The sequence below is a fragment of the Macaca fascicularis genome, chromosome 20 (genome assembly GCF_037993035.2).
Source record: "Macaca fascicularis isolate 582-1 chromosome 20, T2T-MFA8v1.1".
NCBI lineage: Eukaryota > Metazoa > Chordata > Mammalia > Primates > Cercopithecidae > Macaca > Macaca fascicularis.
Window position 1 is genome coordinate 22,224,711 of NC_088394.1, and position 71,460 is coordinate 22,296,170.

Below are 71,460 nucleotides of genomic sequence, written 5' to 3' on the forward strand. Positions count from 1 at the left end.
TGCACTCCAGACTGGGCGACAGAGCGAGACTCCGTCTCAAAAAAAAAAAAAAGAAGAAGGAAAGAGAAAAAGAAAGAAAAAGGAAGGAGGAAAGAACGAAAGAAAGAGAAAGAAGCAGCTGAAAAGGGCAAAGGATGAGTGGCCTGGCTGAACAGCCCCTGCTGCCTACAGCCGGACGCAGGTGGGCCCTGAAGCGGCCTCACGCTGCGGGTCTGAAGGGAGTCGGAGGAGCGCGGCTGCGTGGGATTCCTGCTGGTGCTAGGGCAGGCGCCTGCCATCCGCGAGAGTGGAAGGAAGGCGCGGGGCAGTAATAGGGGGCGGGAGGCGCTGCGAGGCGCCTTGGGGTAAGTGCCGCAGAGACCCAGCGGGCATGCAGGGTGGCAGGGCGCCCTCGGGGCGGCAGCAGGCACTGCGCGGTGGCCCAGGAAGGCGCAGCGCAGGCCGGGCTGGGGCGCAGGGCGGCCTCGTGGCGCTAGGGGGCGCTGCGAAGTCGTGGCCCGCTTCGGGCGGCCGCAGGTGCCTGGCGGACTGGGGAAAGCACCTGGGCAGGTAGGGGCGGGGCCTGGGGAGGCGGGGCCCCAGGGGGCGGGGCCCGGCCGGCCCACAAGAGCCCGTGGTGGCGCTGCCAGGGGATGCTAGCCCGAGAGCGAGCAGATGAGCAGCGCACCCGGATCGCTCATTCACGAGCCTTGGACCCTTTGGAACCGAGAGGTGAGTTCAGCCGGGTTGGGTCGGACCAGCTCCGGGGTTCTGGACACTAGAGCGACTGCAGGGCGCCAGGGCGTCGCACGCCGTCAGCGCGGTAGGTGGCCGAGCCAGCATCAGCCGGTGGCGGCTTCCCGGTGCCCGGGATGCTGGGACACCTTGCCCGGGCGGTAGCGGCCAGCTCTCCGCGGTCTACCCACGCCGTGACCTGGAGCACGGAGCCAGTCGAGAGCCACTCAGGAACCGTGTCCGGAGTCCGGGGGTCTGGGGGTCCTGGGCCGCACCTAGCCTCTTTTCTCTGCCCAGCGCCTGCTCAGCCCCCTTCCCTCCCGGGATGAGTCGCGTGGACCTGTCCGCTACTGTTCCTTCTACCCTCTGGAATGCTTTCTCCGGGGTAACTTGGTGCAGAAAGAAGCAAACATTTGAAGTGGGCTGGTTGGATTCGCTCCAGCGTCTTCAGCCGGGGCTCCCCGTGGCAGGCGTGGCTTCCTCACAGGACAGCTCCCGCTTGCTCCGCGCCGGGAGGGCAGGGGCTGCGGGGTCGCTCGGTAGGAGCTCAGGTCCCGGCCCTGAGGCTGAGGGCTGAGTTCAAGTGATTTCTGCACAGGAGTCGCCCCCCGGGACGGGCACTGGTCGGGAACTCTTCGGTCCAGCGAACCCAACGCTAGACTTGGGGCAAATCTCTCATCCTTCCCCAAGCTTTGGGGTCCTGCACTGTGGGATGGGGGACAGGCAAAGTCGGTGGTAGGCGAGGAGGGGGTGCACGGAGTCGCTGCGGTGAGCCAGGACCGTGGAATTCTAAAGAATCCTTCAAATCCTTTCTACCCGTGTGGTCTTGGGCAAATTACCTAACCTCTGTGCCTCAGTTTCCTTCTCTGTGAAATGGGCCAAGTAATAGCATCTCATATAACTGTAGTGAGGATTAAATCAGGTAGTGTGTGAAAAGGACTGAGTGGGATGCCTGGAAGTAGAGAAAGGGATCAATAAGTGATAGCTGCTATTATTGCTGCTTTCCCCGCTGCTGTTATTATTATTAATGATTGAGGAGCAGCCTAGCTAGTCGTTAAAGGGACTCCTAGGTGCAAATCTCCGCTCAGCCACTTTCTAGTGTGACCTTGGGCAAGCTATTTAACCTGTCAGCATCTGTTTCATTTGTATAATGGGGGTGGTTGTGACACCTACCTCAGAAGATTCTTGTGAAAATTAAATGAGGTGACACCTACAAAGTACTTAGAAGAGTAAGTGCTGGATATCAGCCAGTAATTCTTCCACCAAGGTATCACATTGGATCAGGCTGCATAATCTAATGGTAGCTACAGTCTTGTTTTGCTTTGAAGTTGAAATATTATTTATATGAATATTTTATCTGTTTTGCAAAGTGCAAGATCGGTTCCCTTCCTTCACTTGGGGCTCCTCTGACATTGTCGACTGATCCATTGGGGCCAAGGTCATTTCTGCGGAAGGAGCTGATGGGGCAGAGAGACCCCTGAGAGTTGGGGATAGGAGCTTCCAGAATCACAGCTTCTGTTGAACATTCACAGAGAAGGGCTGCAGTTTTATTTGATAAGCAATTGAACCTGGACCTAGATTTTAAAAACAAACTCTTGCTAATTTTTTTTCTTTCTTTCTTCTTTCTTTCTTTTCTTTTTTTTTTTTTTTTTGGATTGTAGTGAGGGAGGAGGTAAGGATAGACAATATTTTAAGTGATAAAAGCAAAACAAATTATATTCCTGTTGCCCAGAAGCTACTAGCATCATTTTGATGGTGTTCTTTATCCTGGTAAAATCGTATCAATTTATGGAGGGTTTAGAGCAGTTTGGCTGCTCTGGGCATCTCACCTCCATGCCCAGCACTCCATTTCCTTTGCATCAGAGACCTCAAACCCACTAGTATCATAAGCTTGGAAGCCTCCTAGCTTTGCCCCAGCTTCCAATTTTAGCCCGTATTTCATGGGTTCAGGGTGGGAAAAAAACATAACTCTGCAGGATCCGAATCCTGCCTAAAAATCTTGATGGGGCACATCGAAGTCACAGACACAGGCCCTTTCTGGTCCTGGGGACCACCCTGTATACCCTAGGACATGTCCTAATTTGAAACACAAAATGAAATATATATAGGCTATGTGTGTATTTATAGAGAGAGACTAATTTACTTATGAGACTAATGAGACTATATATTATAAACATGAAATGAGTTTTTATGTAGTATATTAGTTCACTTCTAAAATTGTTTCTCATTGTAAAGTTTGTATAGTTGAGATGCATCGTGTACATTGATGAATGTGATAATTTGCTTTCCAATACTGGTACTCTCCTCCAAAGCTGTTATTAAATCGAGGGCATTCTCTAAATTAATGGTATATTAGAATCAAGGAAATATGGCACAGTGCCTGGCAAACACTAGGTGGCCAACAGTTGTAGGTTATTGTTACATCTAATGATCTGGAAACATTAAGAGCTTGACTATAAAGAGAAGAAAGGAAAGATAAATCGTTTCACTTATAATAAAGCCTCAGATAAAAAGCTGGGGAAAATACAGCCAGGAACATGATCTAAGGTGGCTGCCGGGAAATTTTCTTGGCAGATTTCATCTGTCAGTTACCATCTGAGGAGCCCTGCTCTGTGCCAGACACTGTGCTAGGCACCAGGGGGCATAATGAGATAGGAATGCTGCCCTCGAGGAAGGCGGGCCACTGGAGGTGATAAGGCACGGGTACTCCTGCCTGATAAGAAAGTTGATGGGGCTGCTTCCAGAGCTCCTGCCCCAGGAACCCGGGGAAAGGTCCTGCAGCCTGTCCAGCCAGTGCTTCGCAGGTTGCACCTCACCCAGCCCCCGCGCGGCTAGGCCTGGGGGCCGTAAGAGAAGTAGGCAGCTTCTCTGGCAGCTGTGGTGGCCAAAACCAAACGTCGTGGAGAAGGGGCCAAGGCTTCGGAATGTAAAGTGTCTAAGTCACAGAGGAACAGAGGAAGGAGGCCTCTAAGGGCGCGTGGACTGGTGTTTCTCAGGCTGTGGCCTCCAGTAACACACTGGGGCCTGACAGCTCACCTGCTTCTCTTCTCTGCCCCTCCAGCACGCCCATCCTCAGAGTCCCGTCCTCACAGTCCCATCCTCGCCATGGCTCCCGGAGAGAAGATCAAAGCCAAGATCAAGAAGAATCTGCCCGTGACGGGCCCTCAGGCGCCGACCATTAAAGAGCTGATGCGGTGGTACTGCCTCAACACCAACACCCACGGCTGCCGCCGCATCGTGGTGTCCCGCGGCCGCCTGCGCCGCCTCCTGTGGATCGGGTTCACACTGACTGCCGTCGCCCTCATCCTCTGGCAGTGCGCCCTCCTCGTCTTCTCCTTCTATACTGTCTCGGTTTCCATCAAAGTTCACTTCCGGAAGCTGGATTTTCCTGCGGTCACCATCTGCAATATCAACCCCTACAAGTAAGAGGCATGAGCAGGGAAATGCGAGTAGGGAGCCAGGCCCCCTGCGGAGGCCAAAGCCCCTCCCGAAAGTGACACACTGGCAGCCTGGAGGTCGATTCCAGCCTACAAACGTGCTTTCTAGAAATTTGAATTTGTTGCTAACACTGGTAAACAGCCCTCTCCCCGGTTCTAAATCTGTATGTGCCAAGTTTTCAAACCATCAGTGACTTTTTTTCTTTTTCTTTTTTCTTTCTTTCTTTCTTTCTTTCTTTCTTTCTTTTTTCTTTTCTTTTCTTTTTTTTTTTTTTTTTTTTTTTTTGAGATGGAGTTTCACTCTTGTTGCCCAGGATGGGATGCAATGGCACGATCTTGACTCACTGCAACCTCCACCTCCCAGGTTCAAACAATCCTTCCAAGTAACTGGGACTACAGGGGGGCACCACCATGCCAGGCTAATTTTTTGTATTTTTAGTAGAGACGGGATTTCACCATGTTTGGCCAGACTGGTCTTGAACTCCTGACCTCAGGTGATCCACCCGCCTTGGCCTCCCAAAGTGTTGGAGTTACAGGCGTGAGCTACTGCACCTGGCCTTTTTTTTTTTTTTTTGGAGACAGGGTCTCATGTCACCCAAGCTGGAGTGCAGTGGTGCAATCATAGCTCACTGCAGCCCCGACTTCCTGGGCTCAGGCAATTCTCTCACTGCAGTCTCCTGAGTAGCTGGGACTATAGGCACGTGCCACCACATCCAGCAATTTTTTTTTTTTTTTTTTAAGGGATGGGGTCTCGCTGTGTTACTCAGGCTGGTCTCAAACTCCTGAGTTCAAGTGGTGCTGCCACTTTGGTCTCTCAAAGTGCTAAGACTACAGGAGTGAGCCACCACACCCACCCCATCAATGACTTCCGAGGCTGGGCTAGCCCGGGGAGAGCAGAAAGAGGAAGCTGCAGGCTTTTTTCACTTAGAAGAGGCCTGGAACGAACTAACCCCCTCTGCACACTCCCCATATTAAGCCCCAATTAGCCAACCCCCGTCCGCATCTGCGCCCCTGGTTCTCCAAGCTCACATGCTCACTCCCCCAGCAGCACGAGTGAGCTCAAGGCTGACTCAGAAGTGACACCCAGGTGACTTCTGTGAGCACCTCAGCTGCCCCAAACCCTCATCTGAATAAACCCAGCCCCATTAATTGAGATCATCAGGCTCTGGGTCTGATCAGCCCTTGGGACTGCCCTATCATCCTCGGCAGGACCTGTTCTAAATAGGTCATCAGAGTCCTTCTCAGGATTATGGAAAACTGGTCCGTGAGGCAGGTCAGAATCAGGCAGACTTTGTCAGAGCAGGGGTGGGGAGAAGGGAAGAAGAGCAGGGGAGGAAGATTATCAAAGGAAACTAACTTGTCCAGAGTCATCACCGAGGTGGTGCAAAGCTCCAAATCAAGATCAAGTCTAAGACTCTTTCTCCGCCCTCCATGTCTTCCTCTTCTTTCTTTCTCCCTCCCTCCTTCTCTCTCTCTCTGGTCCTCCTTCCTTCTTTCCATTCATTATTTGTTCCATAATAATTTACTCAGCATCTATAAACTGTCATGCACTGTACTAGGTTCTGGGATAGAGAACTGAACAACCCAAACACAGTATTTGCTTTAGTGGAGCTTATATTGTAGTGGAGGAATAAAGTCTTAATCAATATAATAACACTAATATAGTTAACAATAGAAGCACAGTGGCTTATGCCTGAAATCTCAGCATTTTCAGAAGCCAAGGCATGAGGATTGCTTGAGGCCAGGAATTCGAGACCAGCCTGGGTAACAGAGCAAGACCCCATCTCTAAAAACATTTTATTTTAAATTAGCCAGGTGTGGTGGCACACATTCATAGTCCTAGCAACTTGGGAGGCCAAGGTGGGAGGATTGCTTGAGCCCAGGAGTTCTAGGCTGCAGTGAGTCATGATTGCACCACTGCACTCCAGCCTGGGCAGCAGAGTGACCCTGTCTCTAAAATAATAACAACAATAGAGGCCATTTAATTATCTATATGTATATCTGTGTGTGTTTATTATATATAATAAACTCATTGAACCTTCCCAACAACCCCACTTTACAAAGGAGAAGGCTAAAACACAGAAAGGCTAAGACATTTGTCCAAGGTAAGGTAGCCAGTACCAAGATGGGGAACCTAAACCCAGGTAGGTTGGCTCTAGGGTTTCTACTCTCAATTGCTATGCTCTGCTGCCTATGCCTAGAGCAAGGGAGAGAAAGGAGAGAGGAGAGAGTTAAGAGGAGCCTGGAACCATTTGATTTGTGAAAATTAAAAGATGGTATATTGTGCTTCATGAAGGTAACTCCTTTATAACTATTTTGTGTTCTTGGGGTCGTCGAGGTAACAGTTATACCCTCCTTCCCCCCAGCACAGATTTGAGGACAATCAGAGGGCAGAGGCAGAGTGAGCTGGGTGGAGAAGGAGCCTGCCCACTAGGCAGACTGTTGGTTGGCAGTTATTTACTTGTCCTCAGTGTGGCTGGTTTATGGGAGGCACCTTACAGTCACCACTCCAGAAATGCTGGTTGGGACAAATTCATCAACACACCCCGAGAGCAACCAGATAGTGGCGGCAGAGGTGAGGCCACAGGAAGTCACACACAGGTCACACATGAGCCTTTCCTCATTCGCGGGAGCCAGGGTCACTCTGGATGCGTCAAGTCATGAAAGGCGTGGTCTCCTCTGCCAAGGTGCTGGGAAAGGTGGGCACGAGGCTGACACGTGTTGATGGAAAACAACCCGGAGGAGCACCAGGGTTCTGCCAGTGCCGCCTCCCCTCTCCCTGACTTTTCCTCCCCACCTTGGCAGGTACAGCGCTGTGCGCAACCTTCTAGCTGACTTGGAACAGGAGACCAGAGAGGCCCTGAAGTCCCTGTACGGCTTTCCAGAGTCCCGGAAGCGCCGAGAGGCGGAGTCCTGGAGCTCCGTCTTGGAGGGAATGCAGCCCAGATTCTCCCACCGGATCCCGCTGCTGATCTTTGATCAGTATGAGAAGGGCAAGGCCAGGGACTTCTTCACAGGGAGGAAGCGAAAAGTTGATGGGAGAATCATTCACAAGGCTTCAAATGTCATGCACATCGAGTCCAAGCAGGTGGTGGGATTCCAGCTGGTAAGATTGCACCTTCTCATTCTTTCACTGCTTAAGGGCATGTGATGGGCTGGGTCCAGGACTCTTCTCCTTAGCCACTAGTCCTTGTGGTCCCACTGGAAGAAATACACCCAGCTGGGGTTAGGCACAGTGACTCATCCCTGTAATCCCAGCGCTTTGGGAGGCCAAGGCAGGCAGATCATCTGAGGTCAGGAGTTCGAGACCAGCCTGACCAACATGGTGAAACCCGTCTCCACTAAAATACAAAAATTAGCCAGGCATGGTGGCACATGCCTGTAGTCTCAGCTACTTGGGAAGCTGAGGCAAGAGAATTGCTTGAACCCAGGAGGTGGAGGTTGCAGTGAGCCCAGACGGTGTCACTGTACTCCAGCCTGGGTGACAGAATGAGACTCCGTTAAAAAAAAGGGGGGGAGGTAGAGGTGGGGGGCAAGCAGAGGGAGAGAATTAGGACAAACACCTAATGAATGCAGGGCTTAAAACCTAGGTGATGGGTTGATAGGTGCAGCAAACCACCACGGCACATGTATACCTATGTAACAAACCTGCATGTTCTGCACATGTATCCCGGAACTTAAAGTAAAATTATTTTTTAAAAAAAGAAAGAAAGAAAGAAAAGAAAGAAAAGAAAGGAAAGACACCCAGCTGGGGTGATTCAGCTGCAAACAACTGAAACTGACTCAGGTAATTTTAAGTTGGGGGGTGCAGAGGGAGGGGGAAATGTGTTAGAAGGCAACCAGTAACTCATAGAGGCCTCTCAAGGGGCAGAAATTAGGACAGATGCAGGGATCTAGGTAGCAAGGCATAATGAAAAGTCATTTCAGATATTGCTGCTGGAGTAAAGAAGCGTCAAATATGTTCAGTTTTTGTTGGTGTTGTTAATGCTTAAGAGTCAGATTCCATCTTGGGACTATCTGGTTGGTCAAGCTTGGGTCACCTAATCACTCTTTGGCTAATGGATGGTGGAGTATCTTCATGGACAATCACACCAGGCTGTATCCAGAGGGGGAAAGGAAATTCTTCCAAAGCAAAATTGATGTGCAGGCACCAGAAAGAAAAAGACAGACAATAAACGGCAGAAATATCAGTGTTCCTGCAGTACTTGCCTTCATGAGGTGCCTCATCTGACTTCCTTTTCCCTTTTGGTCCCATTTGAGGGAAATTTTTTTTTTTTTTTTTGAGACAGAGTCTCACTCTGTCACCCAGGCTGGAGTGCAGTGGTGCGATCTCAGCTCACTGAAACCTCTACCTCCCGGGTTCAAGTGATTCTCCTGCCTCAGCCTCCCAAGTAGCTGGGATTACAGGCATGCACCACCATGCTTGGCTAATTTTTTGTATTTTTAGTAGAGACTGCGTTTCACCATGTTGGTCAGGCTGGTCTCGAACTCTTGACCTCAGGTGGTCCCCCCACCTCGGCCTCCCAAAGTGCTGAGATTACAGGCGTGAACCACTGCACCTGGCCTGAGGGGCTCTTGAGAAATGCCATTCACTGAAAATGAATTCTAGTACCTTCCTGGGCAAACTCTATCACCACCCTCCCTCTCCATGCCCCAGTCACCTCTGGAGGACGGGGGCTATGTCCATACCTTATAGGCTTGATTGCCAATTGTGTGACCTTGTAGCTATAGTCCCAAATCCTGAAAAATGGACCTCCTTCTAAACCATTGAGATTTCAAAGTCTTCTTGAGTCCTTTCATAGGATATCTGCAAGGTTCTTCTTGATACCAAAATCAACTCTTTATATATATGTTTGTTTGTTTGTTTGTTTTAGAAACAAGATCTCACTCTGTCATCCAGGTGGGAGTGGTGCAATCTCAGTTCACTGCAGCCTAGAACTCCTGGGCTCAAACAATTTTCCCACCTCAGCCTCCCAAGTAGCTTGGACTACAGGAATGCACCACCACACCTGGATAATTTTTCTATTTTTTGTGAAGATGGGGGTCTAGCCATGTTTCCCACGCTGGTCTCGAATTCCTGGCCTCAATCAGTCTTCCCACTACAACCTTCCAAAGCATTAGGATTACAGGGATGAGCCACTGCAACCAGCCAAAATCAGTTGACATCTGTCCATTTAGAAAAGTTTCCCAGCTTTGTGTGACGAGAACATTTGGAATGTACAATGGCTTCCCTATGACGTTCTCATTATTGTATATTTCAAACATGGGTCCTCCCAGCTACCACACGTGGTTGAGAAGGATGATGTTTCAGCCAATATTTTGTGGGTGAGATAATGGGTACAGAATATCTTGCCTAAGATCCTGCAGAGAAGTAGTCTCTCGTCCTGCAGAGTCCGGGCTGGAATCCAGATAGCTTGACTGTTGATATGATAGGAAATGGGAAAGGTTGTTAGGAACGTAGTAGCATCAATCAGGTGAAGCCCAGGATACCTGGGGACCCTGAAGAAGCTGGTTTTCCTTCTTGCTTGGTGGGCAAGTAGTGCAGAGTTGTAGTAGTAGGACTCTGTGTCCTTTCTCACTCAGCCCCTTTTTGGTCTTTGAGGCTTGAGGATGATCACTCCCAGCCCCTAGAAGTCAGAGGAAACTCATCCTTGCCCCAGATATCCAACCTGTTCCCCTGAGTATCTGGCCTGGAAGTCTCAGTCCCTCGTTCTTATGGTCCTTCTGAAGAGCAGCGATAGGATCGATGGCTTCAGCCTCGTGTCTCCTCTTATTCACAGTGCTCGAATGACACCTCCGACTGTGCCACCTACACCTTCAGCTCGGGGATCAATGCCATTCAGGAGTGGTATAAGCTGCACTACATGAATATCATGGCACAGGTGCCTCTGGAGAAGAAAATCAACATGAGCTATTCTGCTGAGGAGTTGCTGGTGACCTGCTTCTTTGATGGAGTGTCCTGTGATGCCAGGTCAGGAGAGAATGCTGATCTCTTAGCCTCTGAGGACTGGCAGCTCTGAGTACCAGGCCCCTTGCAGGAACCTACAGCCTTGATGATAGGTCTTGGGAGCAAAATGTGCTCTTCTCACTGACGCTGCCTTTTGGAAATTGCTTACATGGGAGCTGTGTTCTAGAGTCAGTGAGTGAGGTGTGCATGACATAAAATCAAAATATCCTTAAAGTCATTAAACTACTCATTAAAAACAAGGTAGTTGGCCAGTCATGGTGGTTCATGCCTCTAAATCCCAGCACTTTGGGAGGCTAGGGTAGGTGGATCGCTTGAGGTCAAGAGTTCAAGACCAGCCTGGACAACATAGTGAGACCCCATCTCTACTAAAAATACAAAACTTAGCCAGGCGTGGTGGTGCACGCCTGTAGTCCCAGCTATTCAGGAGACTGAGGCAGGAGAATCACTTGAACCCGGGAGGCGGAGGTTGCAGTAAGCCGAGATTGCACTACTGCACTCCAGCCTGGGCTACAGAGCAAGACTCTGGACAAACAAACACACTAACCCACAAGGTATTAGATTGGCACAAAAGTGATTGCTGTTTTTGTCATATAGTGTGCATATAACCTAACCTTGCATATTACCAAAATGCATACTGATGATTAAGAACCATCGTTCGAAGGAAGGAAGGAAGAGAAGGAGAGAGGGATGGGGGGAGAAAGGCGCATGTTCAAATATGTGAGATGTCAAACCGTTCACCTTTAGGATAGCACTCAGACCCCTCATGGTGACTGGGCAGTGGGTGAGACATTCTAAAGTGTTCCTGGGCTGGACACAGTGGCTCACACTTGTAATCTCAGCACTTTGGGAGGCTGAGGAGGATGATTGCTTGAGCTCAAGAGTTTGAGACCAGCCTGGGCAATGTGGCAAAACCTCCTTTCTAGAAAAAAAAAATCAAAAACTTATCTGGGCATAATTGCACACACCTGTCGTCCCAGCTACTCAGGAGGCTGAGGTGGGAAGATCACTTGAGTCTGGGAGGTTGAGGCTGCAGTGAGCCATAATTGTGCCATTGCACTTCAGCCTGAGCAACAGAGCAAGACCCTGTCTCAAAAATAAAAATAAAAATAAAATAAAATAAAATAAAATACTAAGCCTCTTTCGCCTATACATATGTTAGCAGACAGATTGGTTCTTGTGAAAAGTAAATAAATGGAATCATGTCTCCCTAAGAATTGGGTTCCAAAGTCACGTAAGGGCACAGGTGATGTGATTCTTTCCCTGGGGATTATTTTCTAGGAATGGAAATTTGAATGGAAAATATCAAGTGTTGACTGAGAAATTCAAAAGTGGAGAAATTTGGGGACAGACATGGCACAAGGAATGTCAAGTCAGGATAGAGATGAAGGTGAGAGGATTCCAAGAGAAAACAGAAGGCAGAGAGTCTAGTTCTATGTCCATGTGTGTCAACCAGGATGAGGGGCCTTGTGTGTCATTTGATCAGGAGCAAGATGTGGAAAATGAGTCACGTCTCTCACGCATTCTCCCCAAAGAGAGTTGACTCCATTAGCACTGCCCTGCCCAACTTCAGCTAAGACGCATGGGGGAGATCCCTTTCTGACCCATTTTCTTCCTCCATAGGAATTTCACGCTTTTCCACCATCCAATGCATGGGAATTGCTACACTTTCAACAACAGAGAAAACGAGACCATTCTCAGCACCTCCATGGGGGGCAGCGAATATGGTAAGGAAACGTGTGCCAAGGAGATCTTGAGGTCCTCCAACAGTGGACATAGGGGCAGCGGGACAGTGGGGATGCGGGAGCCCTCTGGAAATGCAGGATCTCTCCCACTTGGCCAGAAACTAAGGATGCCCTTTTTTTCTATCAGCGTTTCCATCAGTGTTCATGCTGGTTCCTTCCTTCCATGTTGGTGTCTATTTTCCTTTTTGACTTCTCCTCCACCTTTGAGAGTGACAGGGACGTCACTGGGGCTTCTTCTGCTAGGGAACTACTCTGGTTTAGACTCATAGCTAGGGTGAGTAATGCAGGACAGGTGGTTTCCAAATGGAGTTGAGCCCAAATATGCTGAACAGATTAGGGAGGTAGATGCCCACTTATCTTAGTTCAGGTGACAGATTCTGGACGGAGCCGAAACCCAGCTCGGCCACTCACTGCGTGACCTTGGGCAAGTTAATGTGCTTCATCTATAAAGTGGGACGAATAACAGTATCTCCCATATGAGATTACTGAGAGGACTTGAGATACAGACTTAGATTAAGACCTGGTCTGCACTCTCTTAGTCTGCTTGTATAACAAAATACAAGAGACCGGGTGCCTTCGACAACAGACATTTATATATCACAGTTTTGGAGACTAGAAAGTCCAAAATCAAGGCACAGGCAGACTCGGTTCTGGTGAGGCTCCTCTCTTTGGGTTCAGAAGTCTGACTGTCTTCCTCCCATGTCCTCACATGGTCTTTCCTCTGTGGTGTGTCCACAGAGAGAGGCCTGTGATGCCTCTCTTCTGATCAGGACATCAGTCCTATCAGATTAGAGTCCTCTGCTTATGACTTCCTTTCACCTTAATTAAGGCCCTATCTCCAAATAATATCCCTTTGGGGGTTAGGGCTTCAACATATGAATTTGAGGCAGTAAACAATTCAGCCATAACACATACTAAGCACACAATAAGTGCTAGTTGCTATTGTTATTACTACTATTATTACCGTTACTAGCATTGTCACCAGTCTACCACCATTGCTACTGCTGCTACTACCCCCAAAATAATACCATTGCAACTTCCAGCACTACTATTACTACTATTCCACTATGATTACATTGGTAGAGAAGGTAGGAACTGAACAGATTGGCCTGGCTTATGCCCAGAAAGAATGCTTGAAAGGTCCCATGCAAATAGAACATGATGTGATATGCAGATATACTCCCACCAGGACAAGCAAGGGCCTGTCATAAAGGAAATCCACACTTGGAATCCTGGCCTTTGTCACTGTGTAGTCTGTGCTCTTTCTAAGTCTGCAAGGAATCATAATTCAGTGCACATACTTCATGGGGAAGAAGTAATCTGGAAACAGAGTGAAAAGTTGCAGAGTCCTGGCTCTGCTATGGAGGGGCTGTGTGACCTCAAGCAATTTACTTCCCCTCTCTGGGCTTTGTTTGTAATTGTTTACAAGTTGTTTACAAATTGTTTGCGATTATTTACAAGTTGTTTACGAATTGTTTGCAATTGTTTACAAGTTGTTTGCAAATTGTTTGCAATTGTTTACAAGTTGTTTACAAATCATTTGCAATTGTTGACCAATTCTTTGCAATTGTTTACAAATTGCCCTTGTTTCCAAATTGAATGTCAGAATAACTCTCAAAAGTATCTTCTTTCCATCCATATAGACCCCGCTGATTCACTCACCCTCTTACCAAGCATGGAGTATCTCCTGTTTGCCAGGCCCTCTTCTACATACTGGGGACACAGCAGTGAAAAGACAGATGTCTTCTCTGCTGTCAGGGAGCTTAAATTTTCCTGGGGAGAGACAGATAAAAAATGAGTACACAACTACACAGACATGATCTAGTTACAAATCCTAATGACTGCTATTCAGGGAAGAAAGAGGCAGAGTGGGAAGACAGTGGCTGGGGTCAGGATGGGGGGGTGGTTCGTTTGGATAAGATCTCTAAGAGGGGGCTATTTAAGGAGGAAAAGATTCATGTTAAGATCTACATAAGAACATTCCAGGGACTAGCAAGGGCAAAGGCCCTGGGAAGGACATGAATCAGATGTGTTCTAGAAACAGAAGTAAGACCAGTGTGCTTGGAGCTTACTGAGGTGGGGAGAGAGTGGGAGGAGATGAGGAGGGAGAAGTAGGCAGGGGCTGTATCATCATCACCTTGACAGATGCAGCTAGGTTTATCCTGTGGCATTCCCATATATCCAGTGAGATGCCACTGAAGAGTTTCAGGTTTCAAGGAGTGACCTGGTCTAAAGTCCAATTTTCAAAGGACCTCAGCCCATACGTGAATGAGCAGGGTCTCTATGGATGGAAAGAAGAGAATTTTGAGTTATCCTGACATTCAATTTGTAAACAAGGGCAGTCGGTAAACAATTGCAAATGATTTGTAAACAATTGCAAACAATTTGTAAATAAGCCCAGAGAGGGGAAGGGAATTGCTGGAGGTCACAGCCCATCTGTAGAAGAGCCAGGGCCCTGCAACTTTTCACTCTCAGTTCCCATGTGCACTGGTACTGTGTTTACTCTGGTGCTGGGTCAGCATAGACTGCAGGGGACAAGAGCAGGAGCGGGAGAAAAAGTTGCACCAGTGATCAGAAACACCATTAGTGATTCATCTCTTCTCTGAGTGCCCGCCCTGAGGGGTTAAGCAGCCAGAGCAATGCATGTTCTTTTGAATATTCTGAGCTCCCCATCTCAGAGGACCACATGGAGATGCATGTCTTGGGCAGAGTGGCAATTTCCTTACACTTGGCAAAAACGTACGCTTAGCAAGAACTGTGACAGTGATACTGTTTGAGCCCCTGTTTTGGGCTAAGCTGTGGGGGCACAGCAGAAAGCAAGTCAGGCACGCATTCCAATCTCATGGAGCTTCCAGTCTAGCCCTTGTCCACCTGTCACTTGTTGGAAATACCTGGTCTTGGATTTGAAGCTCCTGAAGCAGTGGGAGAGGTGGGTTATGCCCCAGGAAATGTTTTCCTAGCCTTGGATCACGGCAGGTTGCCTTATCCTCCCAGGGCTGCAAGTCATTTTGTACATAAATGAAGAGGAATACAACCCATTCCTCGTTTCCTCCACTGGAGCTAAGGTGATCATCCATCGGCAGGACGAGTATCCCTTCGTCGAAGATGTGGGAACAGAGATTGAGACGGCAATGGTCACCTCTATAGGAATGCACCTGGTAAGAGAATATTTTCATTTCCATAGGCTTGGAGAGAACAGATGTTTTTTTTCAAGGATAACCAATGAGGTGCAGCCTGTGGAAAAGGGTGTTTGTTTCAAAAGGGAACATGGTCCCAGATTTTCCCATGGTTACCCCATTCACTTCAGGAGTTACATTAAAGGTTGTGCTTGTATCTTCTGGCCGACTGCAGTGGCTCACACCTGTAATCCCAGCACTTTGGGAGACCGAGGTGAGGTCAAGAGTTCAAGACCAGCCTGGCCAACTTGGTGAAACCTGTCTCTACTAAAAATACAAAAAATTAGCTGGGTGTGGTAGCACATGCCTGTAATCCCAGTTACTTGGGAGGCTGAGGCAAGAGAATAGCTTAAACCCAGGAGGAGGAGGTCGCAATGAGCCAAAATCATGAATCATGCCACTGCACTCCAGCCTAAGCAACAGAGCAACACTCCAATTAAAAAAAAAAAAAAAAAAAAAAAAGGTTGTATTTGTATGGATTAATAGGACAGGATGCCATTTGTGGAAAGAATTTAAAAAGCAAGACACCAGCATTTGTGGAACCTATGCTGGAAGCAAGGCATTAGGACAGTAACTGTATGTTTGTCGGTAATACAAATAGATAAGATTACCAACTATCTTTCTGGGTTGCTTAAAGGCCTATGAGGCATGCCAGTAACTGTATTAAAGCCTAGTGGAAAGTTACTCAGCTCTCCAAGGTCTCTTTAGCCCATCATGCTTCCATCAATTTTACCTCATTTACCAAGAACCCCTTCTCTCTCCAAATTTGACCTTTGTGGACCTCTCTGGGCACTGAGAACACACAAACCTATCAACAGAAACACAAGTAAGCTGCAGACTCCAACCCCTGAGTCAGCCTTGCCCAGTGGGAGCTGAATGGCAAGGTAAAGAGCGGACTCTGATGGCCCTGGTCACTCCACTGCTTATGGAGTTTTCTTGTTTGCAGTTTTCTTGTTTGCAGGCCTGGGGTCTTTTTATTCCAGGATCTGTCTGCCTCTCCCTTTCTCTCTTTCATAGAATGACTGTTAAGAACTTATTTAGACCAGGCACAGTGGCTCATGCCTGTAATCCCAACACTTTGGGAGGCCGAGGTGGGTGGATTACTTGAGCCCAGAAATTTGAGACCAGCCTGGGCAATATAGCAAAACCCCATCTCTACCAAAAACAAAATACAAAAATTCACCAGGCATGGTGGCACATGCCTGTAGTTCCAGCTAGGGCTCGGGAGGCTGAAGTAGGAGAATCACCTGACCCCAGGGAGGTCGAGGCTTCAGTGAGCAATGATTGTACCACTGCACTCCAACCTGAGTGAGACTCTGTCACCAAGACTGGAGTGCAGTGGCGCGATCTCGGCTCACTGCAACCTCTGCCTCCCTGGTTCAAGCCACTATCCTGCCTCAGCCTCCCGAGTAGCTGGGACTACAGGCGCCTGCCACCACTGCTGGCTAATTTTTTGTGTTTTTAGTAGAGATGGGGTTTCACCGTGTTAGCCAGGGTGGTCTTGATTTCCTGACCTCGTGATCCACCCAATTCGGCCTCCCAAAGTGCTGGGATTACAGGTGTGAGCCCCTGTGCCTGGCCCATAATGACACTTTTCTTTACCTGTTTGGGGGTGGGGAGAAAGAAACAAAATCCCCTTGTGGACTATACATCTGTTCATGCCTTTATTTAAATCCAACCTTAATATCCCCAATTAAACTTCCTAGCCTTTATCCCTCACAAACGTATCCTCCAGAGCAGTGGCTTCCAACCCTGGTTGATTATCAGACTCAAAGTCACTGAATCAGAATCTGTAGAAGATGAGCCTAAGGATCTATATTTTTACCAAGTTGCAGTGGTTATTCTAAGAGGCAGCACACTTGGGAGCCTTGGCTCGACCTTTTTTTTTTAATGTTTAAATTTAAAAAATTTTTAGAGTCAGGGTCTTGCTCTGTCAGCCAGGCTGGAGTGCAGTGACACAATCATAGCTCACTGGAGCCTTGAACTCCTGAGGGCCTCGGCTTTAGAAACTTGAGCAATGCAGAATTAGAGGAAAAGCTAATTGTGTCTTCCCAAGTGAAAGTGAAGCTAGAATGACACAAAGATCTAGCTGTAGCTTTGCATTGGGTTAGACAAAGAGATGGTGGGCATTTAGGGCTTGGATATCCATCTGTCATTTATCCATTCAACTGATATTTTCTGAGCACCTTCTATGTGCTAGACATGGGGTACCTCAGTCTGGAGGACACCGTCCCTGTCCTGAGAGAGTCTGGAGCCCAGCAGAGAGGATTGACTAATAAACCAGAAACGGCACAAATGATTCATTATAATTGCCTTAAGTGCTCTGAAGAAGAAATGCAAGACCATCTGAGTGTATATTATGACATGACTGACCTGGGGCTCATTTTCAGTGGGGAAGATGAGGTTCAAGGAAGGCTTTCCTGAGGAGGTGCTATTTAAGCTGAGACAGTAAGATGATGAACTAGAATGGAAGTATGACAGATGAAGTCTGTGGCTTCACTGCCTCATGGTGCCCCATAGAAAGGACAACCCTGGACAAGGGAAACCATCAAAATGGTCTTTCTGGGCCCCCAGATGCTCTCAGGAGGCATGTTACTTAGGGGCTTTGTTCCAGCATGGGAGGGAAGTAATGTGTATTAGCTTGAGCTGTGTGAATGAAAAAAGAAAAACTATCTTGAACGCCCAATCTGCTCAAACTGTGACTTGAAAAGACTTTTTTAAGAGACAGCCACTTAAGTAGCTGGGCAACTCATTCTTTTGTTCACTGGCAGATGGCAAAACCTCAGAGCACAGTAGTGAGCATTTTGGTCAGACATGTCCCACACAGTTTTATCTGCACCCCGAAGTAGGATCCAGGATTTGCAGCACATCCTTCCCTTATCCTTTCGCCCTCTTCCCTCTTTTCAAACTGGTGTGAGTTACTGGAGCTTGCAAAAGTACAAGAACTAAGGAATTCTGCTCTCTTGTTTTCTTGCTCTGAGCTTGGAAATATCCACCACATTGTTAAGCAAATGTTCTCTTTACCAGTGGTGGGTAAACACAGACATGAGTGAGTTTTCTGCTACACTTAATTTGATATGTAGAAAATCAAAGCCACAGAGCAGAGTCAGTCAGCTTTAGGTCTGATTTATGAGCATTTAGAACAACAACAGAAAAAAAAAAAAAAAACCCAGGGATTATGAAGAGGTCAGCAGAGAGTCACTAAGAAAAAGTCCAACCAAACTAGACTTCCTTCCTTTCTGATTTTATTTATGTATTGATTGATTAATAGGTGTGTGTAGCTGGTAGGCTCAGTCAGGCTGGCTGGCAGTTGGTAAACAAAACTTCCTTTATTCACTGAGAGATTGTGTGTCCAAAGTACTGAATATTAAAAGGTGAACCCAACAGAGCTCCTACCTTCAAAGTTCTTAACTTGAAGAGGGGAAGACAAAAGTTTGTTTGCTTTTTTTAAAAAAGTTTGTTTGCTCTGTCATCTAGGCTGGAGTGTAGTGGTGTGATCACAGCTCACAGATCACAGCAACCTTGACTACCTGGGGTCATGTGATTCTACTGCCTCAGCCTTCCAAGTAGCTGGGACCACAGGCACATGCCACCATGTCTGGCTAATTTTTAAATTTTTGTAGACATGGGGGTCTCACTATGTTGCTGAGGCTGGTCTCAAACTCCTGGCCTCAAACAGTCCTCCCATCTCGGCTTCCCAAAGTGCTGGGATTATAGGCATGAGCCACCACGCCTGACCAAAGAGAAAAGTAAGCACAACTTTGCAATACAGTTTCCATCTCTGTGGAAACAGACCTTTTCTGCCTGGTTCCGAAGCTTGCTTCTTAGAACATAACAGATCCTCAGTAAATATTGATAGATGACAGATGGATGAGTGGATGGGTAGATGGATAAGTGAGTGGGTGGATGGATGGTTGGATGGATGGATGGATGGATGGATGGATGGATGGATGGATGGATAGGTGAGTGGGTAGATGGGTAGGTAGATGGTTGGCTGGCTGGCTGGCTGGATAGATAGGTGAGTGGGTGGGTAGGCGGGTGGATGGATGGATGCCCAGACAGAAGCTATTGGAGAAGGCTTTATAAATGATGGATTTAGAAGGACAAGTGCAGGCAAATAGTCAAGAAGAGCCAGTCCAGACAAAGAACGTAACAATTACAAAGGAGTCACAAAATGAGTTTATTTAAGCTGTGTAGTGAAATTTTTCAAAGAAATCATTTTAATGGAAGTATTATCAGTATACTGGAGACAGTACATTTGTAGTAATTCTAGAAAGAAATGATGTGGACCTCAGCTGAGGCAATGACTGTGGGGATGAGCAGAGGGAATAGATTTCAGGGATATTATAGCACAGAAGCAACAGGGCTTGACGGCCAATGTTAGCGAGAAGGGCCAGGGGGAAGTTAGACTGATATTTAGGTAGTGGCTTGGGCAGAGAGATGGAGGAATGCCAGGCTCAGAATTAGAGAATCCAAGGGCAGGGTATGTTTGGGGGAGAAGACCACTTTAATTTGGGACAGACCCAATTTGTTATGCCTTTGAGAAGTCAAGGTGAAAAGAAAGCATTCATTTAGATGCTATGGACCTACAGCTCAGGAGAAAATCTTGGGGGGTAATTGTAGACATGGAAATAAATGCCATCACCCAAGACCTGAGACAGAACCCTAAACATGCAAATGTTTAAGGGCTGAGCAGAAAGTTAAAGGAGAAAGAGAGGCAGAGAAGGAGGATCAGAAGCCAGAAAGAGTTGGCATCAGATAGATCAAGGAAGAGAATTTTACAGAAGGTGTGACCAAAAGTAGCAAGTACAGTCGAGAGGTCAGGCAAGGTAGAGGGCAAAAGCATTCTCTGGTTTTGGCAGCCAAGAGGTCACCAGTGTTCTGTGCCAGAGACGTTTTCAGTGGAAGGAGTGGAACAGAAACCAAAGTACAATGGGTTAAATGGTGAATGGAAAATGAGGAAGTGGACATGGGTGGACCACTCACCCAGTGGAGTTGGGGACCAGGCCCTGGAGACTGGGGAGACTCCATGTCATTACAAATCCTGTTGTACCTTTTGATTCTAAAGCACATACCCAGACTTCATTTCACAAGTTCAATCTATGCCAAACAGGGATTAAGAGCTCTAATGGCTGAGATTCAAACCCCAGTTTTGCACGTTGGTTGTGTAATCTCTGACTCAGTGATCTCATCTGTAAAATAGGGTTGATAATAATGATGTTACTGCATGGCTGGTGAGAATTTAATGAGTTGGTACATGTGAAACGCTTGGAAATGTGCTTGGCGTATAGTAAGTGCTTAAAGTATATTGGCTTGGCTGGGCACGTGGCTTACACCTGTAATCCCAGCACTTTGGGAGGTTGAGGCGGGTGGATCACTTGTGCCTAGGAGATTTGAGACCAGCCTGGGCAATATGGTGACACCCCATCTCTACAAAAAATATAAAAATTAGCCAGCTGTGGTGGCACACACCTGTAGTCTCAGCTACTTGGGAGGCTGATGCGGGAGGATCACTTGAACCCAAGAGGCAGAGATTGCAGTAAGCTGTGGCCATGCCACTGCACTGCAGGCTGGGTGGCAGAGTGATACTCCATCACACACACACAAAAATGTATGTGTGTGTGTGTGTGTATATATATATATAGAGAGAGAGAGAGACTGTTACTATATATTTTTTAAGAAAAGAGGTGAAGAGAAGGAAAAATAATTTTGAGTGAAAAAGGAAAAAGAGGGGTTAGGGAAGGTTTCTATTGTCTTTTTTGACACCTCTCTCCTTTATGAATTATATATATACACACACATATATGTATACACATATATAATATATATTTATATTATATACTACTAGTACATTATATATAAAAGATACTATTAATAATTGTACATACATAAAGGATAGTGATTATTTGCCATATGTGTTGCAAGTATCTTTCTCAGTTTGTGGTTTTCTTTAGGGTACTTTTTCACATGCAAAATAGTGAATGTTTACATAGTCAAAGTCTTTGTTTTCTTCTTTAGTCATTATGTTAATGAGAGTTCTTCCTCTTTGAGACCAGAGACTAAATTGAGTTTGCTTCCAGTTTTTTTATTATTTCATGTAATATTTTAAGCCATCAGAATTTTTTTCACTGGGTGCAGTGGCTCACACCTATAATCCTAGTGCTTTGGGAGACCAAAGTGGGAGTTTATTGCCGCTCTGACCTTGTGGGTTCAAGCAATCCTCCCACCTCAGCCTCCCAGGTAGCTGGGATTACAGGCGTGAACCACCACACCTAACTGATTATTGTATTTTTAGTGGAGATGGGGTTTCACCATGTTAGACAGGCTGACATGTTAGACAGGTCTCGAACTCCTGACCTCAAGTGACCCACCCTCCTCAGCCTCCCAAAGTGCTGGGATTACAAACGTGAGCCACTATGCCTGGTCTATTGTTGTTATTGTTTAATCAAAATCAAATAGCCACTAGGTAGCACAGTGGGAATCTGATTTCAGACTTATTCAGACCCGAGCCCACATTCCTGACCCCTTAGCTAGCCCACCTGGTGCTACTGGTTGCTTAGGGGTGAATGACCATTGACCATAACACGGTTCCTAGAGAAAAAGCCTTCTAGAAGGGCCCAGAATTCAATCCCCTTATGCCCGTGGTCAGAGGAGACCATCAGGATAGGGTCATGGGAGGGGCCCTGAGACAGCCTAGAGACTCAAAGCAAACAAAACTTCCTCAATAATGAGTCCAAGCTGGGCACAGCAGCTCATGCCTGTAATCTTTGGGAGGCCAAGGAGGGCAGATCACTTAAGGTCAGGAGTTCAAGACCAGCCTGGCCAACACGGTGAAACCCCATCTCTACTAAAAATACAAAGAAATTAGCCGGGCGTGGTGGCACACGCCTATAATCCCAGCTACTTGAGAGGCTAAGGCATGAGAATGGCTTAAACCCAGGAGGTGGAAGTTGCAGTGAGCCAAGATCATGCCACTGCACTCCAGCCTGGGCGACAGAGTGAGGCTCCATCTCCAAGAAAAAAAAAAAAAAAAAAAAAAAAGTCCCTCCCAGGTCTGCACAGTTCAAGAAGAAAACCATCCACCTGTTTCATCCCCAGCCTGGCCATCCCTGCTGTCCCCTGCCTGGCAGAAGCAGCAGTCCATTCTGAGAAACAGGGGCAGAGCATGGAAACCAAGGGAAAGAAAGGCTCCCCACCCACCCCCAGAGCCCAGCTGCCACTTTGGCCTGTTGACTGGGGCTGGTAGACACCTCCACCATGCCCTCAGTGGCTGGGGGAGGAAGTCCTTTTTACTACTGGGAGAATCTCTCACTCAAACAAAGTCTTACCCAGAAATGTACACAATGGAAATAGAAATGCGGGATGAATGTAGTTGAGCCTGCGAGACAGACCAGCCTGGTTACCACCTACCCTTCTGTGATGGGCCCTAAAACAGGGTGCAGACAGAACAGAATTTGCAAACCGCTAAGCTGTGGCAAGGCAGGCAATCTTTCTGAGAAGGTGACTTGGGATTACTGGCTGGGACAAGAGTTACCACTGAAATGTGAGAACAATAGCCACCTTGTCTGAGAATAGCTTGGCTGGACTGACCATCTCACAGATGAGACATGATTATACTGGTTGGAAGTTCTCAAGGTTGCAAGAAGGTGGGAGCTGGCTCTCTAACCCCAGAAGCTGTGGGGGCTTTGATAAAGGCCCTCCTCTTGTCACCTCCCTGCCCCTTAGGCTCTGTTGCCATCTGGACTTTTCCCCTTAGCACTGTTTATACCTTAAAGAATGAGCTTGCTGGGTGCAGTGGCCCATACCTGTAATCCTAGCACTTTGGGAGGCTGAGGTGGAAGGATTACCTGAGCCCAGGAGGTCAAGGCTGCCATGAGCCATGATAGCACCATTGCACTCCAGCCTGGGTGACAGATCGAGACCCTGTCTGAGAGAGAAAGGGTGGTGAGCTAAGGACTCCTATGCAATTGTCTCCTTCCCCCAAGATCTTCAGAAAGAAGCAGATAGAACCTGGTTTGATATAAATGGGCTCCATGTCCCACACATATACCTCTATACATATACATACATGCACACATACCTATGTGTGCACACACATCCACACATACCTATGCATGCACACACATACACACTTTTACATGCATAAGTGCATGCATAGATACACATACAAACTCACACATATGCACACATATACACACTCTTTTTTTGTGTGTCCCCAGGGGTCAGCTTAGAAGTCAAAATGTCTTCCTAGCCTCCACAAGCCAGCAGTTCTGGAAAACTGAAAGCTGGGTCGGAGGGAAGAGCATTCTGTCAAAGTTACTGCATTCGAGGTTTTGAGAATCTCAAGACCTACTCCACTCAGAACAGGAATTTCGCTCCATTTGCTCTACTTCTGGTTGCTTCAGAAAACAACCGGAACCTTCTAAGAGCTGTGAGTTTGATAAGCATCGTTGCAGAATGAAGGGCCATTGAGTACCCAGAAAGCGTTGAAATCCAAATGGTTTCTCATAATTGGTTTCCTGGAAGCAGCCCATGGGCTGGTTTTCAAGGTAGAGGGAGCCCCAGCCACCCCTGCTGGCTGCACACGGCTTGCCTAAGTGGACAGACCCCTCATCTGGATGCCAGGGTATTGTGCTTTCCTACCCCAGGCAGGTAGAGCCTGTAGCTGACACTCTAGATTCCTGTAACAGTTCAGCAGGACGGCGGGGCACCCAAAGGAACACGTCTGCCCAGGGATCCTGCTGCTTGAAGAAGCTTAGAGGATGGCAAGGAATTGTGACCTCCAGGAAGGCCACTGCTTGACATCTTTGCACCTCTGTGCCCAGCCCAGCCCTGGCGTGTACTAGAGGCCCTGCATGCATTTTCTACCCAGCTATTAAGTCTATTTATTCTGTACTGACATAGAAAGACACTCACCCTTGTTAGTGAGAAGGGCAGGTTGCAGGGCAAAGTGAATGTGTGAGTCCATGTCTGTCTGTCTGAGATGCAGGATCTCATCTGTTAGTGCAGGCACCCTGGGAAAGAGGGGACGCCAGACAGCCACTTTCCCCTTTGTTTGCTTCTGTTGTTTAAATGGGAATCGTCAATTGCCCTGGAGGTACTTGCAGTGAATTGAGGGAGACTAATGGGTCAGCAGATGAAATGCAATACAAACAGAAAGGGATTATAGCCAATTGAGATGGCTACAGTTTCCACCCGCCTCAAACCTCTTCATTCCTTCCCCCGCCCCCCCGCCCCCGCTTTTCATTCTTTCTTCAAAGTGAAAATAATTTTCTTCCCTCCCACAAATCTGTCATTCATTTTCTCTTTACCCCCATCTCCTCAAACAAAAAAATAAAAACGATTGTACATGGGCACGTGGATGCACACAGCATACAAACACACAGTTGTGATAAACTGGTCACGATTTATCTTCCATTGAGTTGCTGCCCTTAGAAGATGTTATCCTCCCCCCACCCCCATTTATGCTTGTTTGGCTTGGCTGGATTATTTATTTGCAGTGACAAATATTAAGCTAGAGCAAAATTTAGTCATCCACGGTAAAACATCATTGAACCCAGGTGCAGTGGCAGGAGCCTGTGGTCCCAGCTACTCGGGGAGGCTGAGGCAGGAGGGTCCCTTGAGCCTGGGAGGTAGAGGCTGCAGTGAGCCTTGATTGCACCACTGCACTCCACCCTGGGTGACAGAGTGAGACCCTCATCTCTAAAAAAATAAAAATAAAAAATTATTGAATAAGGATTTTGAACTTTGAGTGACAATGCTGTTTACCTCCTCTGATGATCAGGGTAGCATTCTACTCTGTTGAACTTTCCTTGGCTTTTTTCTAAGAAAGTCAACATCTTTCAAGTCAGCTTCTGGGACCAGAAAACAAGGCAATGGGTCCTTCACCTGAGCGGGAATCCCAAGCAACTCACAGTCCCTGCTGTCCTTCCTTTCTCTCTCTTTCTTTCTTTCTTTTCTTTCTTTCTTTTTTCTTTTTCTTTCTTTCTTTCTTTCTTTCTTTTTCTTTCTTTCTTTCCTTTCTTTCTTTCCTTTCCTTTCTTTTCTTTCTTTCTCTCTCTCTTTCTTTCTCTCTCTTCTTTCCTCCTTCCTTCCTTTCCCCCTTCCCTCCTCTCTCTCTCTTTGTTTTCAAAATGGGGTCTCGCTCTGTCACCCAGGCTGGATTGCAGAATCGTAGCTCATTGCAGCCTCGAACCCCAGACTGAAGCAATCCTCCCTCCTCAGTCTCCCAAAGTGCTGGGATTACATGCATGAGCAACTGTGCCTGGCCCCTGCTTATCTTTCTAATCCCTTCTTCCACCTCCCAGTGGATTCGCCAACTGCAAATCCATTTCATTCAGACAATCAGATCCAAATTTCTCAGCTGGGCATGATTTGACCTCAACCTCCCTGTCTGACTTCATCTCCAGCAATTTCTCTATTTTGCCATTTTCAGCCACACCAGCCCCTCTTGCCTCAAGCCTTTCCTGTTTGCTCTACCCAGTCATCCTCTGTCCACTTCTTCATCTTCTTTTTTAAACATAGAGTCTCACTCTGTTGCCCAGGCTGGAGTGCAGTGGTACGATGATGGCCCACTGCAGCCTTGACCTCCTGGGCTCAAGTGATCCTTCCACTTCAGCCTCCCCAGTAGCTGTGACTACAGGCGTGTGTCATCATGCCTGGCTTCCTGTTCACTTCTTGACAAGACCAGCTCTTTCTTGCAGGTCCATGTTGAGTCCAACAGGTCCCTTTTTCAGAAATACCTTCCCCAATCACTCTATGGGCAAAACTGCCCATCTTCTCTTAACCCCTCCAGTTTCCCTACCCCATTTCATTAAACACCATCCAGATTTATCCAAAATCATCTTGTTTATTTAATTGCTTGCTGACCATCTATTTGTCCCACTGGAAGGTATGTTCCAGGACAGCAGGAACTTATCTGTCTTGATCATTGCTGATTTCAGTGTCCACCATAGTACCAGGCACCTAATAGGTGCTCACTAACTTTTCGTTAAATGAATGACCAAATAGCTTCTCAGCTCCCAAGGGTTGCTTGCAAAGTCCTCCGTCTGGTGCCCCCTGCAAAACCCTCCACTTGGGTCCTGGGGGACGACAGGGCTGAATGTGTGTTGCTGTGATTGCAGACAGAGTCCTTCAAGCTGAGTGAGCCCTACAGTCAGTGCACGGAGGATGGGAGTGACGTGCCAATCAGGAACATCTACAACGCTGCCTACTCACTCCAGGTAACAGTGCTGGGGGCACTCAGCCCTGGGTTTATGGCCCGGACCCAGGAGACAAAGTTATATCTAGGCTGGGGTGTGGCTTGCACCAGGAACTCTGGTGAGGATCCCTGGGGTTCATCCAGAGACCTCAAGAACAAATGATGCCAGCTGGTTCCAGTCCTCTGCAGTTCATCTGTAACCAGAGCTTAATTGATTCACCGAGGTTTCTGTGGAACTCAATGTACAGCTGAGACAGACACACCTCCTAAATGGGCCTTGGCAAGGGAGGAACAGGAGAGAAGCTGTCTGAGAGAGACACTGGCCGAAGGGTCAAGAGCATGGCTTCCAGGCCTGCTGGTGCCCCTCACTTGATGATGGCCTTGGACCAGCTGGGTTCCCCTCAGCAACCACAAGGGGAGGTGGGATTGGATCAGCGGCTGCTAATTTGCAGCTCCCAGTCGCCTTCCAGGTGGCATACCCAGTTTTTCAAGAGCCTGGGTGGTGTTTAAAAGTCAGAGAATTTCACAAGAAAATCCAGATTTCCAGTCTCTCGAATAAATGAAACGATACGGCAGCATTGAGCCCATATTTCCTGCAGGATAAACAGTGGGTGTAGCCACCCCAATAAATGAAGCAGGTGTTCTCTGGCTCCCACAGTTTTCACCACCCCTCCGTATGTCACTTACATCACTGTCTCCTGTAGACATTTGACTTTTTAACACTTAAGTGAGACGATCTGTTCTGCCTCCTCTCACATTCTGGGAATTTATAGTTCACCTCCTACCAGCATACCCCAGAGAGTCCATGAAAATCAGCCCAGCAGAACAAAAGGACCAGAAACCTTCACCACTGAGTCTTCCAACTGAGATAAGAGCTGAGTTGAGAGGTGGTGTAGAATATGAGTAAAAGAGGACTTTTGGGCCAGGCGCGGTGGCTCATGCCTGTAATCCCAGCACTTTGGGAGGCAAAGGAGTTTGAGACCAGTCTGGGCAACATAGCAAGACCTTGCCTCTGAAAAAAAAAAAAAAGTTTTTAATTAGCTGGGCATACTGGTGCACACCTGTAATCTCAGCTATAAGGGAGGCTGAGGAGGGAGGATCCCTTGAGCCTAAGGGTTCAAGACTACAGTAAGCCATGATCACACCACTGTACTTCAGCCTGAGTAAGAGAGCAAGACCCTGTCTCTAAAAATAAAAAAAGTGAGCTCATCAGAAAGATACTTCTGGATGGTATTTAGTGAGAGCTACCATACACACACACACACCTTACATGTATCAATTCATTTCATGCTCACAACTTCATGAAGTTGATATTATTATAAAGAAAGCAAAGCATCTGAGAGGTTAAGTAACTTGCCTGATGCCAAACAGTAGATAAGTAGCAAAGCTGGGATTTGACCTGAGTAGCCTGCCTTCAGGAACTCTGCTATTAGCTTTTATGCTATAAGCTCCATGGATATTATGGTAGCTTATGATCCATGAAGACCCAACAAGGAGGGCTTGGGCTTGAGAATAGGAACCCTGGGACTGTGTTCATTTCTCTCTGTTTCTGGAGGACTCCTCCAATTTTCCCACTTAACTTTGTGTTGGCACCCACATGATGGAAAATGACCACTCCAGCCCCAGCTCAGCCCAATCTCCATATCTCAGTTAGTCTAAATTCTTAATACATTGGCCAGGTGCGGCGGCTCATGCCTATAATCCCAGCACTTTGGAAGGCCAAAGTGGGAGAATCACTTGAGGTCAGGAGTTCGAGACCAGCCTGGCCAACATGGTGAAACCCCGTCTCTACCAAAAATACAAAAACTTAGCTGGGCATGGTGGTGCACATCTGTAATCACAGCTACTTGGGAGGCTAAGGTGGGAAGATCACTTGAGCCCGATAGGCAGAGGTTGTAGTGAGCTGAGATCGTGCCACTGCACTCTAGCCTGGGTAACAGAGCAATACTGTCTCAAAATAAGTAAATAAATAAAAATAATAAATAAATTCTTAATATATCTTCCAGCTTGGGCCCTTTGCAGTTCTGGGACCATGCCCAGCCCAGTTGGCATAAGGGGCAGGTTCATGTTGACCAAGGCTGAGGGAGGCTGACCCCCTGGGCTGAAGGATGTGCAGGGAACTCCCTGGCATCCCTGTGCAAAGACATGAATGGCATCCCTGGGTCTCCTCTTTCAGATCTGCCTTCATTCATGCTTCCAGACAAAGATGGTGGAGAAATGTGGGTGTGCTCAGTACAGCCAGCCTCTACCTCCCGCAGCCAACTACTGCAACTACCAGCAACACCCCAACTGGAGTGAGTGAGACCCAGCCCCAGCCTTGCATGCCCCAGGACCAGGGTCAGCCTAGCCCTGGCAATAGGCACTCATGGGACTCCAACCCTCTTGCCTTTTGCATGAGGGAGGTATTGGTTGAGAGCCGTTTAGCTAGAGTTTTACTTCTGTTGTCAAGCCTGCCTTGAATTATACTTTGCAACTGACCACCTTAGTCAACTCCAGAAGGTAGGAATGGGTCGATATTACCTTTTCACAGAATAGATAACCAAGACCCAGAAAGGCTAGACGGCTTGCCCAAGGTCACACAGCCAGAAAGGAACAGAGCTGGATCCAAACCAAGGGCAGCCTGACCTTTAGCTCACACCCTTAACCACCACTGCTTTCTGTTTCCCAACATCACAAGGCAGTATGTGTTTCCAGAGAGCCAGTGTTGGTAGAAAGTGGGAGGAGAAATCATTAAAATGAGACTGCGGGGCTGTCCTTGGTGACCCGGGAATGCCCGGGAAGGGTCCTGTGGCTTTTTCAAAGCTCACGCTGCCCTCTCCCTTGTCCCTCAGTGTATTGTTACTACCAACTGCATCGAGCCTTTGTCCAGGAAGAGCTGGGCTGCCAGTCTGTGTGCAAGGAAGCCTGCAGGTATGTGGACCCCAAGGGGTGAGATGGGCGGCTGGGTTGGGTTGGGCTACCTACACTCATACTGTCCCCTCCTCCCTTAGCTTTAAGGAGTGGACACTAACCACGAGCCTGGCACAATGGCCATCTGTGGTTTCGGAGGTAAGTTCTTCTGCCCACCCTTCCCCACTCAAGCCCCCAGCCTGGAGCCCCACTGACATTTTTGCTGTGTCCTCTGGCCTGGGACATGGTCCTTGCGGAGGCTGGGGAACAAGTTGGGGAGCCTGAGGGCGGGAGGCTGGCCCTGGCCTCTTGGGCATCCTCAGACCCACTCTTTCTCTCTCCATTGTAGAAGTGGTTGCTGCCTGTTCTCACTTGGGACCAAGGCCGGCAAATAAACAAAAAGCTCAACAAGTAAGTTTCCTCTACCCTGTTCCTCTGCTCTGGCCGCCACAGCCCCCAGTCTTCTCACCTGCTTCCATATGCTTATGGGTATGGCCAAATCTCTTTTTTTATTTTTTGAGACAGAGTCTTACTCTGTCACCCAGGCTGGAGTGCAGTGGTGTGATCTCAGCTCACTGTAACTTCCGCCTCCTGGGTTTCAGCAATCCTCCTGCCTCAGCCTCCCAAGTACCTGGGATTATAGGTGCGCAACATCACACCCGGCTAATTTTATATTTTTAGCAGAGATGGGATTTCACCATATTGGCCAGGCTGGTCTTGAACTCCTGACCTCAAGTGATCCATCTCCCTCAGCCTTCCAAAGTGCTGGGATTACAGGCAGGAGCCACTGAGCCTGCCCCCCTCTTCTTTTCATTCACTCACTCATTCATTTCCTCAAAGCTAGGAGACAGTGAACTCGCATCTGTGAATCATGCCGTGTGAACTCACATTTCTCTAAGCCTTCACTATCTCCCTCATGCCCACTGCTGGGCCTGCCCACTGTGAGAGCCAATCTGGCCAATCTGGCTTCCAACATTCATAGAGCACCCGCTAGGTGCCAGGTGCTGTGTGAGGTGCTGGGGAAACCAGGACAATCAAGCAGACATGGTCTCTGCCCCCCAAGGTACTCACACTCTAATGATAAAATAGACTTTGACCAAGCAATTGCAAACCATTAAACCAAGTGTTGCAAACTGGTGACTGATCCTTGGCACAAATCTAGCCTCATGAATGCAACCCATTATTTCCAGCTTTTCCTGAAAGTTCAAAAGTTCTGGCAAGAATGACCCTCCACTGTCTTGTAGCACTGAAGAGCTGAGTAATACCTGCTCCTTTGGAATGAGTCATGGTCCAGTTTGCCATCGTCCTATGGAGAGGCAGTTTAGTGTGATGGTTAAGAGCATGGACTTTGAAGCCAAATCTAAATGAGTTGGAGTACTGGCTCAGCCGATTATTGACAGTGTAGTCTTGGACAAGTTCCTTAACCAATCTGCATCTCCGTTTCCACATCTGTGAAATGAGGAGGATGAAACTATACATACCTGCCTCACAGGGCTGTTGGGAGAATTCAGTGAGTTAATTCACATAAAGTTCTTACGACAGTGCTTGGCAACATAGGAAGTGCCCCATAAATGCTCATTGCCATTGTGCCTATTATCATATTACGTCAACTACCCTGCTCATGTACATTACCTGTACATACTTGAGATTGCTATCAAACAATTACAAATGTCGACGTTTAATGAAGAACAGGGTATAATGGCAGTATGGCTGGGTCGACTGACTTAATCTGGAAGCTGGGGAGCAGTTATTGAGTGAATGAATGACCTGAGGACCAGTTCCAGCCTGGAGATATGCTCTGGGGTGTAGACGGAGCCCTTATGGGCCAGGTTCTGATACCTCCAAGGAGCTCAGTGCCTTGACTGTGCTGCCAGCTTGGGTAGGAGGGAGACAGCCATGCTGAGGACTGGTGATCTGGTAGGATGCCAAGGCTCTTGACTCACCTGTTGGAATTTTGCAGGACAGACTTGGCAAAACTCTTGATATTCTACAAAGACCTGAACCAGAGATCCATCATGGAGAGCCCAGCCAACAGTGTGAGTAGAGTGGCTTCCTTCCAGGACCTGTCCTGGGCCTATGTCCCTTGTCATTGACACTGGGGAAAGGTGTCCTGCATGCCCTTAGGCAGCAGAGAACTGACCCAGGGCCCTTGGAGTGTTGGTGGAGATCAGAGTGCCGTGGTGGAGGTCTGGGACTATGTCAGAGTGTCCTCACTTTGGGGGCAGATGTGAGCATCTGCCTGGCCTTGGGGAGCAGAATCAGGGAAAGGGGTTCCAGCCTGCTCTAGGAAGGCTGCTGTAGGCTAGGGTCTCAGGTCAGAACACACAGAGTAAGAGGAGACAGGAAGCCTGCCTGCTTCTTCCTCCCAGTCTGTGCAGGGTCAGGGCTGACCCGTGGCTCCCTTGGGAATCAGGTTCCTGTGTGAGACCAACTTGTGGGGAGGTCCCTCTTGATGGGACTTATGTGGCTTGGCCTCTCTTGCAGATTGAGATGCTTCTGTCCAACTTCGGTGGCCAGCTGGGCCTGTGGATGAGCTGCTCTGTTGTCTGCGTCATTGAGATCATTGAGGTCTTCTTCATCGACTTCTTCTCTATCATTGCCCGCCGCCAGTGGCAGAAAGCCAAGGAGTGGTGGGCTCGGAAGCAGGCTCCCCCCTGTCCAGAAGCTCCCCGCAGCCCACAGGGCCAGGACAACCCAGCCCTGGATATAGACAATGACCTACCCACTTTCAACTCTGCTTTGCACCTGCCTCCAGCCCTAGGAACCCAAGTGCCCGGCACACCGCCCCCCAAATACAATACCTTGCGCTTGGAGAGGGCCTTTTCCAACCAGCTCACAGATACCCAGATACTAGATGAGCTCTGAGTCAGGGATGAGAAGACAGATCTAGTCAGGACCACCAGCCATGGTCTAAGGACCACCAGCCACAGTCTAAGGACATGGACCGGGTGCCCCCAGATGTGCGCACAGGGGACCCTCTGCCCCATTCTGGGCTTTTCAGAGACTCCAACCAAAAAGCCTGCTTTAAACCGCAAGATGGGGCCTGGACATGTGCAGGAAGACCCATCGGGTACTACGCAGCAACACTCACAACTATCCAGGCTGAGATATATCCTGGGACCTGAACTATTAGCGCGTCAGTAGAGACTGGGGGCCGAGGCAGTGGTGCCGGCCCAAGCGAAGGCGAGTGAGGGCTGATGCAGCTCTTTGCAGGTCTTGAGAGGGAAGGACTCTTCCAAAGCCCCAAAGCCGAGGGTTTCACCCGCACTGCCAGCCTGGGTCGGGGCCCAAGGATGTGACCTTGAGTATCAAGGCTGGATAGCTACTGCCGGATGCCAAAGATAGGAGAAAGTGCCAGCCCTGAAGCCGGAGCCGTTTGTGAATAAACTGTTCTTCTTCGTCACTGACACTGGGGAAAGGTGTCCTCCATGCCCTCAGGCAGCAGAGAACTGGCCCAGGGCCCTTGGAGTGTTGGTGGAGATCAGAGTGCCGTGGTGGAGGTCTGGGACTATGTCAGAGTGTCCTCACTTTGGGGCAGGGGTGGACCCAGGAGATGGATCTGATTATCCCATTTTGTGGATGAAGAAACTGAGGCACAGAAAGATTAAGTTACTGGCCCAAGGTGACACAGTGAGGAGGTGGCAGAGCTAGGATTTGAACCCAGACAATCTGAGTCCACGATTTTGCATCCAATTTGTGTCTGTACCTTTTAAAGGGTGAGGCCCATGTCACTTTGGGTGGGAAGACGGGGAGCATGGTGGGCCATGCTCTGGGCAGCTATTCCAAGACAGAGCTGACCCCCCCATCACCAATGGCCTGTCCCTCACCAACAAGCCAACTGCGACAGATGACCCACTTCATATCACATTCACATCTTCCCACCCGAAAATGGCTAACAGGTATTAAATCCTTGGTTGGTGTTTAAAGCCAACCCAAGAAAAGGTGTTAGGTACTGTTTTAAGCACCTAGATAGGTTAGCATAGGGGACTGCAAATGGTGTTCTGCAAACGAAATCCTGTTTTTGACCATGAACTAAAATTTTTATTTTATTTTATTTTATTTTATTTTATTTTATTTTTTATTTTTTGTAGAAATAGGATCTCACTATGTTACCCAGGCTGTTCTTGAACTCCTGGCCTCAAATGATCTTCCCACCTCAGCCTCTCAAAGTGCAGGGATTACAGGACAAGCCAACGTGCCCAGCCAAGAATTTTTATTTTTGCTTTTAAATAGCAAAAGAAGAATTTTCTGTAACTCATGAAAATGATATGAGATTCGACTTTGAGTGTCTATAAATAAAGTTTTGTTGGTACACAGCCACATCCATTTGTTCAAGTTTTGTTTACGGCCATTCATTGCACTACAGTGGCAGAGCTGAGTAGCTACAACCCAAACCTGCAAAGCCAGCAAACCCTAAAATATTTTCCCTTTAGCCCTTTACAGAAAACTGTGCTGACCCTTGGATGAGCACATTCGATGGATATGATTATCCCATTTTGTGGATGAAGGAACTGACGCATAAAAGATTAGGTTACTTGCCTAAGGTGACACAGCTAGGAGGTTGCTGAGCTGGGATTTGACCCCAGACAGTCTGACTCCAGAGCTGGTGCCTTTTATCGCTCCATTATTTTGCAGCCAATCTGGTCTGTACCTTTGAAGGATGAGGCTTCATCCTTTATTTTGGGTGGGAAGGGGGAGAGGCTAAATACCCTGGCTCTAGGGCTGAAGGAAGTCCTTCATCTATGATTGGCGAAGGTCCACAATTCAGGACTAATTCCCTTCATGAGAATGGCTGCTAGTAAGGGCAAGAGTCTTGGTAAAAGAGAGGACTGTAGGGACCCTGTCTGGACCTGGGCACCCCTGGTTCAACTCAACCCAACCCCAGGCCTGTGACTAGAGTAAGCCTCTGCCCTACGTGGTGTTTCCACTAGACCTCACGGGGCAGGGCATTGCCAGCAGGTATGCCAGTCAGCAAGGAGGAGGTCATGGTGACCCCAGACTGGAGGGAGCTCCCCCATGAAGTGGGCTCAGGAGCCAGGCCCATGCAGGTGGGGATTGGGTTACAGAGGCCGTGAGCCTGGCTCTCATCCACGCTGGGCTCTGGTGGCTATAGCCGGTGCCGACAGGGAACTTGCAGCGGATGCCTACCTGGGCACAACGCAGACAGGAGCTTCCTCGTCCTCCTCCATGGTGGGAGCAGGAGGTGCCCTCAGATTCATGGAACTGGCCAGCCTCTGCCTGATGGAGGAACACTTCTAGTGAGGCTTGCCAAAGGCAAGGCCACGAGAATCCAAAGCCAACAGCTGCTCGACTCTCCCCAAGCACACAGGCGTGCACACCCAGCAAGCTCTAGCTGTCTCCATTCTTGTTTGGCTCTTACAGTGTCCAGCATTTCCTTGCCTCCTTTCCCACTTCACCCTTCCAGGCCAACTGCAAATGTCAGCGCCTCTGTAAAGTTTTCCCTGATCCTCTTCCCTTGCCCCAAGAAGTTGGAGCTTCCACCATTATACAGCTTTCATACATATGTGTGTGTGTGTATATATATATATATATGAAACAGGCAAGGTCTTGCCTCTGTCTCCCAGGCTGGAGCACAGTGGCATGATCATAGCTCACTGCAGCCTTGACCTCCTGCCTCAGCCTCCTGAGTAGCTGGGATTACAAGCGCATGTCACGACCCATGGCTGGTATTTAAATTTTTTATAGAGACAAGATCTGACTATGTTGTCCAGGCTGGTCTTGAACTCCTGGACTTGAAACAATCATCGCTCACTGCAGCCTCAGCCTCCTAGGCTAAAGCAATCCTCCTGCCTCAGCTTCCCAGGTAGTTGTAACTACAGAAGCACATCATTATGCCTGGCTAATTTTTAAAAATTTTTTTGTAGAGATGGGTTCCTATTATGTTGCCCAGGCTAGTTTCAAACTCCTGGCCTCAAGCTATCCTCCTATCTAAGCCTCCCAAAGTACTGGGATTACAGAATGAGCCATGGTGCCTGGCCCTGTATAAATTTTTTCCTACATCTGTCTCTATCATTAGACTATGAGCTCTGCAGGGGCAGGAATTGTGTCTTATCTCTTTGTCCCTAGATGGGGACAGGACAGAGTACAGTGTTGGCATTTAGGAAAAGTTTGTGGCACTTACAAAAACAGTAACAATACTAACAATGGCTAACATGCATTTAGCTCTTACAGTTTGCCAGGGATTCTGCTAAGCACTTCACACACATCAGCTTGTGTAATTCTAACAGCTCAGGAACTCATAAATAAAGAAATGGAGGCCGAATGTGGTGGCTTACAACTATAATCCCAGCACTTTGGGAGGCCAAGGTGGGCAGATTGAGCTCAGGAATTTGAGACCAGCCTGGGCAACATGGCAAAACCCCATCTCTACAAAAAATACAAAAAATATCTGGGCATGATGGTAGTACACGCCTGTAGTCCCAGCAGCTACTCAGGACGCTGAGGCAGGAGGATCCTTCGAGCCCAGGAGGTTGAGGCTGCAATGAACTGAGACTGTGCCACCGCACTGCAGCCTCGGGAACAGAGAGAGATCCTATCTAAAAAATAAATAAAATAAAATAAATAAAGAAAAGAAAAGAAAAGAAAGGAAAAGAGAAGAGAAGAGAAGAGAAGAAAAGAACAGAAAAGAAAAGAAAAGAAAAGAAAAGGAGTCACAAAGAGTTCTCATGGCCACACTGCTAGTAACTGATGTGCCCAGGCTAGCAGGCAGAGCCAATGCACTTAAGCACTGTGCAAACTGCCTTTCAGATAGAAGCTTTTCCCCAGAGGCTAAGTGTGTCTTCCCCTGAAGTTTTCTCCAGCCCTCTTTAGCTTCAGATCCAGCCTGCTCAGCTGAGGGGCCTTCTCTTCCCAGGACAAAGGTGAGGACGAGAGTAGAACAACTTCATTCCAAGACCCTTTCATAAGCAACTGCCATGGCCAGGAGTTACTGATTCCAAGGGACAACGACTCCATTTGTAAGTCACAGGAATGCCTGTTCTTAATGTACCCCTGGTCTTCTCAAATGGAGCCACCACCCTCACTGCTTCTCGGAGGGTCACTGAATCCCAGACCCTAGTGTCCTGCCACCCATGGACCACCTCCCTGATGAACAGAGGCACTGCAGACCCAGCCCATGTCTTGCGAACCTGCACAAGGGAAAATATTAGATAAACATGCCGATCTCTTCTGGGGTTAAAAACTCAGGAGAGAGGTCTGGGCTAGATGGAGACACGGGCGTCATCCAGGCAGGACAAAGCCAGGGGTGTGGTTTAGGTCACCATGGAGGGAAGCAGATCAGAAGAGGAGCAAAGGGTTCGGTGCGGTGGCACACACCTGTAATCCCAGCACTTTGGGAGGCCAAGGCAGGAAGATTGCTTGAGCCCAGGAGTTAGGGGCTGCAGTGACCCATGAGTCTGTCACTGTACTCCAGCCTGGGCAACACAGCAAGATCCTCATCTTGAAAAAAATAAAGCAGAGGAAAGAGTCAAAGATGGAGACTCCAAGACTCTGACGTTTAAGAAGGATCCTTAATAAGGACAAAAGGTGAAGTGACAGGAAACTCCCTCCTCTTCATGAATCTCCCTTCTCCCAGCTCTCCTTCCTCCTTCCCTACTCCAGGCTATGCCAGGAGAATGTCTCCGTAGTGCAGACTGGACCACAACACCTCCTGCTTAGACACTTCTTGGCAGTGCCCCATCTGCCCCATCACACCTTGGCCATGTTTCTCAAGTTGCAGGACTCACCCTATGGTGATAATTTTAGGCAGCACACAGACTTATCTGCAACTCTGAATGGTTCCCTCTGTCTTCCTCCACTCACCCTCCACTCATTCATGCATCCTTCAAGACCAGATGCAAATGTCACTCTCTCTATATGGTCTTCCCTTGCCCCAGCAAGTTGGAGCATCAAATATCATTGACTAACAGAATACGAAAGCTAGTCCATTTTCCAATGTGCAAGAACAAAGTTCCAGCCAGGTGTGGTGGCTCATGCCTGTAATCCCAGCACTTTGGGAGGCCGAGGCAGGAGGATTGCTTGAGCCTAGGAGTTCAAGACCAGCCACAACACAGGTAGACCCTGTCTCTACAAAAAAATATACAAAAATTAGCTGAGTGGTGTGGTGTGCGCCTGTAGTCCCAGCTACTCAGGAGGCTGAGGTGGGAGGATGGCTTGAGCCCAGGAGGTCAAGGTCACAGTGAGCTGCGATTGAACCACTGCACTCCAGCCTGGGCAACAGAGCAAGACCCCATTGCAAAAATAAATCCCAAAAAAACAAAAAACAAAATCTCAGTTTGATGCTCATGGGTCTTCAACACTTTCTAACACTGTTCGTCTCCCTTTTCTGACAAAGAGAGAGCTGCCTCAGAGCCTGTAGCTCTCTAGTTCTCTTGCTATCTAATTTGAACTTAACAGCATCATTTCTTCACTGCATCTGTTTTCTCAGTGGTCTTCTGCTTAATGTAACCAATGCTTAATGTAATCAATAGAAGAAAAAAGTCAATTGATTGAGATTTGCAAAATAAAGTGCAAGATCATGCATTATAAAAGAACATATCTCCTTCGGCCACTAGTTTAACAATCACTTATTCATGCAACAAATGTTTATTGAGCACTGTATTCATTTCCTGTGGATGCTGTAACTAACTACCACAAACTTAGTAGCTTAAAACCACAGAAATTTATTCTCTTACAGTTCTGGAGGCCAGAGCTCTGAAATGAATCTTATGGAGCTAAAATCAAGCTATCAGCAGGGCTGTGCTCCCTCCAGAGGCTCTAGGGGAAAATCTGTTTTTTGTTTGTCTGTTTGTTTTGTTTTTTTGTTTTTTGTTGTTGTTTTTCTGCCTTTTCCAACTTTTAGAACTGCATCCCTTGGTTCGTGGCCCCTTCCTCCATCTTCAAAGCCTGCAGAGAAGCCTCTTATTTCAGTCATCACATTGACTTCTGTTGTTGCCAAATCTCCTTCTGCCTCCTTTTAACAAAAACACTTGTGATTACATTTAGGGTCCACCCAGATGATTCAGGATATTTTCCACATTTAAAGGTCCTTAACTTGGCTGGGCACAGTGGCTCACACCTATAATCCCAGCACTTTGGGAGGCCAAGGTAGGTGGATCACTTGAGCTTAGGAGTTCGAGACCAGCCTGAGCAACATGATGAAACCCCGCCTCTACAAAAGATGCAAAACTTAGCTGAGTCCGGTGGTGTGTGTCTGTAGTCCCAGCGACTTGGGAGGCTGAGGCAGGAGGATCGCTTGAGCCTGGGAGGCAGAAGTTGCAGTGAGCTGAGATCAAGCCAGTGCACTCTGGCCTGGGCAACAGAGTGAGATCCTGTCTCAGGAAAAAAAAAAAAAAGAGAAAGATCCTTAATCACATCTGTGAAGTCTCTTCCTGTGCCATAGAAGGTAATGTTCGCAGGTCTCAGGCATTAGGATGTGGGTATTTGGGCGAGGGGGTCTCTTCGTTACCTTCAAAAGTGTTTACTACATGCTCAGCACATGGTAGGAGTTAGGGATGCATCTGTCAGTCAGGCAGAAAAAACTCCCCACCCTTATGGAACTCACTTGGCTACTGGGGGATGAGAAACCACGAAAATGATCAATGGAAGAAAAAAGTCAATTGTTTAACCGAGATTTTCAAAAAATTGTACAAAATCATGCACGATAGAATGTATAAAATACATATGTAGGCAATCAGTGTTATGGAAAAAAGAAAACACGGAACAGTCAGGGGCGCTGAGAGGGCAAGGACAGGCAGAGGGAGCTGGGAACGATACTATTTGGTCAGGGGAGACCTTGAGAGGATATGATCTGAGCAACTGGAGAGAATCACTCATGCAGATATGTCTGGAGGAAGAATGTTCTAGGAAGAAGGAGAAGCCAGTGGTAACAGAAACATTTCCTTTTAAAATAAGTTTATTCTGGGCCAGCTGTGGTGGCTTACACCTGTAATCCCAGCACTTTGGGAGGTCGAGGTAGGTGGATCACTTGAGGTCAGGAGTTCGAGACCAGCCTGGCCAACACGGTGAAACTCCGTCTCTACTAAAAATACAAAAATTAACCAGGCGTGGTTGTGTGCACCCGTAATCCCAGCTACTTGGGAGACTGAGACAGGAGAATCGCTTGAACCCAGGAGGCGGAGGTTGCAGTGAGCCAAGATCGCACCACCGCACTCCAGCTTGGGAAACAGAGCAAGACTCTGTCTCAAAAATAAATAAATAAATAAATAAATAAATAATTTATTCCCAGTGGAATATTATTCACCCATTAAAAGAAATGAACTCCAAAAGGTAGGAAGGTGGCAGGGGGATGAGGAATGAAACACTACCTATTGGAGACAATGCACATTGTTCAGGTGATGGCTACAATAAAAGCACACACTTCACTACTAATGCAATATATCCATGTAACACAACTGTATTTGTATCCCTAAATCCATAAAAATAAAACAAAAAATTAAAAAAGAATGAACTACTGACGTATGAATGAACCCTGAAAACCTCATGCAAAGTGAACAAAGCCAGCAAATGCAAAAGGTCATATATGGTCCCATTCCATTTATACGAAATACTCAGAATGGATAAATTCACAGATAGAAAGCAGATTGCAGGGAGGAGAAATGGAGAGTGATTGCTTAATGGATACGGAGTGTCCTTTGTCGATAACGAAAAAACCTTGGAACTAGATAAAGGTGGTAGTTACATGGCATGGAGGACATAATAAATGCTGCTGGACTGTGCACTTTAAAAGAGTTATGTGGCTGGGCGCGGTGGTTCACCTCTGTAATCCCAGCACTTTGGGAGTCCCAGGCGGGTGGATCACCTGAGGTCGGGAGTTTGAGACCAGCCTGGTCAACAAGGTGAAACCGCATCTCTACTAAAAATGCAAAAAATTAGCCGGGCGTGGTGGTAGACGCCTGTAATTTCAGCTACTCAGGAGACTGAGGCAGGAGAATGGCTTGAACCCAGGAAGCGGAGGTTGCAATGAGACGAGATCATGCCACTGCCCTCCAGCCTGGGTAGCAAGAGTGAAACTCCGCCTAAAAAAAAGAAAAGAGTTATGTGATAAAAAATAAAAAATCCAAAAACTAAATTTATTTAAATGAAAAGAGAGCGAGTTGACCTAATGAAAAATAATAAGTGAAATTATAAAGAAAAGCAAGATGCACTAAGCATAGAAGTTAGAAGAGCAGAAACTTCTGGCCTGGGGCTGGACTAGTGGAGGAGAAAGTAGAAGTGACTAGCGGTACACAGGGCGTTTGGAAAACTGGGTAGCAAGGACCTATTTCTCACTTTAAGTGGCAGTAGAAACCCAAGTGTTTGCTTTGCTTTTTTTTTTTTTTTTTTGACGGGGTCTCACTCCAACACCCAGGGTAGAGTGAGTACAGTGACATGATCACAGCTCCCTGCAGCCTTGACTTCCCAGACTCAGGTGATCCTCCCATCTCAGCCTCCCAAGTAGCTGGGATGACAGGCATGCGTCGCCATGCCCTGCTAATTTTTGGTAGAGATAGATTTTCATCATGTTACCTGGCTGGTCTTGAACTCCAGGGATCAAGTGATCTGCCTATCTTGGCCTCCCAAAGTGCTGGGATTACAGGCGTAAGCCATTGTGCCTGGCCAGCTTTCCTATTTTTTAAAACCACATATGTCTTTTATGCATTCTTCTATAGTGCATGATTTTGCAACATTTTTTGAAAATCTCAGGCCAGACTCAGTGACTCATGACTGTAGTCCCAACACTTTGGGAGACTCAGACAAGAGGATCACTTGAGCCCAAGAGTTTGAGGTCAACCTGGGCAACATAGCAAGACCTCATCTCTACAGATGAAAAACAGCTAGACATGGTGGCCTGTAGTAGTAGATACTGGGGAGGCTGAGTGGGGGAGGATCACTTGAGCCCAGAAGTTTGTGGCTACAGTGAGTATTGTCATGCCACTGCACTCCAGCTTGGGCAACAAAGCAAAACTTTGTCTTAGAAAAAAAAATCTTAGAAAAGCAAGAAAATGATGAGTGGGTGTTAACACAGGTGTTGCATGGATGTTCATAACACATCCTAAAAGCAACCTAGCATTCAAGGCAATGTCCCCAGGGTGCAAATATCTTTCTGGCTCTGTCCCCTCCACAGAGGCATCCCCAAGAAATGACTGGCCACACATTCCCCAGGGTGGCTGCCCTGCGAATGTCCCCTCCAGACCCACCTCTGGCTCATGCAGCCACCGCTACCTCCTAGGAAATGGATAAACTGTTCTAGCTCCTTCTCTCCCAAGGCAGGACCGGCCCAGGGTGGAGAAGGGGTCTGGATCAGCAGGATTCCTGAGACGTGTGCTCTAATTGCGGGTTGCAGACTGAAGGGGCCCCATTGTGCCCAGCTGGAAGCTGGAAGGAGCAGCAGGAGGAGGTGAAACAGAACTGATTGTCAAAACGCTCCTTCGCCCTCCTCCAGGAACATTCCCAGTGGGATCTTCCCAGCCTCGTCTGCTCATACCTCTGGCCAGATGGGCAGGTGTTTGTCTGACAAACTCTGTTGTTCAACAGCTCTCTTTGTTAAATGATTGCATGTACTCAGGGATCTGACAGTTGTCTTTTGTTCTTTTTTAAGAACAATATTATTATTATTATTATTATTATTATTTGAGACAGGGTCTCACTCTGTCACCCAGGCTGGAGTGAAATGTCACCATCACAGTTTACTGCAGCCCCAACCTCCCAGGCTCAATCCTTCTACCTCAGCCTCCCAAGTATACAGTCAGTAGCCACACCTGGCTAATATTTGTATTTTTTGCAAAGATGGAGTCTTACCATGTTGTCCAGGCTGGTCTTGAACTCCTGGGCTTCACCTGCCTCAGCCTCCCAAAGTGCTGGAATTACAGGCATGAGCCTCCATGACTGGTAATAACATTATTAAAAATACATTTTTATTTGTAGTCATAGAAAAGTAGTAAGTATTGTGTTTGGAATCTTGTCTGTCAGTGGTAAAAGCCTAAATTACATTTGATTAAGAAAAAGTAAATACATATAGGCTCACATAATTGAAACGCCCATGGGTCTCTGCTTCAGGTATGGCTGGATCAAGGAATTCAGAAGATGAAATCTGAACTCTAAGTTCTCTCTCTCATTTGTCTTCCCTTGTGTTAGCTCCATTCTTAGACATACTCACCATACAGTGTTAAGATGGGTGCTAGAAACCCTAGACATGTGTACTATCTCTTAGCACTCTCCTCATCCAAAGAAAGAGAACTTCTGTCTTATAACTATTTCAAACCCCCAAATTATTGAATGGGCTTGCATTGGACATCCTTAGGTCATGGGGCTTTTCTTGAATTAACCACTGTGGCCAAATGAATGAAAACATTGTGGTTTGCCAGACCTGGATTTTGTGTGTACTTCTGAATTGGGATAGCAGCCCTCCCCCTAAAAGTCACATTAAAAGAGGAGGGTAAGGAATGATTGCCCAAGAGCCACCAGGGTTTAGTGCAACAATAGATACCCCATTCCACACTATAGAAAACTGGGCATTTTCAGAAAAGCACAAAGAAGAAAATAAAGACCAGCCATTACTCCACAATGACAGGCTTCCAAGAGATACCATCTGGGCTCTCTTTTCTTACATGAGGGAACTCAAGCCAGCTCAGAGGATTTTCCAACCCAGCAACATGAAATAGATTCAAGTACAAACATGAGAAAAAGAAGAAAAGCAAACGGAGTTTTGGCAAGATAGTGAGGCTGGCTATCTGTGGTTGCCTGCCAACCTTCTGCAGCCAGTCAGTCCCCAGATCCCTGCCAGCCTCAGAACACACTTCTGCCTCCTGAATACCTCCAGCCTCTGAATCATCCAACATTAACTTGTTCATCCATTATCCATCCATCCATTCACATATCCATCCATTCATCCATTCGTCCACTCACTCTTCCATTCACATATCCGCTCATCCATCCATCCATCCATCCATCCATCCATCCATCCACTCACTCATCCATTCACATATCTGTTCATCCATCCACTCATCCATCCATCCATTCACATATCCATCCATCCATCCATTCATCTACTCACTCTTCCATTCACATATCTGTCCATCCATCCACTCATCCATCCATTCATTCATCCACTCACTCATCCATTCACATACCCATCCATCCATTCATCCATCCATCCATCCATCCATCCATTCACATATCCATTCATTCACCCATCCATCCTTTCACATATCAGTTCATCCATCCATTCATCCATCCATCCATTCACAATCCATCCATCCATTCTACTACACACCTATCCTATAATTATTTTTTACACTTGATCTTGGCCAAAAGGCCAAGAAGCGATCCAGAATTATTTTTCAAGCCCCGAAGTCAGACTACCTGGTTCAAATCCAAGTCCCAACACTTACTAGCTGTATGACTCTGGGCTAGTTTCTTAACCAGTCTCTGCCCCAGTTTTCTCATCTATAAAAGCAGGTGGAGGCGGGGGTGGGTAATGACAGTTTTTACTACCTAAGCTTATTTTGAGAGTAAAATGAGATAAGGTTGATTCTGAGCGCTTGGCAGAGGGCCTGGCTCATGAAAGATCCACAGCAGAATTTTCTAGTGTTGGGTTTTTGTTGTTGTTGTTGTTATAACATTAGGTATTTACCATGCATCAGACATTAGTAAGGCCACCTACAGGCAGCTGAATGGGCTAATGTTGGGTAAGCACTGCCAACTACATTTTTTTTCCTCTGCTGCCCTAGAGGCAGATGCTGTAAAGAACTTTTAGGACCACAGGGAAATGCCCTCTGGGATCTTCTGGTTTTTAAAGCTGCTATATCTTGAACTGTAAAATAATAATAATAAATGCAACTCAGGCTTTGCAACTCTTGAAGATCCTCAAGGGAGTTGTCTGGGATCTACTATTACTGACTTAAACTTTCTGGCTTAAGGCTGGGCACCTGAAAAATGACCAAACTGAACATCTATGGAGCCCCCACATTCATGCAGATGCCAGCCCACCCTCAATGGACAGTTTATGGAAATTGATGGCCTTATAGAATATCTTGGGAGTCAATGGGGTGTCCTCATCACATCCTCCCTTGGGGCAGAGACGTTGAAAAAGAGAGGAGGATTTAGAAGGTCACTAGCTGCTTCTTTAGGTGGAAAACTGGATACGGCTTTCTGGGCCATGGCTTGAGATCTTAGAATAATGTTCTTGGCCTTGGCGAGTAATGGATGCCCCTCATGAAATAAGGAGAGACTATGATGGCCGTGGGCCAGCCAGCATACACCAGGGGCTTTACACTGAGTATGAAAGGAGGGAGAGAAAAAGGACAGGATCAGAGCTTGCCATGGGGCCTGAGTCGAGGGTGAGCCAATGGCCAGAGGAGAGCCCAGTGCAGTCAGAATCAGAGGTCAATTGGTGGTCAGGTCAGGGTTAAACCCGAACAAGGGCCAGGCTCAGTTCATGTACAGGTCTCTGGTCCTGATGGTCCTGCCTCACTGTCAGGCTTTGGGTGGAGGCTACGGGCTGCTTCCTTGTCCACAGGCCTCCTCAAGGTGACCTTGACATTTTCCCAGGCTGTCTCTGCCACTTCCCTTCCACTGCACTATTTACAGCCTTCCTCCTTCGAAGACCCTGGCACCAACATACCACCTCTCTCACCCTTGCCAACACCACCCACCATCATCCAGGACCGTTTACATCCCCTGAAGACTTCAGCCCCTGCTGCCCTGTTTGCTCCTCTTGCATTTACGCATTTTTTTTTTTTAATTGAAGAGATGGAGTCTTGCTCTGTGACACAGGCTGGAGTGCAGTGGCACCATCATACCTCACTGCAGCCCCTACTCCTTGGGCTCAAGCCATTCTCCTGCCTCAGCCTTCTGAGTAGCTGGGACTACAGGCATGGACCGCCATGCCCGGCTCCTTAAAAGAAAAAAAAAATTTTTTTTTTTTTAATTTTTTGTGGAAATGGGTTCTCACCGTGTTGCCAGGCTGGTCTTCAACTCCTGGCCTCAAGTGATCCTGCCGCCTTGGCCTCCCAAAGCTCTGGGATTATAGACCTGAGCCACGGCACCCAGTCTTATTTGTGCTTTTTCAGGTATGGCAGACACCCCAGCTCACACTGGCTTTGGTAAACAGTGAGGGAGGGGGTTATTGTGACTCACTTAAATGAACTGTCTAGATGCATCTAGCTTTAAGGGCAGATGGACCCAATGTTCAGTCATTAGGGCCCCATCTATCACCCTCCTCCATTCCCCTGATCTCCTTGACTTTCTTTGAGATCACTTCTCTCCACAGTGTGTGAAGATGGCCTCTGACAACCACTCACCCCGCTAAGCCTCTACTGCTTTTCCAGCTCATTCATGTCAAAGAAAACTAGCTCCTCCTTCGGCCTGCATTCATAGATCAAACCCAGCAAGGGATTCTGATTGGTCCTGTTTGGGTCACATGCCCAGCTCTGAACCAATCACAGTGGTCAGAGGATGACACTCTCATTGGCCATATCTGAGTCATGTTTCCATCCTGGATAAAGGTGAGTGCCACCCACACCATGTGGATTTCCCAAAGAACAGTGACCAAGCAAACAAGTCTAAGTCCTCAGCTTGAGCAGATTGTACTTGAACTCTGAATGACCCACTCAATCAGGAGACCTCACAATTCTTTGAGTTCCTCAACTCCAATAACTTTCCTCTTCAGTCTTTGGTAGCCACACATTCCCAAAGCTACACATTTGGTATGAAATACTTCCCATTCCTCCACTTTTTTTTTTTTCTTTTTGAGAGGGAATTCACCCTGTCGCCCAGACTGGAGTGCAGTGGCGTGATCTCGGCTCACCACAACCTCCACCTCCGGGGTTCAAGGGATTCTCCTGCCTCAGCCTCCCGAGTAGCTGGGATTACAGGCTCCCTCTACCACGCCCGACTGATTTTTTTTTTTTTTTTTTTTTTTTTTTTTTTTTTTTTTTTTTTTTTTGAGACAGAGTCTCGCTTAGTCGCCCAGGCTGGAGTGCAATGGCGCTAACTCGGCTCACTGCAAGCTCCGCCTCCCGGGTTCACGCCATTCTCCTGTCTCAGCCTCCCGAGTAGCTGGGACTACAGGCGCCCGCCGCCTCGCCCGGCTAATTTTTTGCGTTTTTAGTAGAGACGGGGTTTCACCGTGTTAGCCAGGATGGTCTCCATCTCCTGACCTCGTGATCCGCCCGCCTCGGCCTCCCAAAGTGCTGGGATTACAGGCGTGAGCCACAGCGCCCGGCCACCCGACTGATTTTTTTTGTATTTTTAGTAGAGACGGGGTTCACCATATTGGTCAGGCTGGTTTCGAACTCCTGACCTCAAGTGATCCACCCGCCTCGGCCTCCCAAAGTGCTGGGATTACAGGCGTGAGCCACCGTGCCTGGCCCCCTCCACTTTTCCTACTCTTGTTCTCTACCCTATTTCTTGACCCAATTGGAATCTCCAGATTTGCTAAATTTTTTGTGGAAATGGGTTCCCACCGTGTTGCCAGGCTGGTCTTGAACTCCTGGCCTCAAGTGTTCAACTTTGAGGAGCTAAACTCCCAACTCATCCGTCCTCTCCTTCATCTTTCTGTAGGAGACCTCATAGTCAAACACTTTAGCCACGCATTCAACACCTCCCTACCTTTTCACTCCTGCAACCCTGGAACAGTGCAAATGAGAGTTTCTCTCTTTCGGCTAGTGGGCTCATTAGCCCAGCTGGGGAAAATTGTGTAATTATATCAATTGATCAGTTACACATTTATGGTCAGGGCAGTTAGTTAGCATAATGCTTCTCAAACTTTGATCTTCATATGAACCATTAGGGATTCAATTTAAAATGCAGACTCTGATCTGTTAGGTCTGGAATGAGGTGTACAGTTCTAACTGGCTCCCAGGTGAGGCAGAAGCTACTGGTCATCAGCTGGGTGCGGTGGCTCAGGCCTGTAATCCCAGCACTTCGGGAGGCTGAGGGAGGCGAATCACCTGAGGTCAGGAGTTCGAGACCAGCCTGGCCAACATGGCGAAGCCCCTTCTCCACTACAATACAAAAATTAGCTGGGCGTGATGGTGGGCACCTGTAATCCCAGCTACTCGGGAGGTTGAGGCAGGAGAATTGCTTGAACCCTGGAGACAGAAGTTGCAGTGAGTCGAGATCCCAACATTGCACTCCAGCCTGGGTGACAAGGGCGAAACTCCATCTCAAGCAAATCAAAACAAAATAAAAAAAGAAGCTACTGGTCCTCAGAGCACACTTTCAGCGGTCAGGGTTCAGCATTCCTTTACCTTAGTGTCCCTCAGCCATTCCTCAAGAACCGGGGGTGCTTGTTAAATATGAAGATATCAGGTCTCTTCCATGGAATTTCCGACTCAATATGTAGGGGTTGGAGGCCAAAAGGTCTCCTTAATTTTAACAATTTTGAAGTGACTTATCTCCTGGGATAATTGGAAAACAGTGTTCTTTCATGTAATTTGATTTGCATATCTCATTTTGGATTCCAGACCTTCTCTGCCATTCACAATCCCCACCCTTTACTCATCCCCATAAGCCTCAGCAGATGAGCTGGCCCTGACCTTCCAGAGACAACTAAGGTGTGTTGGCATGAATGAAACTTCACTTATGTCCCCTCTTATCTTTGTTCTTTTCCCTCCAAGGTTGGAGAAGGAGGTGCCTCTTCTACCCTAGCCCATTCCCCTCCGCCGTTCATCCCCCTTGTTCTCCCACAATTCCCCTCCTATTCTTTCTTTTTTGTTGTTTTTGTTTTTGTTTTTAGAGGGAGTCTCACTCTTGTTGCCCAGGTTGGAGTGCAGTGGCATAACCTCGGCTAACTGCAACCTCCACCTCCCCGGTTCAAGCGATTCTCCCACCTCAGCCTTCCGAGTAGCTGGGATTACAGGTGGGTACCACCACACCCAGCTAATTTTTGTATTTTTAGTAGAGACTGGCTTTCACCATGTTGGCCAGGCTAGTCTCAGATCTCCTGAACTCAGGTGATCCACCCGCCTCACCCTCCCAAAGTGCTGAGATTACAGGCATGAGCCACCACACCCAGCCTGCCTGTGAGACTTTTTTTTGTCATAAACTTTTTATTTATTTTTATTTTTTTAAGAGATGGGATCTTGTTCTGTCGCCCAGGCTGGAATGCAGTGGTGTGACCTTGGCTCACTGCAGTCTTGAATTCCCGGGCTGAAGTGATCCTCCCGCCTCAGCCTCCAGAGTAGTTGGCACTACAAGCATGTGCCACCACACCAGTAAACTTATTTTAAAAACAACTTCTTTTTTTTAATTTTTTTATTTTTTCGAGATGGAGTTTTGCTCTTGTCACCCAAGCTGGAGTGCTGTGGTGTGATCTCAGCTCAATGCAACCTCCGTCTCCTGGGTTCAAGCCATTCTCCTGCCTTGGCCTCCTGAATAGCTGGGATTACAAATGTGCACCACCACGCCCGGCTTTTGTATTTTTATTAGTAGAGACAGGGTTTCACCATGTTGACCAGGCTGGTCTTGAACTCCTGACCTCAAGTGACCTGCCTGCCTCAGCCTCCCAAAGTGCTGGGATCACAGGCGTGAGCCACTGTGCCCAGCTAAAAACTTTTCTTAAAAGGCTTTTTGGGCCAGGCTCAGTGGCTTGCACTTGTAATCTCAACACTTTGGGAGACCGAATCAGGAGGATGGCTTGTGCCCAGGAGCTCAAGGCCAGCCCTGGCAGTGTAGCAAGACCCTGTCTCTACAAAAAAATACGGAAATTAGCTGGACGTGGTAACAGGTACCTGTAGTCCCAGCTACTTGGGAGGCTGAAGTGGGAGGATCACTTGATCTGGGAGGTTGAAGCTGCAATCAGCAGTGATTGTGTTACTGCACTCCAGCCTGGAAGACAGAACAAGACCCAATTTCCTTAAAACAAACAAACAAAAAAGGCTTTTTGCTTTAAATCAGTTTAGCTCTATGGATGACTTGCAAAAATAGTATGGACAGTTTCCGTACACCCTTTACCCAGTTTCTCCTAATGTTACTGTGGCTTAAAGAGTCATGGGATGTTTGTCAAAACTAAGAAATGAATGCTGGTACAAAACTTTGAACTGAATTACAGACTTTATTCAGTTTCACCAGTTTTCCCACTAACGTCCAAAAAGTGTGTGTTTTAAATTATACAATACCTTCATTCATCATTCTTTTAAAAATTAGAAAATACAAATATAAAAAGAGAAAAAAAACTCACAGTCACCAAAAACCACGATCCAGACACAACTATAGGTGACATTTTGCTTTTTTCTTGTAGTGTTTACCCAAGTAAATATATATACATAATATATATTTTTTTTTCACAAAAATATGCTCACCCGGTCCTACAATCTGCTTTTTCCACTAAATTGTGTATCATAAATGGCCTTTCATGTTGGCAATTATAGCTCAAGATCATCATTTTTATCACATTAACGTTTTTATTTTAACTTTTTGATAGGTAATAGACTCACATGGTTCAACATACAAAAGGTAGAAAAGAATATTTAGCAAAAATCTCCCTCCCATCCCCATTTCCCACTCACCCAATCCTTTTCTCCACCACATGATTGTGTGGATCAAAACAGGTTAAAGCTGACAGCAAATTCTGGGATGAATAAACCATTATTTCACTCAGCCAATCCTCTATTACTGGATACATAGGTTGTTTCTGTAGGTTTACATTATAAACAACACTTTGATTCACCGCTGCCTTTGCCAAACTATTTCCTTAGGATAAATTCCTACTGGAGCAGCCAGGTCAAAGAGTTTACACTTTTACACTTTTTTTTTTTTTTTTTTTTTTGGAGACAGGGTCTCACTCTGCTGCCCAGGCTGGAGTGCAGTGGGGCGATCTCGGCTCACTGCAACCTCTGCCTCCCGGGTTCAAGTGATTCTCATGCCTCAGCCTCCCGAGTAGCTAGGATTACAGACAAGTGACACCACACCCAACTAATTTTTGTATTTTTAGTAGAGATGGGGTTTCACCATGTTGTCCAGGCTGGTCTCGAACTCCTGGCCTCAAGTGATCCTCCCACCTTGGCCTCCCAAAGTACCGAGATTACAGGAGTGAGCCACTGCGCCCGGCCTAGAGCTTACACTTTGAGAAGAGAGAGTCCTTTTATTTCAAATTGCTTTGTACAAAGATTACACACCACTTTCCTACACCCAGGACTGCCCAGGCCATCAGACTGTACCAAGCAGATAAGTCACAATGTTGTCCTTTTAATCTGCATTTCTTTTGTAACCAGAGAGGTTGGGTCATGTTTATTCCATTGTCTATGAACAGACGAATTTCCTGGAAGTTGATCTCAGATGGCTACCTCCCCTTATTCACCCCACATTGACTCTTTTACTCCTTACAGTTTGGGATCCATTCTGTCCCTCCCCAACCAAGATGCCCCAGCAAAAGGGCCACAAAAGCATCCAACCAAATGGGCCCTTCCCAGCCTCATCCTGTTTAATTTCCCTGCCACCAAACATTAGAGACTAGGCCATCCCTCTTCCCCTGAGCCTTTTAGGCCAGGTCATCCTTCTAAAAAAAAAAGTATAGTTGTTAGATGAAGCCTGCTGTTTTGTTTTGTTTTGTTTTGAGATGGAGTCTCACTCTGTCACCCAGGCTGGTGTGCAGTGGTGTGATCTCAGCTCACTGCAACCTCCACCTCCTAGATTCAAGCGATTCTCCTGCCTCAGCCTCCCAGGTAGCTGGGATTACAGGCGCGTGGCACCACACCAGGCTAATTTTTGTATTCATAGTAGAGTCAGGGTTTCACCATGTTGGCCAGGCTGGTCTCGAACTCCTGACCTCAGGTGATCCACCCGCCTAGGCCTCCCAGAGTGCTAGGATTACAGGCATGCACCACTGTGTGTGGCCCAAATTCACAATTTCTTTAATCCAATTTGAGTTTTGACAATATACAGTCATGGAACCACCACCATTACCATGATATAGAATATTTCAGTCCCCCTAAAGTTCCCTTGCACCTCTTTGCTCTCAAGCCCTCCCCACTCCTACTCCTTGGCAACCACTAATCTACTTCTTATTACTATGGATTTTGTCTTTTCTAGAATTTTCTATAAATGGAACTGTAGCGGTCGCTAATCTGTACGAGTCTACAACAACCTCAATTCTTGCCTCCTCAGAAGAAATAATTCATCCAAGGGACATCAGGCAGAGTGAGAGACCAGGGCAAGTTTTAGAGCAGGAGGGAAAGTTTATGACCAAGCTTTAGAGCAGGAACAAAAGGAAGGAAGGTACACTTGGAAGAGGGCCAAGCAGGTGACTTGAGAGAGGTCCAGTGCATGGTTGGACCTTTTGACTTAGAGTTTTATATGTTGGCATACTTCCAGGGTCTTGTATCTGTTCCTTAATTCTTCTCTTGGGGTGAGCTGTCTGCATGCACAGTGACCTGCCAGTGCTTGGGAGGGGCTGCATGCATACTGTGTTTACTGGAGTTGTACGCATGCCTACTTGAGGCATTCTTCCCTTACCAGCTGAATATTCCTGGAAGGCCATATATCAGTTAAACTCTGCCATTTTGCCTGTTAATGAGCATGCTTGAGCCCACTCACTCAACTCCCAAGAGCTTATTGGGAAGCTGCTCTTCACTAGTTTCAGGTTTTTCTATCTATTGGTAGACTGTTTCCCTGGCACTGACTGTGACCAATTATTATTATTATTATTATTTATTTTTTTTTTTTTTTGAGACTGAGTCTGGCTCTGTCGCCCAGGCTGGAGTGCAGTGGCCGGATCTCAGCTCACTGCAAGCTCCGCCTCCCGGGTTTACACCATTCTCCTGCCTCAGCCTCCGGAGTAGCTGGGACCACAGGCGCCCGCCACCTCGCCCGGCTAGTTTTTTGTATTTTTTTAGTAGAGACGGGGTTTCACCGTGTTAGCCAGGATGGTCTCGATCTCCTGACCTTGTGATCCGCCCGTCTCAGCCTCCCAAAGTGCTGGGATTACAGGCTTGAGCCACCGTGCCCGGCAACCAATTATTATTTTAAAGAGCAGCTTAACAGCTGCCTGGCCATCACCTGATGGTCGCCTGACAGTCCCGGTCTGTGGATCAGGGGGAGCCCTCTCCTGCCCTGCTCATGTCTGCCTACCTACTCTTAACAGAACCATACAGTATTTAGGTGTTGTGCGGTTTTTCGTTTTGTTTTATTTTGTTTGTTTTGTTTTTTGAGACAGGGTCTCACTCTGTTGCCCAGGCTGGAGTGCAGTGGCAGGACACTGCAACCTCCACCTCCCGGGTTCAAGTGATTCTCCTACTTCAGCCTCCCAAGTAGCTGGGATTACAGGTGCGTGCCATCACGCCTGGCTAATTTTTTGTCTTTTTAGTAGAGACAGGGTTTTGCCATGTTAGCCAGACTGCTCTCGAACACCTGACCTCAAGTGATCCACCCACCTAGGCCTCCCAAAGTGCTGAGATTACAGGAGTGAGCCACCGTGCCCAGCCAAGGTTTTTGTTTCTGGATTCTTTCACTTAGTATAATGTTGTTTTCATTTAGCGTAATTCATCAATGTTGTTCCAAGTATCAGTAGTTCATTTCTTTTTATACCATTGTATGGATATACCAGTTTGGTTATCAATTTCCAGGTTGATGAACTTTGGGGTGGTTTCAAGTTTTGGGCTATTTTGAAGGAAGCTGTCAAGAACATTCACGTACATAGGTTTTTATTCCACTTGGGTCAATTCCTAGGACTGAAATTGCAGGTCACTGTGAAGGTACAGTGGGTGCATGTTTCACTTAATAAGAAACTGCCATCTTGTTTTCCAGAGTGGCTGTACCATTTTGCATTTCCACCAGCAGCACATGAAAATTCCAGCTGCCCACATCTTCACCAGCACTTGGTATTGTCAGCCTTTATCATTTCAGCCACATGAATAAGTATGAGGTGGTATCTCATTGTGGCCTGACTGTGCATTTCCCTAATGATGATGTTGAGCGTCTTTTCCACATGTTTATTTGCTACTTGTGTATCTTCTTTGATTAGAATTTTTAATTAAAAGAGGTAGGCCAGGTGCAGTGCCTTATACCTATAATCCCAGCACTTTGGGAGGCTGAGGTGGGAGGATTGCTTGAGGCCAAGATTTTGTGACCAGCCTGGGCAATGTAGCAAAATCTCATCTCAACTAAAAAAAATTAGGTAGGCTGGGGGCTGTGGCTCACGCCTGTAATCCCAGCACTTTGGGAGGCCAAGGCAGGAGGATTTGCTTGAGCCCAGGAGTTTGTGACCAGCCTGGGTGACATAGCAAAACCCCGTCTCTACAAGAAATTAAAAATTAGCCAGGCATGACGATAGGTGCCTGTAGTCCCAGCTACTCAGGAGGTGGGAGGATTGCTTGAGACCAGGAGATGGAAGCTGCAGTGACCTATCTTCATGCCACCGCGCTCCAGCCTGGGTGACAGAGACCTTGTCTCAAAAAAAAAAAAAAAAAAGAAAAGAAAAGAATAGGTTAACATAGTCCCATGGTTCAAAAATACAAGAGGGAGAAGTAAACTCCTTCCTTTCCTTGATAACCGTATGAGGGTGACAGCTGAGGAAACTGAGGCACAGGCAACTTTTCCCAGGTTACATAGCTAGAAAGTGGTGGAGCTGGGATTTAAGCCAAGGCAGTCTGGCTTCAAAAAATGGGTAAGACCCTTATCTACTTTTACATAAATGGTAGTACACCATGTTCCATCCTGTTACTGACTTTTTCACTTCAAATGTCCTAGGCATTGGCCTGGCAGTGACTATAATCTCAGCACTTTGGAAGGCTGAGGTAGAGGGATTACTTGAGCTCAGGAATTTGAGACCAGCAAACATAGCAAGACCTCATCTCTACAAATACAAAAATATTAGCCAGGCGTGATGCCACACACCTGTAATCACAGCTACTAGGGAGGTGGAAATGGGAGGATGGCTTGAACCCGGGAGGTTGAGGCTGCAATGAGCTGATATTGCACCACTGCACTCCAGCCTGGGCGACAGAGTAAGACTCTATCTCAACAACAACAGCAACAACAACAAAAATCTTAGGTATTGTTCCATATCAGTTCTTATTGATTGACCTTATTTGTTTTGACAACCCCATATGACAGCCACTGAAATGATGTGCCATTGTAGCAGGACGAGCCACAGACAAAACTGCTCAGACACCAGATTAAAGAAGGAAGAGGTTTTTTATTCAGCCGGGAGCATCGGCAGACTCGCATCTTAAGAACTGAGCTCTCTGAAAAAGAAATGCTTGGCCTTTTTAAAGGCTTACAACTTTAAGGGGTCCACGTGAAAGGATCATGATAAATCAAGCAAGCGTGGGAAACGTGACTGGGGGTTACATGCATCAGCTAACAGAACAAAAAGTTTTACAATGCTTTTTTCACACAGTGTCTGGAATTTACAGATAACACAAGTAGTTTAGGTCAGCGGTTCACATTATTATTATCACTTTTTTTGACTCCTAGGGCCAGGTGGTGGTGCCAAGGTTGTCTGGCTATTTATCTTACTTTTGTTTCTTTCTAACTTTTTGCTTTTTCTCTTTTGTCTTGTGAACTAGGCAAGGTGGGGGGAGGAGGGCAGCAGGAGTAGTAGTGGTCTCCTTCCTTATCCCCCGCTTTGAGAATTTTTACTAATTAGTGGGAGTTCTCACTTTTATTTTTACTTTCTGAGTCTCTTTGTGAGACAGAGCGATAGTGTTTTATGCAATACACTTGCGCTGAAGTTTTCTGATGAACCACGGTAGCTACAAAACCTTTTATCATTTGAAGGAACAAGTGTAATACACAGGGGAGCAGCAAGCAACTTTCTATTACCAGTAACACATTTATAATGAGGGTTTTAAATTTTTACAGCTGCAAACTATTTTCTAAATGAAGACTTAGGATCAAACCTGTGTTAAACCTGTACAGGCACATGTATCAACTTTGTCATGTCCTAAGCAGGTGAGTTTTTTACTGGGTCTTAAAACCTTTTTCCTAGCGAGTAACACAGTATTTTTTAATAAGAGAAGTTTTTAAGAGTCAGATGCTTGAACTGGTGGCATCTGTTTGGGGAAAAAGTTAAAGTAAAGTTATCCTGAGGCATTAACTCTTTTGCTTCTCAAGGCCATTGGTCTCCTATGTTAACCTTTTTATAAACATAACATGAGGAAACATCCAGACTGCCAGCAACGTGTTCAGCCAACTGAGCAAATAGGTTTTTTCTGTTTTTGCTAAAGGAAGAGATTCTGGTAACTTCTGGTTTGTATGTTTAAAGAATGACTGCAAGACTCGGAATTGTTGCTGGGCTGGACAGGTCCGGGTTTCCTAAGTAGTATGTGTACAGTGGGGACACCTTATATAGGTGTTTCTTCTAGCATGGTTATGGGAGGTAACAACAACAAAACAATGTACAGCATATTCATATCCAGCAAGGGCAAAAGAGGTCCTTACCTGGGAAAAAGGTTGAATACAGCGACAGAACGATAGGAAAATAGTATTACAGGAAAACTATTAGTCTTAAGATTTTTAACTACATTTACTTGCTTGACAAGTCCTTAAGCTTCGGCCGTGTGTAGACTAGTCAGCTGCCGGTGTGTGACTAGAACAGGGCTTGTTGTCTCCTCAAGCTTCAGCCGTGCATAGACTGGTCAGCCTCCGGAGTGACCAGAGCAGGGCTGTCGTCCTCAGCAGCAGCTTGGTCTCATCTCAGGATCAGCCGGGTTGGATGATCTGTGTCCTGCTGGCTGGTCCACTTGTCCTGAGCTGCCAGTGTTAGCTGACTGTGGTGGATCCAAGACACAACACCTGCAACTTTAACAGTATAGAGCCCATCTTATGTGGGTCCTAGAAAAATTAGATTTTACTTTAAACAGAGTCACTAGATTTAAAGGGGTGTCAGGCTTATAGGCATTTTCATTTATTTAATTATGAACACTTTGTATGGCTATTTTTAAAGCCTGCATTTGCTTTTTTAAGGTTAATTCCTTTAGTTTCTGGAGGTCACCTTTAATTTAACTTACGATTTGGGGATGGCCGACGGAACAAAATCTTATAGGGCAAATACCTAGTTTGTTTGGTAGGGGTGCACCTGACTCGGAGGAGGACCATAGGCAAAAACCTGATTTTATCTTAAATGAGCAAACAAGCACTAGCATGTACCAATAGTCTCCAGCACGGGGCAGTTCTGTAAGGTCTATAAGCAAGTTTTCACAAGGCATGGCTCTTTTTACTGTTTAAGTTTCTTAGAGGAGGAGTTTTTCTCCCCACCCCCCCGCCCCCTGCCACTTTGTAACTCTATTTAGTGGCTTAGCCTTCAGTGAGAAATTGGAATCCAGATACGGCAGAATCTTGCTGCTTTTAACTTCTAACGTGACCATGGGCTCCTGGGAGCCTAATGAGAAGGTGCTTAGTCTGCCCTAGTCTTTACATCCTTCAGCTCCTGTCAGTCTGATCAGATCAGTATTTGGTTCCTCCAAGGTGCGGCAGCCCTTGGCCGATGGCCTCTTTGTCTTGTGGCCTTGGCGATTTCCTTTATTGCCTTTTGAACATTTATCCTTCTAGTGTCCTTTCTTTTTGCATCTCACACATTAATCTCTCTCTAGCCTTGTCCAGCTCTTGAATCCCTGCCTAACTTGACTTCTTTCACATTTACATCCACATCCACGTCCTCTCACATTGCTAATTTTTCTTTTTTTACACTTACTCTTAGTCTTTCTTTCTCTTTTGCTCTTTCCCAGTTTTGTGCCTTGGTTACAGTTAACATACACCTTGGTGGCCACTTTTGTAGACTAGGTGGTATTCATGCCTGCAGCTTCTGCTTGATGTTACCCTGGGCTTGCTTTACAAATGAAGTATTCACTATATACTGGTTTTCAGCAGCCTCAGGGTTAAATGGGGTGTAAAGCCAGGATGCTTTATAGAGTCTCTTATAAAACTGACTTAGGCTTTTGTCAGCTCCTTGAAGCATTTCTGAAATTTTTTTTATATTACTTGTTTTTTTCTACCAACTCTTAGCCTCTGCAGAAGTGCTTCTCAGTACCTCTGCGAACGCTGAAGCTGAGTTGCATTCTCTGGGTCTTTTTTTCCCTTTATTTTTTAGAGTTTAACAGGCTCTTTGTTATATATAATTCTCCATGCACTTGGAGGGTTAAACAGGCGTACCGATAGTCAGTGTAAATGTTTACAGTCTTACCTTCACTGAGTTCTAAGGCCCGAATTAAAGCAATGAGCTCAGCTTCACGACAGCGTCCAGGGTTACCACCGCATATTCTGCACATCTCTTTCCTTGTGGGTTGATGAAGCTGCTCCCATCGATGTATAGCTCCTAGTGTACTGATGCCCAAGGCTGGTCCCGGAGGTCAGGTCTGCTAGAGTAAACTGGAGTCCAACACCTCTACACAGTCATGCTCGACAGGGCTCTAGCTGCCGAGAGCAAGGTGGCGGGTTCAGGGTGTTTCCAGTTTAGTAGATCAATGGTTGAAAAGGGCTGATAGATGAAAGTCTGTTGCCCCCACGGATGTGGGCCTGGTCATTATAATAGACAGGCCCTCGCGTCTCCCTGAGAGGCATTTGCATAGCTCCAGCAAGACCAGATCTGAGACGGCCCACTTGATTATCTTGACTTCCTTCCTTGGTCTCTCGAGACTCCCATCCTCCCCTTTGAGGTGAGACCTGGGGCGTGTTAGCTCCTGAATCTAGTTTCTGAGGGGGCTGTTGGCCTTGGTAAAGCGGGGTAGGCTGGGACATATGGAGAAAGAATTTCTATTATCTCTCTCTGGTAGCTCCTGCGAAACTGGCTTCTCTTGCTGTTTCTGGGACTCCCTTTTTTAATTCTGTGTCTGCTGGTGAAGCTGCTCTTACGTTTACTTTTGGCTTTTCTTGCAATAAGCTGTTAAACAGGGCTAAATTTATGCTGGTTTTGTCTATATTATATTTAACCATGCGTCAATATGAGGGAACTTGATCTAGGTATACTGGCTGTCCTCCGACCCCTGTCACCACCTTAAATACATGGCCAATTGTTCCTTGTCTATAATTCCTTCGGTGGGCCATCCAACACCAAAAGAGGGCAGTTCTAATTCACACAGAGATCTTAACCTCCAAAGGGTTAACTAAACTCTATAATCTCCTGCAAAACCTTTCTTAGGTTCTGTAACATGCATTTTGATAGAGTAAGTTTTGATGATTTGATGACTTTCCTTTCTTCTTTTATTTTTCTTTTTGACAGTTCCTAGCAGAGTGGGCTTACTTTGTGTCTGACCTATTCTTCTCTCGAGACAAAACAACATTCACACTATAAGACGGAAAGGGTAAAAGGTCACTCACTCATCTAATTTACACTAAATCAAAATCAAAACTAAAACCAAAGTTGTTAAAGGCACACCTGTTCGTCAAGCAATTTAAGCCAAGTCAAAATCAGAACCAAAACCAAACTGCCAATAAAGGCACGCCTGTTTATCAAGCAATTCAAGTCAAAAACAAAACTAAACCAAAGTATCAAGCAATTAATTCAAGTCAAGTCAAAAACAAAAACCAAAATGCTGGTACAGGCACGCCCTGGGTGATCAGGCCACGCTTCCACTCAAATGGAGTGGGAAAGTTCCAAAGACCAGTCTTACCAAGTTTCAGATGTCCAGACTGATATGCCAGTTCCTTCCCGGTGTTCAGTCACTGTATTGATCCTCCACGGGGGCCTGCTGTGCACTGCTCTGACGAGGTGTTCCACCGTGTCAAATGTCTACCCAGGAGCGCTCTCAGGCTCTGCATTGCTCAAGCTGGCCAGAGTCCCCCGCAGGGATGCTCTACAGAGCAGGCATAGGCTGCCTAAGGGGCTCCCTCAACTGTCTGTTAATCACCTCGCTTCCCGGTCAGGGAACCAATAAATGTAGCAGGACTAGCCGCAGACAAAACTCCTCAGACACCGGATTAAAGAAGAAAGAGGTTCTTTATTCAACCGGGAGCGTCGGCAGACTTGCGTCTTAAGAGCGAAGCTCTCTGAAAAAGAAATGCTTGGCATTTTTAAAGGCTTACAACTTTAAGGGGTCCACGTGAAAGGGTTGTGATAAATCAAGCAAGCGTGGGAAACGTGACTGGGGGCTACATGCATCAGCTAACAGAACAAAAAGTTTTACAATGCTTTTTTCACACAGTGTCTGGAATTTACAGATAACACAAGTAGTTTAGGTCAGCGGTTCACATTATTATTATCACTTTTTTTGACTCCTAGGGCCGGGTGGTGGTGCCAAGGTTGTCTGGCTATTTATCTTACTTTTGTTTCTTTTTAATTTTTTGCCTTTTCTCTTTTGTCTTGTGAACTAGGCAAGGTGTGGGGAGGAGGGCAGCAGGAGTAGTAGTGGTCTCCTTCCTTACCGTAACTTATTTGGCAAGTCCACTATTGACAGACATTTAAATTCTTTCCAACCCTTTGCTACAACAAGTAATGCTGTAGAGAATATCCTTGTGCAAACCTCCCTCTATGCATGTGTAGATATATCTGTCCAATAGATTCCTGGAAGGAGAATTACCAAGCCAAAGAGTGTGTGTCTTCGCTATTTTAGATTACCTATTTCCCCATATCCTCTCCAACACAGTGTTAAACTTCGCCATTCTTGCCAATTGGATAGCTTTAAAAAAAAAAATAGCCCAAAGGAGTTGAGAATTTATGTCCACCAAAAAAAACCTGCACACAGATATTTATTTATAGCAACTTTATTCATAATTGCCCAAACTTGGAAGCAACCAGGATGCCCTTCAGTAGGCGAATGGATAAATAAACTGCTATTATTCATCACTAAAAAGGAATGAGCTATCAAGCCATGAAAAGAAAACAAGGAAACGTAAACGCATATTACTAAATGAAAAGACCAATCGTTGTGGAGACACGAAAAAAATCAGTGGTTGCCAGGCGATAGTGGGGAGGAAGGGATGAATACACCAACCACAGAGAATTTTTATGGCAGTGAAGTTACTCCATTATGATACTATAATGATGGGCACATGTCATTAAACGTTTATTTATTTATTTATTTATTTATTCATTTATTTTGAGAAGGAGTCCTGCTCTGAAACCCAGGCTGGAGTGCAATGGTGTGATCTTGGCTCACTGCAACCTCAGCCTCCCGGGTTCAAGAAATTCTCCCGTCTCAGCCTCCTAAGTAGCTGGGACTACAGGTGCACACCACCACACCTGATTACTTTTTGTATTTTTAGTAGAGACAGGGTTTCACCATATTGGTCAGGCTGGTCTTGAACTCCTGACCTAAGGTGATCCACTTACTTCAGCCTTCCAAAGTGCTGGGATTACAGGTGTGAGCCACCATGCCAGGCTCTCATTATACATTTGACCAAACCCATAGAATGCGCAACACCAAGAGTGAACCCTAATGTAAACTATGGACCTGGGTGATCATGATGTGTCAATGTAGGTCCATCAACTGCAACTAATGTACCACTCCGGTGGGGGATGCTGATAGCGGGGAAGGCTATGCATGGGGGAGGAGACGGATGGGAAATATTTGTATTAATACTTTCCTCTCCATTTTGCTGTGAACCTAAAACTGCTCTAAAAAAATGAAACCTCAAGTAGTTCTTTTGGGGGGTAAAATTTAAAAAAAGAGAGAGAGAAAAACAAAGCCTTTAAAAAAAATGGCACCACTTCATTGTTTGATCATGTATTTCTTCCATCATGAGTGAGGTTTAGTATGGTTCGTGTGTTTAAAATTTAATTGCATTTATTTTCCAGTGAATTAAAGGTATCCTTCAGATGTCTGGTGGTAGAACATCTAGCCTCTGGCTTTTCTCTTCCTTCTCTGATTTTTTTCTCTTCCTTATTTCCCTCCTTCTTTCCTTCATTCCCTCCCTCCTTCCCTCTCTGTTTTTTCTTTCTTTTCTTTCTTTCTTTCTCTTTCTTTCTCTTTCTTTCTTTCCTTCTTTCTTTTTTCTTTCTTTCTCTTTCTCTCTCCCTTCCTTCCTCCTTCTTTTCTTCCTTTCCTTTTCCTTCCTTCCTTCCTTCCTTCCTTCCTTCCTTCCTTCCTTTCCTTCCTTCCGTCTTTCTTTCTTTCTTTCTTTCTTTCTTTCTTTCTTTCTTTCTTTCTTTCTTTCTTTCTTTCTTTCTTTCTTTCTTTCTTTCTTTCTTTCTTAAAGGGTCTTGCTCTGTTGCCCAGCCTGGAGTGCAGTGATATGATCATCATGGCTCACTGCAGCCTCAATTTCCCGGACTCAAGTTGTCATCCTACTTCAACCTCCCAAGTAGCTGGGACCACAGGAGTGTCCCTTGACACCCGGCTAATTTTTGTATTTTTAGTAGATAGGGTTTCGTCATGTTGCCAAGGCTAGCCTTAAACACCTAGGCTTAAGCAATCCTCCTGCCTCGGCCTCCCAAAGTGCTGGGATCACAGGCGTGAGCTACCGCACCTGGCCTTTCATGTCTTCTTTTGCTGAATTCTCTTCTTTTGTTTTCCCTCCCCAGATAACAATTCTTCATGCTTTTCTTTTTAGTCCTCTTCTCATTCTACTTTATACTTCTGGGCTATCTGGTCCCTACCTACAACTGCCATTGTCCCCTCCTTATGTACAATTCTAATTCTACATCTTTATATGACTGTATATGAAGCTCCAAATTCACATTTTCAATTATCTTCTAGACATTTCTACCTCAACACCCCTCAAGCACCTTTAAAAAGTCTCTATGTTCAAAACTAGACTAGTTTCTTTCCCCTTCAAATCTGTTCATCTTCCCAAAATGTCAACTGGCAGCATCTATCCAGTTCGTCAGGCAAAAAACCTAGAAGTTATCCCCCTCACTCTCATCAAGCCAAAGAAAAAAAAAAAACACAAAAGTCAGCCCTCACCCCAAATCCAGTCACCAAGCCTTAAATGTTGGACAGGTTTCAAAAGACAGCTGGTCCAATGGATTGGACAAGAATCGTAATTTAGACACCTCAATTTTGGCACAAAAGTCTCAAAGAGCCCATCAGTGGCTCTTTTAAACCTTCTCTGGTCTACATTCCTCTCCACTTGGTCCCAGTATAACTTTTGTATAGCTAAATGTAGCTTTTTGATGATATCTGGGTAGCTCGTTTTATCTTAGGATGTTTCACTGTGATTAGGTAAGACTGGCTAGTGCTGCGATTCTTGGCCTTCTCACATGGGTGACGGCAGCTTTAGGCCTCATCTATAGAGATGTAGCATGTTAGGGGAAACCCAGTTGTTCTGTGCTGCAACCCAGTCCAGGAGAAGTCTGGGTAGGTCGGCTGGGCATGGTGGCTCACGCCTGTAATCCCAGCACTTTGGGAGGTGAGGCGGATGATCACTTGAGGTCAGGAGTTTGAGACCAGCCTGGCCAACATGGTGAAATCCTGTCTCTATTAAAAACACAAAAATTAGCTGGACGTGGTGGCGGGCATCTGTAATCCCAGCTACTTGGGAGGCTGAGGCAGGATAATTGCTTGAACCTAGGAGGTGGAAGTTGCAGTGAGCCGAGATTATGCCACTGCACTTTAGGCTAGGCGACAAAGTGAGCCTTCATCTCAAAAAAAAAAAAAAAAAAAAAAAAAGAAGTCTGGGTAGGTGCTGGCCCAGGAAGGGGACTTTCACAAGGGGCTGGCACAACCAGGAGTTCTAAGAGATAGTGGAAGATGTACCTCTAAAAGGAAGCAAAACTTTGCTCCTCTCATACCCTTTAGATGCACTGCAAATAATTCCAGGGTATTAGTCTGTTCTCACACTGCTAATAAAGACATAACCAAGACTGGGTAATTTATAAAGGAAAGAGGTTTATTTGACTCACAGTTCAGCATAGCTGAGGAGGCTTCGGGAAACTTACAATCATTCATGGTGGACGGGGAAGCAATCACAGGGTGGCAGCAAGAAGTGCCAAGCCAAAGGGGAAAAAGCCCTTTAAAAAACCATCAGATCTCATGAGAACTCATTATCATAAGAACAGCAGCATGGGGATAACTGCCCCCATGATTCAACTACTTCCCACCGGGTCCCTCCCACGACACGTGAGGATTATGGAAACTACAATTCAAGATGAGATTTGGGTGGGGACACAGCCAAACGGCATCAACCAGCAATACTACAGGATAATAATAATTCCCATCTATTAAACTTTTACTCTAAGCCAAACAGCAGGCTCACATGCTACACATATAATCTCATTTAATTAGCACAATATGCAACAGAGCAAGACTCTGTCTCAAAAACTAATAATAATTATTATTATCACAAACTAATAATTATTATTATCACAAACTAATAATAATAATTATTATTATTATCACAATGGCCCTATGAGGTAGGTACTAGTCATATCTCCATTTTAAAGAAAAGGAAACTGAGGCTCTAAGAATTTTTTGTTTTTGGAAACAGGGTCTTGCTCTGTTGTCTAGGCTGGAGTGCAGTGGTGCAATCACAACCCACTGCAGCCTCAACCTCCCAGGCTCAAGTGATCCTCCTACCTCAGCCTCTCGAGTAGCTGGGACCACAGGTACACACCACCTTGCCTGGCTAATTTTTGTATTTCTTGCAGAGATGGGATTTTGCCATATTTCCCAGGCTAGTCCCAGACTCCTGAGCTCAAGTGATCTGCCTGCCTTGGTCTTCCAAAGTGCTGGGATTACAGGTGTGAGCCACCACGCCTGCCTTCTGAGAACTTTTGTGTAATCTTCTTGAGTCTCCCAGGCTGACTGCAAAGTTTATAGGCATAAACACTTCACTGCATTCCAGAATAATGGTTCACTGGTGTAAAACTCTAGCCATGGAGGTCTTAGCCACAGACACTGTCTTCCTTTGACTCTCTGAGATTTCTTAGCACAACATCAGAGGATCTGCCCAATGACCAGCCCTGGCTCACTCTTTGCCCAATGATCCCTGTCAGGCAGTTCCCACTGTAGGCCAACCCCGGGCACCAGCCCAGATTAGCAGGGCTTAGCTCCCTCCACCTATGACTCTCTTGCTCCCTGGGCCTGCGGTGAAGCCCCACCCACTGGTGTTCCAGCATTCTTCCTGCTCACCCAGCCACCATCTCAGGCCTGATTCCCTGAAGCTGGCCATAAATCCTTCCAGTGAATATTAACTAAATAATCTGTGACAGGCACTGGGCAAGAGAGAAAAACAGTGTTAGTACTGTGCCTCACATATACTTGGCTCAGGTTTTGAATGAATGAATGAATGAGCAGTGTCCTTGCTCTGTAGACTACAATCTACAGGGGAAGACAGAGTCAGAATTCCAGAAGATGAGCTCTATGACAGACAGAATATGAGAAATTCTAAGAGCACAGCATAGGGTGTCTACTTGGGGAAACTTCCAAGGCCATTTCCTAGAGAAAGTAGGGTTTAAGCTGAGACCTGAGGTATGACTTGGTTGCCCAAATGAAGGAGGATAAGGGAAAGGGAGAACCAGGTTTATCAAAAGAGAAAAAAAACCTCTGCCCCACAGATGGAAAATAGGGAAGGGTGCCCTTTAGACCAGTCTAGAAACATTTAGGAATTTCTGCAAGATACACTGAGTTTACACCAGATTAAGAGTAGACCTGCCGAACCATGGTCTAATCCAAGCAAGAGAAAAGCCCATTCAAGTTGGAGGTAGAAGGAACCAAACATTCATTATGATCCCTGCCAGTTTCAAGGAGACAGCAGTGGACCATGGGTGCAGTTTATAAGGAAGCAAAGCTTAAGCCTGCTGGAGTATCCACCAACGTCTCTTCACACCAGGAGATGTGCTCAATTAAGCAGGTTCACTCCCAAGCACAGCTCCCTGATAAGGCCAGCTGGGCTTGTTAAATAAGGTATCATTTCTTCCGTTAAATCTGACTGCTAAAACAAATGTGGACACACAGAAAGACATCTGACACAAAGGAGAGATACACGGCCACATCTGCCCTGGGCTGACACTTCCCCACTAATGCCACAGATTGCTGACTCTTTACTAAGGCAAAGTAAAGGTATAGTAAATAGAAACCTTCCCCTTCTCTCTTTGTCTGGGCCAAAAATATGTAGACAGACTGTTTAACCCATCTTAACACTCAATGTTGAACAAATAAAGATCTCCTTCTGTAAAAATGAACAAATAGAGAATAATGACTGAACATATATAAAGATCTAGCAGGTCAAAAGGATATTGACATGAGGAATTAGAGCAAATGTCCCTGGATATCTCACCTTTGCTGCCCAGAGGCCAAAACTGAAAAGAAAAAAAATGGCTACTTTGTAATATTCACAAGATTAGAGGCTCTAAAACATTCTTAGAAAATAATCCTAGAACATAAAAATATTCTACAGATAAAAATATATCTATGGAGTCTAAAAGGGCAACAGAGGTGCCTAACAGAAGATTGGATGTTGCATGAAATTAGGTCAGTGAGTCTGAAGAAATGATTGAAAAATTATTCTATGCCTCAATCAGTAGCTCATGCCTGTAATCCTAGCAGTTTGGAAGGCTAAAGTGGGAGGATCACTTGAGAGCAGGAGTTTGAGACTAGTCTGGACAACATAGTAAGACTCTGTCTTTACAAAAATTTAAAATATATAAATTAACTGAACATGGTGGTGCATGCCTGTAGTTCTAGCTACACAAGAGGCTGAGGCAGGAGGATTGCTGGAGACCAAGAGCCCAAGGCTGCAGTGAGCTATGATCACACCACCGCACTCCAGCCTGGGTGACAGAGTGAGATCCTATCTCTAAAAAACAAAAAATAAAGAAGAAGAAAAGAAAAAAAAATTTCTAAAACTCAGAGAATGAATGAGAAATAAAAAAGATTAGCAGATTGGAGAAGAGAGTCAAGGGATGGATGTGCATATAATTGGTCCCCTAAAAGAATAGAACAGGAGCATTAGAGATTTATTGTAAAGAATTGGCTCACATGATTTTGGAGGCTAAGAAGTTTTATGACATGTGTCTGCAAACTGGAGACCCAGGAAAGCTAGTGGTGTAGTTCCAGTTTGAGTTCCAGAAGAACCAATAGTTTAAGTTCCAGTCCAAGTCTGAAGGCCTGAGAACCAGGAGCACTAATCGCCTAAGTCCCAATCCAAAGGCAGGAGAAGACCAATGTTCCAGCTCAAACAGTCAGGCAGAGAGATTACATTTTCCCTTCCTCCACCTTTTTGTTCTATTCAGGCCTTCAATGGATTAGATGATGCCCATCCACAGTGGTGGGGCAGTGAGAAATCTGCTATAGTGAGTCCATCAATTCAAATGCTCATCTCATTGGGAAACATCCTCCCAGACACACCCAGAAATAATGTCTAGCCAAATTTCTGAGCACCCCATGGTCGAGTCAAGGTTATCAATAAAATGAACTATCACACACAGTCCAACATTTCCACAATGTCCTATTGGTTACACAAATTGGCCCTATTCATTGGAGGAGAGGATTATACAACGGCATAAATACCAGGAGGCAGGAATCACTGAGGATCATCCTGAAGGCTATTAGCACAAACCCAGACTTAGACTCAACCCTAAATCCAATGCTATGCCTAACCCCTGAAACCTCAGTGTAAGTGGGAAATGAAATGTGGTGTGCGTGTGTGTGTGCACGTGTGTGTGCATGTGCATGTGTGTGGTGACGTGCACTGGGACATGGTGCTGGGAAAGGAACTGAAGGCCAAATAATGAGCAACTTGAATGTCAGACTAATGCATTTGAGTCTGATTCTCCAGACAGTTGGTGTCATTGAAGGTTTTTGAGCATTGGAGCAATATGACAATATTGGTTTCAAACCCACAATCTATGAGCAGTGTGGCACATAAGAGATGAAGGAAGACAGTGACAGCAGAGGATCAGTTAGAAGACTACTGCAATGATCCAAGCAAGAGTTTATGAGGGTCTGAACTAGATCAGTGACAGTAGGAGTGGAGAGGCAGTAATACCTTCATGAGAGATTTCCAAGTGAGAACCAAAAAAGCCAAAGTCAAAACTAAGTGTTGACCAAGTGCAGTGGCTTATGCTTATAATCTCAGCACTTTAGGAAGCTGAGTCAGAAGGATCATTTGAGACCAGGAGTTTGAGACCAGCCTGGGCAACATAGGGAGACCCCATCTCTAAAAAAATTTTTTGTTGTGATGGTTGTTTTTGTTTTTTTCTAGAGACAAGGTCTCACAGTGTTGCCCAGGCTGATCACAAACTCCTGGCCTCAAGCAATCCTCCTACCTTGGCTTCCCAAAGTGCTGAGATTACAGGCGTGAATGACTGCACCTGGCCTAAAAATTTTTTTTCTAACTAGCCAGGCATAATGGCATGCACCCGTAGTACCAGCTACTTGGAAGGCTAAGGCAGAGGATGACTTGAGGCCAAGAGTTTGAGGCTGCAGTGAGCTATGATTGCACCACTGCACTTCAGCCTGGGTGGCAGAATGAGACCCTGTCTCCAAATAAACAAACAAAACCTAAGTGTTAATTCTCCTTGCAAATCTCTCCCATACCTCAGACCTAACCTCAACCTTGGCCTTGACCTAAACTCCAACACCAACGCCATAACTATTGTATTCATCAAAAGTGCTGTAGTGACAAGAGACAGCAATCCAATCCAAACCATTATATGCTAAAAGGGTAAATTTTTGTACTATATAACTAAAAATTTCAAAGAAAGATGGATCAGGCTTTAGGCATGCCTTAATCCAGGGGGTCAAATGATCTTGTAAGGGCTATCTCTCTCTCTCAGTGCTTCAGAAAGTCTCTCTTAATTTCAGTGAACAAGATGACCCTATGCAGCCCAAGACTCATATTCTGAAAGCTTGGTATCCCCAACAAAGAATCTCCAGTACCCAAATGCTGAATCCATTCCTAAAGTAATCACCATAGCTAGATTGGTGAAGAGCGCTGATTAGCCAGGCATGTGTGTATACCATTTTTAACTACATACATAGTATCAAACCATACATATGCAAGCTTTAAATTATGTCCACAAATTCTTTGACATTCTTTTCTTTCAAAGGAGGAGTCTAGTTCCTCTTCCCTTAAATGTGGACCAAACTTAGTGACTTATTCTTAATGAATAGAATATGGTAGAATTGATGGTGTATGACTTCCAAGGTTAGGTCATAAAAAACATTGCCACTTTCACCTTTCACTCTGTCAGACTGCTTACTCTGGGGGTAGTCAGCTGCTATGTCATGAGGATATGCAAGTAGCTCTTTGGAGGAGGCCCACATGAAGAGGAACTCAGGCCTCCCACAAATAATCAGCATCAACTTGACAGTCTTCTGTATAAGGCAACTGAGAAATGGATCCTCCAGCCCCAGTCAAGTCTTCAGATGACAGTAGCCCCAGCTGACATCTTCATGGCAACTTCATGAGAAAACCCCAACCAGAACCTCCCAACTAAGCTACATTTGAATTCATTAATCACAAAAACAATGAAGATAATAAATGTGTCTTTTTGCTTAAAGTCACTAAGTGTTGGGATACTTTGTTATATGGCAATAGATAATTAATACACATATAATTTTGCATCATGCTTTTTTCACTCGATATTGTGTTGCTTGGCTTTCTCATATTGATATGTGTAGATTGGGTTATTTATTCTAATGGCCACAGCCACATTTTATTTATCTATTCCCTTCTTGTTGGACTTCTAGGTGGTCTCCCGGGTTTTTTAAATTACGAACTGTGCCACAACGAACAGAGTTGTGCATGTGAATAAGAGCTTTTTGGGCAACATATCAAGGTTTTTCGGAGTAGTGCTAACTTGTTCTCCAAAGTAAATATCCCAAGAAAGTTCCCACTAGGTGTATTTGAGAGTAGCATTCCCCCCACATCCCTAAAAGCACTGATATTTTCAGACTCTCAAACTTGTTGCCACGCCAAAGAGTGAAAAGCATCTCGCTGTTCTAATTTGCATTTCCCTGATAACTAGTGAATATCCCCACACTATCTGGCCATCCAGAACCCTATGCAGTCATGGATGCAAAGCTCATTGGATACTCCAGGGTTCTTCATCTCTTCATCTCCCAAGTAATCTCCCATGATCCTCCATCCCTTGGGCAAATTGGGTTCCTTGTCACTGGCCTGGTGGAATACCTGGAAACACCTCAGTTGGCTAACCATTTTCAGAAAGAATATGGGCTCCAGACCACCGTCCGGACTCACCCAGTTGTTCCAGGATGGAGGCCCAGCTCCACTCTCTCCCTTGCCCTTAGGAAGTGTGGCAGCAAATGACAAGGGGCAGCCACCAGCCGGCTGGGACCTTAGCCAGGGTACAGTCTTCCAGAAAAAGCACCCAATATTTCAGCCTTCTGGAGAGCATCCCAGTGGGGCAAAGAGGAAAGTAGAGAGAGGAGACATCAGCAAACTTCCCAGCCTCCACTTTGGGCATGGGCTAGGACTACATGCCCCTGCTCATGCCCTGAAGACTGGCCAGAGGGAACACAGAAATAGCACCTGGCCTTGGATTTCCCTCGGAGCTGGGCTCTGAGACCAGCCCAGGCCTCAAGCAGGACCCCTCTGTTCTCAGCCTGAGCCACACCATGTTAGCAACCTACTTGGCCATCCCACCATCCTGGGACTCTTCCCCCAGCTTCAGGAACCCTTCCTGGTGTCTGCAGCATGGGGCACTATTTACCAGAGATCGGTCATTTGCAAAGCACCCTTATAACTGTGTATCATATCCGCATGCCACTGCATAATTATTTAACATTAAAAACATCTACTGACTTTTTTTCCATTTAAACACATTAATGGTAAAGGGAAAGCTATAGTCCTAACCAGCATCAATAATAGTTAGTCCTATTAAACACCATCCTCTGTTGTTTTCGCTTGAAAAAAAAAAAAGGCTGTGCACAGTGGCTCACGCCTGTAATCCCAGCACTTTGGGAGGCCGAGGCATGCGGATCACCTGAGGTCAGGAGTTCGAGACCAGCCTGACCAACGTGGTGAAACCCCATTGCTACTTTAAAATACAAAATTAGCCAGACGTGGTGGTGTTTGCCTGTAATCCCAGCTACTTGGAAGGTTGAAGCACAAGAATTGCTTGAACTTGGGAGGCGGAGGTTTTAGGGAGCCAAGATAGTGCCATTGCACTCCAGCCTGGGCAACAAGAGTGAAACTCCAGCTCAAAAAAAAAAAAAAAAAAAAAAAAAAAGCTAGCAAAAGTAGAAAAGCATTAAAGACCTTCTTTAGACTAGGCGCAATGGCTCATGCCTGTTACCCCAGCACTTTGAGAGGCTGAGGTGGGTGGATCACTTGAGCTCAGGACTCCGAGACCAGCCTGGGCAACATGGTAAAACCCCATGTCTAAAAAAAATACGTGGTGGCAAGCACCTCAAGTCCCAGCTACTTTGGGGGGCTGAGCCAGAAGGATCGCCTGAACCTGGGAGGTCAAGGTTGCAGTGACCTGGGATCACCAGCCTAGGTGACAAAGTGAGATGCTGTCTCAAAAAAAAAAAAAACAAAACAAAACAAAACAAAAAAAAGAAAGACCTTCTTTAATACCAAATTGAGATTTTCTGTGACTCAACATTGTTCAATGCCTCTAAGCCACTTAGTGAAAGAGACCAGTAGTTTTTCACCAAAATTCATTCTCACCTTCCATCTTCCATAGTAATAGAGTGGTTATGGGGGGCTGGCAGTGATTAGAAACTCATTTTCTAGCCCACTATCCTTGTGGTTTAGTATGGCGTGGGTGGTTCTGAATAGCATGTGAGTAGATGCCACTTCCAAACTAGGGCTTTGAGACAGCAGGTGCCTCCTTGATATGGTTTCGATGTTTTGTCCCCTCCAAATCGCATGCTGAAATGTGACCTCCAGTGTTGGAGGTGGGCCTGCTGGGAGTTATTTGGGTAATGGGAGCGCATCCTTCATGAATGGCTTGGTGCTGCCCTCATGGTAATGAGTGAGTTCTCGCTCTATGAATTCACTTGAGATCTGGTTATTTAAAAGCACCGGGTGCCTCCTCCCTCACTCTCTTGCTCCCTCTTTACCATGTGACATACCTGCTCCTCCTAGGCCTTCAGCCATGATTGGAAACTTCCCGAAGCCCTCATTAGAAGCACATACCAGTGTCATGCTTCTTGCAGAGCCTAAAGAACTGTGAGCCAAATGAACCTCTTGTCTTTATAAGTTACCCAGCTTCAGGAATTCCTTTATAGCAACAAAGACGGGCTAACACACCCCTCCATGCCCTTTCCTCTTCCAGTTCACTGAGCTAGTGATACACTGAAAGCCACACTGAAGATGGCAGAGTAACCTACCACCCTGAAGGACTGCATGGAAGAGAACTGCCTCTACCCCTGAACAGCCATCAAAGATTATTAAATGAGCAAGAGATGCATTTTTATTTCATTTGTACCACTACATGTCTGGGTCCATTTATTACAGCTGCTTAGTCTGCTATATAATGCTCACCAAAACCTACAAGCTTTGCTTCCCACAATATTCATTCCACATTTTAGGGAGTAATGGATTG

General features: G+C 46.3%; 1 protein-coding gene and 1 long non-coding RNA gene across 3 annotated transcripts; one reads left to right on the forward strand and one right to left on the reverse strand.

Annotated features, from left to right (window-relative positions):
- Nucleotides 1–630: 630 nt before the first annotated feature.
- Nucleotides 631–33,448, forward strand: SCNN1G (sodium channel epithelial 1 subunit gamma). The gene is made up of 13 exons (XM_005591457.5): nucleotides 631–711; nucleotides 3,776–4,136; nucleotides 6,957–7,257; nucleotides 9,932–10,122; nucleotides 11,740–11,843; nucleotides 14,856–15,019; nucleotides 26,161–26,259; nucleotides 28,414–28,531; nucleotides 29,069–29,147; nucleotides 29,228–29,285; nucleotides 29,476–29,537; nucleotides 31,087–31,162; nucleotides 31,611–33,448. The coding sequence occupies exons 1-13, from the start codon at nucleotides 633–635 to the stop codon at nucleotides 31,989–31,991; spliced, it is 2,073 nt and encodes a 690-aa protein (XP_005591514.1). The 5' UTR covers nucleotides 631–632; the 3' UTR covers nucleotides 31,992–33,448.
- Nucleotides 33,449–54,241: 20,793 nt separating this feature from the next.
- On the reverse strand, nucleotides 54,242–58,910 carry LOC141409327 (uncharacterized). Of its 2 annotated transcripts, none has more exons than XR_012429370.1 (2): nucleotides 58,676–58,910; nucleotides 54,242–55,868 (listed from the first exon to the last, which is right to left on the reverse strand). It is a non-coding gene; the product is annotated as an uncharacterized lncRNA (long non-coding RNA). The 2 variants fall into 2 exon arrangements; XR_012429369.1 differs by having other exon boundaries at nucleotides 57,250–58,910.
- Nucleotides 58,911–71,460: the final 12,550 nt, after the last annotated feature.

Coding starts and splice junctions, on each gene's coding strand:
- SCNN1G (XM_005591457.5), top strand. CDS start 633: ATGCTAGCCCGAGAGCGAGCAGATGAGCAGCGCACCCGGATCGCTCAT. Junction 29,286..29,475: donor GGCCATCTGTGGTTTCGGAG/GTAAGTTCTTCT, acceptor TCTCCATTGTAG/AAGTGGTTGCTGCCTGTTCT. Junction 31,163..31,610: donor TGGAGAGCCCAGCCAACAGT/GTGAGTAGAGTG, acceptor CCTCTCTTGCAG/ATTGAGATGCTTCTGTCCAA.